Source organism: Oryx dammah, unplaced genomic scaffold, assembly GCF_014754425.2.
Source record: "Oryx dammah isolate SB20612 unplaced genomic scaffold, SCBI_Odam_1.1 HiC_scaffold_11, whole genome shotgun sequence".
NCBI classification, from domain to species: domain Eukaryota; kingdom Metazoa; phylum Chordata; class Mammalia; order Artiodactyla; family Bovidae; genus Oryx; species Oryx dammah.
The window spans coordinates 17,781,098-17,853,186 of record NW_024070195.1 but is presented as its reverse complement, the minus strand read 5'-3'; the positions used below and the strand labels follow the sequence as shown (position 1 = coordinate 17,853,186).

At 38.6% G+C, this 72,089-nt stretch overlaps 1 non-coding gene across 1 annotated transcript; it reads left to right on the top strand.

The window, feature by feature from the left end:
- Positions 1-41,297: 41,297 nt before the first annotated feature.
- On the top strand, positions 41,298-41,404 carry LOC120870648. Its single transcript, XR_005722848.1, has one exon. It is a non-coding gene; the product is annotated as a U6 spliceosomal RNA (small nuclear RNA).
- Positions 41,405-72,089: the final 30,685 nt, after the last annotated feature.

Below are 72,089 nucleotides of genomic sequence, written 5' to 3'. Positions count from 1 at the left end.
ACCAGCTGAGCCACATGGGAAGCCCAAGAATACTGGAGTGGGTAACCTATCCCTTCTCCAGGAGATCTTCCAGACCCAGGAATCAAACTGGCATCTCCTGCATTGCAGGTGGATTCAGCTAGCTTATTGAAGCTAGCTTATGACCTTAGTTTCCAAGCCTTAGTTTCTTCATTTTTATTTATTATTTATTTTTAAAAATTTTATTGGAGTATAGTTACTTTCAGTTCAGTTCAATTCAGTTGCTCAGTCGTGTCTGACTTTTTGCGACCGCATGAATTGCAGCATGCCAGGCCTCCCTGTCCATCACCAACTCCTGGAGTTCACTCAAACTCACGTCCATTGAGTCAGTGATGCCATCCAGCCATCTCATCCTCTGTCGTCCCCTTCTCCTCGTGCCCCTAATCCCTCCCGGCATCAGAGACTTTTCCAATGAGTCAACTCTTCGCATGAGGTGGCCAAAGTACTGGAGTTTCAGCTTTAGCATCATTCCCTCCAAAGAACTTCCAGAGCTGATCTCCTTTAGAATGTGTTAATTCCTACAGTAAAGTGAATCAGCTATATGTATACATATATCCCATCTTTTTTGGATATCCTTCCCAGTTAGGTCAGCACAGAACACTGAGTAGAGTTCCTTGTGCTACAGAGTAGGTTCTCATTGGTTATCTATTTTATACATAGTGGTATATATATATATACAACATATATATATATATATATATATATATATAGTCAGTCCCAGTTTCCCAATTCATCCCACCCCTGCTTTGCCCTCTATTTCTGCTTTGCAAATAAGTTAATCTGTACCATTTTTCAGATTCCACACATATGTGTTAATGCACAGTATTTGTTTTTCTCTTTCTGACTTACTTCATTGTGTATGGCAGACTCTAGGTCCATCCACATCTCTGCAAATGGCACACTTACATCCTTTTTATGGCTGAGTATTATTTTATTGTACTAGAATACAATATTTTGTGCCACATTTTAAGCTGGGATAATAAATAATTATACCTCTGTCATAGGGCTGTGATGATTTGCAAGACCATTTAGGTAATCTCAGTGCATGGTTCAAAACAGATGTTCAATAACTATTATCTTTATGGTCATTACTATTGTTATTTTTATGACTATCCTCAAAAATGTCACATACATCATCTAATTTCATTCTTACAGTGATTCTGAAAAGTGAGTGGGAAGGTAATTCTAATCTCCACTTTATAGTTAGAATTGGGAAGGGTAGCCTAAGTGACATGCTCCATTGTAAGTCCTCTTCTTCCCCCAGGACTTAGATTTCTCACCGTTTAAATGAAGAAACTGGGCTAAAGAGGGGGAATTTTACATTCATTCCAACTTTAACAATTGCAACTCCTTTGTTTAGGTAACTCTGTAGCTCAGTAAGCAGAGAGCTGGATAGGAAATTAATTGCATTTGAATCTCAATGATAATTTGTTATGAATCAAGAAAATGCCTGTTTGCTATGGACACATAGAGTTCTTCTGTCTTAGGAGTAGTAAAAGAAACCTTGGAACACAGGGGTCCTGTGAAACCCAAACAATGACAAAAGTCGGCGTAAAGGGTAAGTCCTTCAGAAAAGAAACCCTCCTTAATTTTATAAACAGATGGGCAGTTGACTATTTTAGTCAATCATAGCTCCCATCCATTAGATCCTTATTTGAAAGAGTGCTTCTGCTGAAATTAATCGACCTAAATTTTTCATACATGTTCTCTAGTTAAGTATGTTCTCTAGTTAAGTTCTCTAGTAAGTTCTCGTGTTAAGTATCAGTACACTATTGAAAAGAATGATCTTTCAGGTACAACAAGCAAACATTAGCAAAAGAAAAAAAAAAAGACTCAACTGATACCGCCTGCTAAGTGAAGTGTTTTGTTTTAGTAAAATGTCTGGAGTCTCATAACTGTCTCATATTAACAACTGCCACATCTAGGATTTTTTTTTCTTTTCTTTTTGTTTTGCATAGTACTTTTGCAAGATTACACCACACATGAGAAATCAAACTTCATGCATGACCTCAGCTATTGTGAAGATCACTTCGTATATTTCATTCCCTCACCCAAATGTCTTTTAATTGCCACATCTAAAATAAGGTTATAGTTGTATTTTACAGATTTAAATTAAACCTTGTGTTCTAATGGTAATATCTGCCTAAGTTCCAATAATTTAGATATGGGGGAAAAAAATCTGTCATTCTAAGATTGTAGAAATAGAACATAGTAAAATGGGTCTGTGAGAAAAACTTTCTCAATAACAAATCTATTCATGATAAACATCTGGGCTGCCTTTCTTTCTCATTTTGTGGTAGAGCCTTGACATTTAAGAGATGATGCCGCAAGATTTTTACAAATCCCCAAATTTAGAAGTTTGGGGTTGGTCAAAAAATTTCCTAACCATCATACAGAAAAACTTGAACAAACATTTTGGTCAACCCAATATATTAATGGCAGAATCCTGCAAGTATTACCATGAATCAATGATACTTATGTGTCAGACAATTCCTAGTTATCGAATATCTATGTGCTTCCTTCATATTTTTTAACCACCTTAAATTTAAGATAATATGAATATTGTATCTGGCCCATGGGCCATAATTGGGACTGATATGGTTCTCTATAGCTTCCCTGGTGGCTCAGAGGTTAAAGCGTCTGCCTGCAATGCAGGAGACCTGGGTTCGATCCCTGGGTCAGGAAGATCCCCTGGAGAAGGAAATGGCAACCCACTCTAGTATTCTTGCCTGGAGAATCCCATGGACGGAGGAGCCTGGAGAGCTACAGTCCATGGGATCGCAAAGAGTCGGACACGACTGAGCGACTTCACTTCTTCATGGTTCTCTAATGGGAAGGACAATTTAAGACTTTCGTTGAAATTCTCCTTTCTCTTTCACTGTCTGAGAGAAAAAGATCACGGAACTGGCAGGAGTAAAATTGCCTAATTCCCCTAAGTCACTGAAAATAGCTTCCTTATGGAACTGCTAACTAATCTCACAATAAACATTGTATATATGATTAACAAACTTTTGTGTTTGTTACTAAGTTCAAAGCTAGCCTATCCTGACCAAAAAACAGACAAAAAATCCTATCCTCAACAACATTTCACGGTAAACAGCACAAGTTCATAAGCTTCTTTCTGAGATCACACCTCTATACCTAATGATGTCATTTCAGCAAAACAGTAACTCTTGGGCTAACCAGGCCTCTTTTCAGATGATTTATGCATGGAGAAAACTTGAACAGTAAATCTCAACTCTATGCACATTTTTCAAACTATGTAACCTAAACCAACATTCTATTATACTTCTCTCAACTTCATTGAGAATCACCGAGAATCAGTTAACTGGAAGAATATTACTTTAAAATGAGAATAAAGAGTTAACCCTGAGAAGTGGGTCATTGGTGGTCAACAAAGTTTACTTACTCACTACTAAGTGGACTTTTCCCATCAGCCTTGTAATGCACACACATTCAAAAGACATAGTCTGAATATTTGTGAATATGATTATTCCTTAGATTCTACCTAATATTTGCTTTTGCTTGACTTGAAAATATCTCAGTCTGCTTATAATTTTAACTTAGATATAATCTGATGTTAGGTATCAGATATATAGGATTATCTGTTGTCTAATATCTTCTATCCTATCCATAGGGTCCAATCAAGAAATAAAAACCATGCTTGTTGTCAGTATAAGAATTGTTAACTGAGTGTAAAGTGGTTTAATAGAGAATTCAAAAGGTAAGAAAAGAATACTGGTTATAACAGAAATACTATTTCAGGTAGCAGCCTCCATCTCTTGGGCTAGGGAACAGGAGGAGGCTGAAACTATTACAACATAAAAGCTTTGAGAACACCAACGGAATGGAAACACAGACTTCCTCAGAGGAGGAGGTCTTCAGTTATAACTCAGCCTTCAGCAATTCATTAAAATCACCATGGAAGTGTTCCTACCAGTTTATGGCTTCAGCTGCATCTGCTCCAGGTAAACGCTCAGCCTTACCTCTGGATGCACTACTATCTCTTTCTAGATATTAAGATAGTGGTTCTCTAACGGGTTTAAGAAAAATTGTTGGTGTGCACTTTGTACTATGTTTAGGTTTTCTTGTGAAGATGAGAGTGATGATTTCTAGGATCTTAATATGTTGCAGTTGAAACCAAAAGTCATAGCCAATATCTCTGATTTCAAAAATCAACAAATATGGATTTAGTAACTACAAAAAAAAGTTATTCTAAGGGATAGAGTAATGAACTAAGGACCCTAATCTCTGCTGTCAATGTCTCACAAATAATATGAGACACCCAGCACCCTCAAATAGCTATGACTATCCTATATCCTCAGGTCTAAATTGTCCTTTCCTCCCCAATGCTCTGGTCTCATAACCTTGAAATATATAATATCCCAACTCACATTAAGGAAAATCTATGAGGGTAAGAGATCTATTTAGTTTGAGACTCTAGAAAAGATTCAAGTCTGGGCTCCTTTTTTTATCTGAAGTGTAGCTCCTTATAAGAATTTTTCTAGCACTCTGTGTTAATCCTTACTGTTGCATTTATTACATATACATTTCTGTCTTCCTACTAATCAGCACTAATCAGTAACTGCCTTAAGGAGAGGAACTCTTTTCACTTAGATTTGTATCTCCAGAATATGGAAAATTCTATCAAATAGAGGAAGATCCATAAGTATTTAGTAAATAAATCAATCCAAGTTACTATTATCAGGAAGTTTCTGTTTGTAAATTGCTAAATACGATTTGACCACGTCTCCTTGCCAGAGACCCATTTTATTTTTATTTTTAAAATTTTTATATCTTTATTTTGGCTGCACTGTGCAGCTTGTGGGATCTTAGTTCTCGGGACCAGGGAATGACCCTGAACCCTAGCAGTGAAAATATTGAGTCCTAAGCACTGGACTGTCAGGGAATTCCCAACATAGAGCCTTTTTTAATGAAAATATGGGAATAAGACAATTGCAGGCAAGAAGCTTTCATGATTTTCAACTTCGATATTAATTTAAAATTTGTGGGGTATGAGAAAATAGTAATCAGCACCTACATGTTCACCAGGCATTTCCATATCTCCTTACCGTCTACTTCAAGATCTTGCTTGTCAGCAATTTTTCATTGTCTTACTTTTCTTCATATTCATATTTTGATTGTGCAAATCTCATGTATTTCTCATTTACTTATTGTCTGTCATTGGTAATTGATTAAGCATAGATTAATAACAGTTCTCTTTTAGTTGCTGGTGATAAAACAAGAAAAAATATGGTCTTTTGTTTTTAACTAACCTTAATATTTGTAGCACAGGAAGGCTGGAAGAAAAGAGAACCACCTAAGATGGAAAAGGTATTGCAGGAAAAGTTTTATAAATGAGGTGATGTGAGTTGACATTTTGAAGAATGTGATAGTTATATAAATAAAACACATGTACAGAAAAGTGCACAAATAATATTTGCACAACTCAGTGAATATGCATCAGGAAATGGAAAATATCATAACAGATGTATACACATACAGAGTTAAAAAGCAAAATATAATTATAACTCTCCCCAAATCTGTCCTTTATAATCACTACCTTCCTAAAATTTACCATTATCCTGATTTCTATTACCATAAGTTTGTTTTTTCTATTTTGAAATTTATAGAAAAGAAATCATAATTTTTTTTAAGGTGATGCTTCCAAGGTGGCTCAAGCTGTAAAGAATCCACCTGCCAATGTGGGAAACACAGGCAGGAGATTCAGGCTTGATCCCTGAGTCGGGAAGATACCACGGGGAAGGAAATGGCAACCCACTCCAGTATTCTTGCCTGGAAATTCCTTGGACAGAGAATCCTGATGGGTTACAGTTCATAGTGTTGCAAAGAGTCAAACACAACTGAAATGACTTAGCAAGAGGTATCAGGCAGGTATTAAAAAAAAAAAAAAAAAAAGAGAGAGAGAAAAGAGTGGGAAATTCCAAGCATAGATACTAGCCTGAAAACAGGTATGAGAGTAAGAAGCCTGATTCATCCAATGGCTGCATCCCAGTTCTGTGCCTGCTCCGGATCTCTCCTTATATTTGGAGGGTTGAAGTACTTATTCTTTGTTAGTTATCTGCTTTGTCCACTTTCTTTTCTTCTTTGGGGACTTTTCCCTTGGAATGGAATTGAAGTAATAATTTTCCCTCTCTATCCTCTGTTTTCTATATATATTGTATTTATTTTATAATATCATCATTTCTCATCTTGGATTGTAAATTCTCATAGGTCAGGGCTGCAGTTGTTTAAATTGACATTTTTTTTTTTTTCTGTCACTCTGTGTGACTTGTGGAATCTTAGTTCCACCAAGGATTGAACGTGGGCCCTCAGCAGTGAAAGCCCTGAGTCCTAACCACTGGACAACCAAGGAATTCTCCTGATAGTTTTTTTAATTTAAACTGATTTTTAAAGAATTAAGTAATTGCAGGCCCAAGAGAGTGCTTTAATATTAATATTTTCAATTATGTGATAGCTTCATATAGAAAAGTGTCAAGGATCAACTAAGGTTATAGCAAAAATCTCAGTATGATGTGTGTGTGTCCATGCATGTATCTGATGAAAGTCATAGTTACAGAACATTTAAATATAAATTTATTTATTTTAATTGGAGGTTAATTACTTTACAATATTGTATTGGTTTTGCTGTATATCAACATGAATCCGTCACAGGTATACATGTGTTCCCCATTCTGAAACCCCCTCCCACCTCTCTCCCCATACCAACTCTCTGAGTCTTCTCAGCCCCAAGCACCAGTATCATGCATTGAACCTGGACTGCTGATTCATTTCATATATGATATTATACATGTTTCAATGTCATTCTCCCAAATCATCCCACCTTCGCCCTCTCCCACAGAATCCGAAAGACTGTTCTATACATCTGTGTCTCTTTTGCTGTCTTGCATACAGGGTTATCATAACCATTTTTCTAAATTCCATATGTATGCGTTAGTATACTGTGTTGGTGTTTTTCTTTCTGGCTTACTTCACTCTGTATAATCGGCTGCAGTTTCATCCACCTCATTAGAACTGATTCAAATGTATTCTTTTTAATGGCTGAGTAATACCCATTGTGTATTTGTATCACAGCTTTCTTATCCATTCATCTGCTGATGGACGTCTAGGTTGCTTCCATGTCCTGGCTATTATAAACAGTACTGCGATGAACATTGGGGTACACATGTCTCTTTCAATTCTGGTTTCCTCGGTGTGTATGCCCAGAGAACATTTAAAAGTTATTTTCATAAAACTGAACTACTATATTCCTGTATACACAAAAATTAACTCAAATGAATGCTGAATGTAAGACTGAAAACTCCTAGAAGAAAACATAGGCAATAAGCTCCTTCACATAGGTCTTGGTGATGATTTTTCAATAACACCAAAATCAAAGACAATAGAAGCAAACCCAAACAAGTGAAACCAGACCAAACTAAAAAGCTCCTCCAAAGCAGAAACAAAACAAGAAACAATTTGATTAAAAAATGAGCAGAAGTTCTGAATACACATTTTTCCAAAGAAAATATACAGATGGTCAACAGGTACATGAAAAGATGCTCAACATCAGGGAAATGCAAATCAAAATCGCAGTGAATATCACCTCACATCTCTTAGAATGATTATTATCAATAAGACAAGAAATGACAATTGTTGGTGATGACGTGGAGAAAAGGGAATCCATGTGCCCTATTGATGGGAAAGTAAATTGGTAAAGCCATTATGGAAAATAATGGGGTTTCCTCTAAAAATATAACTAGGGTATCAGTGCAGTTCTGTTCAGTCACTCACTCATGTTTGACTCTGTGACCGCACAGACTGCAGCACACCAGTCCTCCCTGTCCATCACCAACTCTCGGAGTTTACTCAAACTCTTGTCCATTGAGTCAGTGATGCCTCCAACCATCTCATCCTCTGTCATCCCTTTCTCTTCCCACCTTCACTCTTTCCCAGCATCAGGGTCTTTTCCAATGAGTCAGTTCTTCACATCACACAGCCAAAGTATTGGAGTTTCAGCTTCAGCATCAGTCCTTCCAACGAATATTCAGGACTGATTTCCTGTATGATGGACTGGTTGGATCTCCTTGCAGTCCAAAAGGACTCTCAAGACTCTTCTCCAACACCACAGTTCAAAAGCTTCAATTCTTCAGTGCTCAGCTTTCTTTATAGTCCAACTCTCACATCCATATATGACTACTGGAAAAACAGTAGCTTTGACTAGACAGACCTTTGTTGGCAAAGTAATGTCTATGCTTTTTAATATGCTCTCTAGGTTGGTCATAACTTTTTTTTCCAAGGAGCAAGTGTCTTTTAATTTCATGGCTGCAGTCACCATATGCAATGATTTTAGAGCCCAAGAAAATAAACTCTCTCACTGTTTCCATTGTTTCCCCATCTATTTGCCATGAAGTGATGGGACCAGATGCTATGATCTTAGTTTTCTGAATGTTGAGTTTAAGCCAACTTTTTCACTCTCCTCTTTCATTTCATCAAGAGGCTCTTTAGTTCTTCCCTTTTTGCCATAAGGATGGTGTCATCAGCATATCTGAGGTTATTGATATTTCTCCATGCAATCTTTGGTTCCAGCTTGTGCTTCATCCAACCCGGCATTTCACATTAGTTCCTCTGCATATAAGTTAAATAAACAGGGTGACAATATACAGCCTTAACATACTCCTTTTCCTATTTGGTACCAGCCTGTTGTTCCATGTCTGGTTCTAACTGTTGCTTCTTGATCTGCATACAGATTTCTCAGGAGGCAGGCCGGTGATCTGGTATTCCCATCTCTTTCAGAATTTTCCAGTTTGTTGTGATCCACACAGTCAAAGGCTTTGGAGTAGTCAATAAAACAAAAGTAGATGTTTTTCTGGAACTCTCTTGCTCTTTCAATGATTCAAAAGCTGTTGGCAATTTGACCTCTGGTTCCTCTGCCTTTTCTAAATCCAGCTTGAACATCTGGAAGTTCATGGTTCACATACTGTTGAAGCCTGACTTGGAGAATTTTGAGCGTTACTTTGCTAGCATTTGAGATGCATGCAATTGTGCAGTAGTTTGAACATTTTCTGTCATTGCCTTTCTTTGAGATTGGAATGAAAACTGACCTTTTCAAGTCCTGTGGTCACTACTGGGTTTTCCAAATTTCCTGGCATATTGAGTATAGCTCTTTAAGAGCATTATCTTTTAGGATCTGAAATAACTCAACTGGAATTCCAGACATCTTGGGATGTGAAGTCAAGTGGGCCTTAGGAAGCATCACTATGAACAAGGCTAGAGGAGGTGATGGAATTCCAGAATGTGTATATGAAGTAGCAATTCCACTTCTTGGTATGTATCCAATGGAAAGGTAATCAGTATTTTGAAAATTTATCTGCACCCTTATGTTCATTCCATGTGCAATAGCCAAGATATGGAAATAAGGAAGCAACCTAAGACTCCATCAGTTGGTGGAAGAATTGATAAAGAGAATGTTATTCATATACAACATTGCAAAATAGAATATTGCTCAGTTATTAAAAAAGAATGAAATCTTGCCATTTGTGAGAGCATAGATGGAGCTTAATGGCATTGAGCTAAGTGAAATGTCAGTCAGAGAGAAAGACAAATATAGTATGATTTCATTAATAGGTTGAATCTAAACAATAAAAACAAAGAAATAGATTAAAAAAAAAAAGCCAAGCTCACTGATACAAAGAAGAGATTGGTGGTTGCCAGAGGCTGGAGGCTGAGGGCTGGGAGAAATTGGTTCAAGGGTCAAAAGGTATCAATTTCCAATTATAAGATGAATAAGTCATGGGGATATAATGTACAACATAGTGGCCATAGTTAGTAACACTGTATTTCATATTTGAAAGTTGCTAGGAGGGCACATCTTAAAAGTTCTCAACATTAAAGGAAAAAAAAAACAACACTTAGCAACCATGTAAAAAAAAATTTACTAGAAGGTAAAATTCAGTCAACTGAGAAGTGAACCAAAATAAAGTTTTGAAAAGGAAAAAAATTCCTAGAAATGTATAATAAGCCTGTATTTTTCTAACACATAACGTTAATCCTATTTTCCTTGTTTCATTTATATTTGTGATGCTTACATTTTACTCAAGGCTTTTGTTTTCCTTTTCTATGATACACTTTCCCATAATATTTACTAGTGTTAGTGAATACTAGAAACAATAGACCATCATATACTTCAGACTTTGCGAGCCCCTTGAAATCCTTTCTCTCTCTTCCTTAAACAACTGAGTGGTTTCTCTGTGTATTCTGAACACTGATCTTGGCTATGGAAAAATGCATATTAAAGGTCCATATTGCTTTATGGGCTTTCCAGGTGGCTCAGTGGTAAAGAATCTGCCTGCCAATGAAAGAACCTCAGGAGATGCAGGTTCGATCCTTGGGTCAGGAAGATCCCTTGGAAGAAGGAATGGCAACCCACTCTAGTATTCCTGCAAGGATAATCCCATGGACAGAGTAGCCTGGCAGGCTATAGTCAATCAGGTTGCAAAGAATCGGACATGACTTAGCAACTGAGCACCTTGCTTTATAATATATTGTATTTAGCCAAAGAAATGGAGATCATGTTTATCGCATTTAAAAATGCCTAGCTCAATGAAAAGATTTGGTTCATATTTATCATTACTTCCTACATCAGTTTGTAATTCAGAATCCTGCACTCTGATGTGCTATTGTTGTGATAATTTCATTATCTGCATGCTAAAGAGTAATTTGAGGGGGACAATAAATGTTTTCATGAATAGTGATCAGAACAATAATTAATATTTATTGGGTATATGCACAGTCCTGACTCTAATTGCCTTATGAATTCATTTAACATTCACAGTAACTCTATCGAGTGGATATTACTATCATCCTCATTTTGTACATACAGAACCTGAAATACAACAATGTTGACATGTCAGGTTTGAAGTGGTGAAATTGGAACTCAAACCCAGGCAGTTCTGACTCTCAAACCTGTGTCCTCCACATCGAGGTCATTATTAATGTGTAGGATTGGAGACTGTCAGCTAGAAACCATATTCAGTGTCTGAAAAATCAAATTCATCTAGAAGTAAACGCTACCTGTAATTAAGTTCTCCTTGAGCTGCTATCATACTCCTACTATGCCAACAGAAGAGAGAAACTCCCTGGAATTTGAGAACAGAGCTACAAGGCCAATGCCCTGCTGCTCAACTTTGATGAAAAGAAAAAACAAAAACAAAAGCAACCACTATTGCTGTGATCATAAGCAGAGAATGCCATAGGAGTGCAAATCAATAAAGGGCAGCTGAATAGAAGAGGTAGCTGTTTGGTCAGGCTTTGAAATGTTAGAAGGATTGAAATAGGCAAAGAAGAAAGGGAGAGAGCATTTCAAAAAGATAAACACCAATGGACAACAGTGTTGTGAGCATATTACCCCTGGGTTGCAAGGATTCCCACAGCTTTGGCACTGAGCAGGAGGCAGAAATAAAGATGAATATACAAGAGAAAACCAGAAAAGATGCAAGGTGAAACCTCAAAGTGGCAATTCCTTATTGTAAAAATGCAGAATTTTCTTTTGTGTAGATAGGCAATTGTAACAAATGTAGAGCTTGAGAAGTAGGTATCTAGCTAGATTACCCATAGTCTTTCAAAAGTCAGGGGGCACAGCTAGGAACCCTAAAAGGTGTTCTCAAGGCAAGACTGTATATCCCTTTCTAAGAGGATATTTTTTTCCAAAATTTTTTTCTAAAGGTTGTGTTCCCTGACTTTTCTACATTGCCTATTAAACTTCATAAATCTACTTAGAATTCATTTATAATGAAGGTACCCTAAAGTCCTAAGTTATAAGGCTTGCAGATTGTGGAATAACTGGCTTTTTTTTTTTTTCCTTTATGCTTTCCCCTCGCCCATCATTTGTTGGCACTAGTGATGACAGGTTTTCTTCAGTTTTTATATTTGGTGGAGTTGAAGTAGAGAGATAGGGACTAGAGAGATGATGAAATGTGCAAAGCCTTCAAATGGATGAATAGATCATTGCTTGTAGGGCCTCCTTTAATGAAAGTATGCTGCTTTCATTAGCTATTCCAGTTTCACAAGACTGGCAGCTGTGGGAAGCCAGATTGCCTATGGAGGGGTACTGATGACCTGCTCAGCCCAGCAGACAGAAGGAGGGATGCCTGTGGGGTAGTTACACCTGCAACTTGGAGATAAAGCTAGACCTAGGACAGGTTTCAGACAGCGATCTAATTGGAAAAGACTAAACATGGCTGCTTATCTGTTATTTAAATCCTCACTCTGTCTAGGGAAAAAAAAATTCTCAGGAAAACAATCTGTAATATATTGTTTGCAGTAATAATATTCATATATGCTTACTGAATCTATAGCTTCATGATACAAAAAGAATCTCCCATATGAAATTCAAATCTCCCTTCTTCATAAAGAAAAAAAAAATTAGACATTGTTCAATTTGGATGAAAAGCTCCCTCCTCTTTTCCTCCTTTGTTTTCATCTAAAATTAATACTGTTTCAACCCAATGCCCCAAGTCCTCCTTATCATGGTCATTTAGCTCAGAAGATGAAATGTATGCAGTTGAGACTTTTAAGGCCGTCATTTGCCATCCTTAGAATTAAACTCTCCTCAACAAGGGGCATCTGGTAGACTGCTCAAAGATTGCTTTAAGAATGAGAGGTATGCATTTCTAACTGGTTCCTTGGGCCAGTTCTTTAGGCCATTGGTTCACCACAGTGGTCTAGTGAGCAGCAGCAGCAGCACCACCTTTGAGAGAACGTGTTAGAAGCTCTCAAAGCCATCTATCTAGACCTACTCAAGTAAACACTGTTGATGTTCTGGTCCCCAGGTGATTCTGAAGCACACTAAAGTTTGAGAACTTTTTCTGAAATCTCTTTGAATTTTCTTTCTTTTTTTTTTTTTTTACTTTTGTAAAAATTGAGATATAGTTGATGAACAAAATTGTATAAATCAGACGTATACAACATGGTGATTCATAATTTTTAAAGGCTATATATACTCCATGTATGTGCTAAGTCACTTCAGTCACGTCTGAGTCTTTGTGACACCATGGGCTGTAGCCTGCTAGCCTCTGTCTGTCCATGGGATTCGCCAGACAAGAATACTGGAGTGGGTTGGCGTGCCCTCCTCCAGGGGATTTTCTGGACCCAGGGATTGAACCCACATCTCTCATGTCTCCTGCACTGGCATGTGGGTTCTTTACCACTAGTGCCATCTGGGAAGCCCATCCTTCATGTATAGTTATTATAAAATATTGGCTGTATTTCCTGTGTTGTCCAATATATCCTTGTAGCTTATTCATTATTATTTATGACATTATCAATATTTATGTAGATTTTAAGCAAAATAAGGAGGATGCAATTTGATTACTCTCTAGGTCCACCTAGCTCTCAGCAACCTAAGATTTTAGCCTTTTCTAAATAGATTTGGCTGATTTAGCTGTACTTCGTGGTGAGGCAGGCAGAGGTCTTGAAAGGTCCGACCACTGAGTTGATAGATAGCACTCAGTAAATTTCATGTTAAATATTACGACTTCTCAAATCTTACTCGTAATTTCTTTATTTGCATTATAATAAAGAAACTCAGCACTCTAAAGAAATTACTCCCTCAAAAGGACTCAGGATTATGTATACTGTTTGTAATAACTCTTTTTGTTGTTGTTTTGTTAGAAAAAAACAAAGCAATTGAACTGCTAGTTTTTAATGGTCTGGAGACACACAGAGTTCAGGACTGTATTTGGCAACTTCTAGGTAAGAATCACCCACTCCAATATTCTTGTCTGGAGAATCCCAGGGACAGAGGAGCCTGGTGGGCTGCTATCTATGGGGTCGCACAGAGTTGGACATGACTGAAGCAACTTAGCAGCAGATAAGAATCATTAAATATTTAACAAACACTTAAGCTATACGAAAAAGGTGTAATTAAACAAGTCTAACTATAACCATCTGAAGACCACAAAAATTAGGAACAGAGAAATGACTGAAGAAAAACAAAACCTTTGCTCTGGTTGGAAACCACCACACTATTTGAAAGTGGGCATTGGAGCCATAAACACTTTTTCAGTAAAGACAAAAGGCAGCTGCAGAAATAATCACCCTCTTTAGAAGCCAGAATTCAGAGGAGATGTCAGTTTCTGTTGTCTTTGCCAGGCAAGAGCACATCCACCCTCTCATCAGGCCTTCCAGCCCACTTCAGAGTGGCTGGATGGAAGGGGGCACCAGTCAGCTGGTGGATAGATGGAAGAAAAGACACAGCATGTCAGACCACCTCATTCAGAAGTGTAATCCAGTTTTTACTGAAAAAGCTTCCTGTAGTCATTCCTCTGCTGCTGCTGCTGCTGCTAAGTCGTGTCAGTCGTGTCTGACTCTGTGCGACCCCCTAGACGGCACCCACCAGGCTCTGCCATCCCTGGGATTCTCCAGGCAAGAACACTGGAGTGGGTTGCCATTTCCTTCTCCAATGCATGAAAGTGAAAAGTGAAAGTGAGGTCGCTCAGTCGTGTCCGACTCTTAGCGACCCCATGGACTACAGCCTACGAGGCTCCTCCATCCATGGGATTTCCCAGGCAAGAGTAGTGGAGTGGGGTGCCGTTGCCTTCTCCCATTCCTCATCTATATTCCTGTAAAACTCAGACTTAACTCTTCAAGCTGCTCTTTAACTTATTACTTGTGGAAGTCAAAATTTATTTTAGGTCCTCTTGGCATGATGTTTGGGTAGCCGTGAAGTTGCCCTTGGGTTTTTCTTTTTCCATGAACTATTAATAAGTAGGGCTTTCCAGGTGACACTAGTGGAAAAGAACTCACCTGTCAATGCAGGAGTCATAAGAGACACTGGTTTGATTGCTGGGTTGGGAGACCCCCTGGAGGAGGGCATGGCAACCCACTCCAGTGTTCTTGCCTGAAGAATCTCATGGTCAGGGGAGCCTGGTGGGCTAGAGTCCACAGGGTCACAAAGAGTCAGACACAACTGAAGCAACTGAGCGTGTGCACATACACACACACATTAATAAGTAGAAGTAAACTTAGTTTCTTTATGTTGAAAGTGAAAGTCGCTTAGTCGTGTCCGACTCTTTGCGACCCAATGGACTGTAGCCTCCCAGGCTCCTCTGTCCATGGAATTCTACAGGCCCCATTGGAGCGGGTAACCTTTTCCTTCTCCAGGGGATTTTCCCAATCCAGGGATTGAACCCAGGTCTTCTGCGTTGCAGGTGGATTCTTTACCATCTGAGTGAGGAGGGAAACCCAAGAATACTGGAGTAGGTAGCCAATCCCTTCTCCAGGGAATCTTGCTGATACAGGAATTGAACCAGAGTCTCCTGCATTGCAGGCGGATTCTTTACCAGCTGAGCTACCAGAGACACCATGGAAAGCAACAGGCTTATCTGACTGGCAGGAAGCAAAAGCTGGAGATTCTAAAAGCTTTAAGAGTTTAAGGAAAGAGATCAGAAATGAAATAAAGAAGGAATCATCACACAGATATAGAGAAAATATGGTAGAGAGAAAATGTCCCTAAAGTTTTGAGTCCACTTACTCTTGACCTACATGGAGTAGAAGAAAGAGAGAAAAAGGGAGAATGGTGGGTCTGAAGAAATACTTTTTAAAATGGATAAACCCGCTCATCAAGAACAGTGGCCTAATCAATTGCCCTGTTTCCTGACTAATGAATCCGGCAGCTTCTTCCTTAAGCAAGATCTAGCAAGTAGTAATGTGAGAAGCCTAGAATTACTTTTCTCCTTTCATTCCTTTGCTTTCGGTCCCCAGCTTTCTGAATGTTTTTAAAGGATAAGTTTGTCTGCCATGATTGTGGTTGGTTGCTCAGGTGTGTAGCTGCCTGGAACAGATTTAATTGCCTTTGCATCTTCATATAGCTCTCACCTACTCTTGTTTTTGCTATTGTTTAGACACTAAGTTGTGTCCAACTCTTTGAGACCCCATGAACTGTCCATGGGGTGTCCTGGGCAAGAATACTGGAGTGTGTTGTCATTTCCTTCTCCAGGGGATCTTCCTGACCCAGGGATCAAACCTGCGTCTCCTGAATTAGCAGGTGGATTCTTTACCACAGAGCCACCAGGCAAGCCCCTCACATACTCTAGGTCCAGGTAAAACTGATTTGATAATGTCTATAAGTTTTGTATGACTACCCATGTTGCACACTAGCTTAAGTTGAATTTGTATTTGCTGACAGGAACTTGAATGACTCTGGAACCATACAGCAAGATTGCAAACCTCAACTCTACAGTTCGCTAGCTGTGCCATATTGGACAAATCCTCTGTGCCTCAATCTTCTTTGCAGTAAAAAAGGAATACTGATGGCAACAATCACATATAATTATAGTGGTGATTAAATAAATTGATAAATGTAAAGTTCTTGAATTGCCTCTGGCACATGGTAAGATATCAATAAACATTAGCTTTTATCTTAGCCCATATCTCTGTATAAAAAAAAAACTAAAATATTACATGCAATAAGAAATTCTTATTTCTCACGTGTCTGTGGTTTATTGGAAGGAACTCTGTTAATCTCAGCTGGGTTCACTAAGTCATCTGTGCAGTAGCCAATACCTGCCTGGTCTGGGTTGATGTGTCTGGGCAACTCTGCTTCAAACTGCAGGTCTCTAAATTGGCAAGGCCCTGATGTTCATTTGTTATTCATCTTCCTTGGTATGAATTCATCTTCCTTGGCAGTGGGCTACCTAGAATATGTTCTTCAGATAGTGATTGGAAGAGGTACAAGAGGGCAAGTACAACCAAACAAGAAATATTTGAATTCCCTATTTGTATTATGACTGCTTCAAGGAACAGAGAAATATATCTCTTCATGCAAGTGAAGGGGAGGAATGGTATGAGTAATTCTGAACAATATTTTAACTTGTGTGTGCCGTGTGTTCAGTCTCTCAGTTCTGTCCAACTCTTTATGAGCCTGTGGACTGCAACCCTCCAGGCTCCTCTGTCCATGGAATTTTCCAGGCAAGAATACTGAAATGGGTTGCCATTTTCCTCCTCTAGGGGATCTACCCAAAGCAGGGATTGAACATGCATCGCTGGTGTCTCTTGCTTTAGCTGGCAGATTCTTTACCACTAGCGCCACCTGGGAAGTCCACACAGCTTTAATGATCATATACATTTTTTAAAATTTAAATTTATTTATTTTAATTGGAGGTTAATTACTTTACAATATTGTATTGGTTTTGCCATACATCAACATGAATCCGCCACAGGTGTGCACGTATTCTCCATCCTGAACCCCCCTCCCAGCTCTCTCCCTATATCATCCCTCTGGGTCATCCCAGTGCACCAGGCCCAAGCATCCCGTATCCTGCATCGAACCTGGATTGGTGATTCGTTTCTTATATGATATTATACATGTTTCAATGCCATTCTCCCAAATCATCCCACCCTTGCCCTCTCCCACAGGGTCCAAAAGACTGTTCTATATATCTGTGTCTCTTTTGCTGTCTCACATACAGGGTTATCATTACCATCTTTCTAAATTCCATATACATGCGTTAGTATACTGTGTTGGTGTTTTTCTTTCTGGCTTACTTCACTCTGTTTAATAGGCTCCAGTTTCCACCTCATTAGAACTGATTCAAATGTATTCTTAGTCTACAAGCAATACATGCTGGAGAGAGTGTGGAAGAAAGGGAACCCTCTTACACTGTTGGTAGGAATGCAAACTAGTACAGCTACTATGGAGAACAGTGTGGAGGTTTCTTAAAAAACTGGAAATAGAACTGCCTTATGACCCAGCAATCCCACTGCTGGGCATACACACTGAGGAAACCAGAATTGAAAGAGACACGTGTACCCCAATGTTCATCGCAGCACTGTTTATAATAGCTGGGACATGGAAACAATCTAGATGTCCATCAGCAGATGAATGGATAAGAAAGCTGTGGTACATATACACAATGGAGTATTACTCAGCCATTAAAAAGATCATATACATCTTTAAATTTTTGTTGTTTCTCTCTCTCTCTTTTATCCTCATTGTGCTTTACAAAAAGAACTTTGGAACCATAGAGCATCTAACATTAACTATTATCCATAGTCTCATAAGATTTGGGATTTTGAAGTTAGAAGAGATAAATACAGTTTTATTAATCACATATGTTTGTTGTAGTTTGATTGATTGAGCTGTTTGTCACAGAAGAAGCAATATATTTTGGCATTATCACTAGATCAGCAGTCATGATTCATTCATTATCATTGTTGCTGCTGCTGCTGCTGCTAAGTCGCTTCAGTCATGTCCGACTCTGTGCGACCCCATAGATGGCAGCCCATGAGGCTCCCCCATCCCTGGGATTCTCCAGGCAAGAACACTGAAGTGGGTTGCCATTTCCTTCTCCAATGCATGAAAGTGAAAAGTGAAGTGAAGTCACTCAGTTGTGTCCGACTCTTAGCGACCCCATGGACTGCGGCCCACCAGGCTCTTCCGTCCATGGGATTTTCCAGGCAAGAGTGCTGGAGTGGGGTGCCATTGCCTTCTCTGATTATCATTGTTAGTTGCTACCAAATATTAAGCTAATTTGCATTTGGGGGCAAGAAGGATAGATTTGTAGGAAATACCAGTAATATTTCTTCCCTTAGATAAATCTGAGTTGCATTTCAGTTCCTTTTGAAATAAAAATAAGTTTCCCATACTGCGATGTGTTACCTTCCATGTCATAAAAGAAACTTGAGATGGTATTAGAGTTGCAAGAATCAGTCTTGAACTTTAAACTCCACTTTGCATACCTTAAGAATAATTAGAGCACAACAGGAGAAGGGAATTAAGCAGCCTTTAAAAGAGGTATGAATTAAATGATCACAACACCTATGAAACCAAAGGGAATATTTTCCTTCAGTTCAGCTCAGTTCAGTTGCTCAGTCGCGTCCGACTTTTTGTGACCGCATGAATTGCAGCACGCCAGGCCTCCTTGTCCATCACCAACTTCCGGAGTTCACTCAGACTCAGGTCCATTGAGTCAGTGATGCAAATCAGCCATCTCATCCTCTGTCATCCCCTTCTCCTCCTGCCCTCAATCCCTCCCAGCATCAGGGTCTTTTCCAATGAGTCAAGTCTTTGTATGAGGTGGCCGAATTATTGGAGTTTCAGTTTCAGCATCATTCCTTCCAAAGAAATCCCAGGACTGATCTCCTTTAGAATGGACTGGTTGGATCTCCTTGCAGTCCAAGGGACTCTCAAGAGTCTTCTCCAACACCACAGTTCAAAAGCATCAATTCTTTGGCGCTCAGCCTTCTTCACAGTCCAATTCTCACATCCATACATGACTACTGGAAAAACCATAGCCTTGACTAGACAGACCTTTGTTGGCAAAGTAATGTCTCTGCTTTTGAATATGCTATCTAGGTTGGTCATAACTTTCCTTCCAAGGAGTAAGCGTCTTCTAATTTCATGGCTGCAATCACCATCTGCAGTGATTTTGGAGCCCAGAAAAATAAAGTCTGACACTGTTTCCACTGTTTCCCCATCTATTTCCCATGAAGTCATGGGACCAAATGCCATGATCTTCGTTTTTTGAATGTTGAGCTTTAAGCCAACTTTTTCACTCTCCTCTTGCACTTTCATCAAGAGGCTTTTTATCTGCATATCTGAGGTTATTGATATTTCTCCCAGCAATCTTGATTCCAGCTTGTGCTTCTTCCAGCCCAGCGTTTCTCATGAAGTACTCTGCATATAAGTTAAATAAGCAGGGTGACAATATACAGCCTTGACATACTCCTTTTCCTATATGGAACCAGTCTGTTGTTCCATGTCCAGTTTTAACTGTTGCTTCCTAACCTGCATATAGGTTTCTCAAGAGGCAGGTCAGGTGGTCTGGTATTCTCATCTCTTTCAGAATTTTCCTCAGTTTATTGTGATCCACACAGTCAAAGGCTTTGGCATAGTCAATAAAGCAGAAGTAGATGTTTTTCTGGAACTCTCTTGCTTTTTCGATGATCCAGCAGATGTTGGCAATTTGACCTCTGGTTCCTCTGCCTTTTCTAAAACCAGCTTGAACATTTGGAAATTCACGGTTCACGTATTGCTGAAGCCTGGCTTGGAGAATTTTGAGCATTATTTTACTAGTGTGTGAGATGAGTGCAATTATTTGGTAGTTTGAGCATTCTTTGGCATTGCCTTTCTTTGGAATTGGAATGAAAACTGACCTTTTCCAGTCCTGTGGCCACTGCTGAGTTTTCCAAATTTGCTGGCATATTGAGTACAGCACTTCCACAGCATCATCTTTCAGGATCTGAAATAGCTCCACTGGAATTCCATCACCTCCACTAGCTTTGTTTGTAGTGATGCTTTCTAAGGCCCACTTGACTTCACTTTCCAGCATGTCTGACTCTAGGTGAGTGATCACACCGTCATGATTATCTGGGTTGTGAAGATCTTTTTTGTACAGTTCTTCTGTGTATTCTTGCCACCTCTTCTTAATATCTTCTGCATCTGTTAGGTCCATACTATTTCTGTCCTTTATCGAGCCCATCTTTGCATGAAATGTTCCCTTGGTATATCTAATTTTCTTGAAGAGATGTCTAGTCTTTCCCATTCTGTCATTTTCCTCTATTTCTATGCATTGATAGCTGAGGAAGGCTTTCTTATCTCTTCTGGCTATTCTCTGGAACTCTGCATTTATATGCTTATATCTTTCCTTTTCTCGTTTGCTTTTTGCTTCTCTTCTTTTCACAGCTATTTGTAAGGGCTCCCCAGACAACCATTTTGCTTTTTTGCATTTCTTTTCCATGGGGATGATCTTGATTCCTATCTTCTATACAATGTCATGAACCTCCGTCCATAGTTCATCAGGCACTCTGTCTATCAGATCTAGTCCCTTAAATCTATTTCTCACTTTCACTGTATAATTATAAGGGATTTGACTCATGATCTGAGCCGCAGTCAGCTCCTGGTCTTGTTTTTGCTGACTGTATAGAGCTTTTCCATCTTTGGCTCCAAGAATATAATCAATCTGATTTCGGTGTTGACCATCTGCTGATGTCCATGTGTATCCTTAATTGAGTCAAATTCTGGCTTCCAGAGAATTGAGGCTATCTGTACTCGTAATAGCTGATTCTAAAGCTATGTTTATGCCAAAAGAATTAGTTTATCTCCAATTTTCGATAGACTTTTCACAGTTGCAGTCATTATAATGAATTTAATAATGTGTCATGATATACTATTTTAGACAATCTACTAATAAGGAAATATTTGGCCAGTTTCAACCAACACATAACTAAAACCAGGATTTTATGTAGTAATCTCATCTGAGCTTGTATCAATACATGTTCATCAGATGCCTATGAAATGTCAAAGGATAATGCCAGGTAACCAATACAGAATTGTAAAGTAAAAAAAAAAAAAAAAAAAGAGTTATTTAAATAAAGATGATATATTCCTAAAGGAATTTTCTAGCCCATCATGCCTCCCTTTTTTGGTACAATGGATCCAAACTGTAGTTTCTAACATCTGTGATAATATAATTCAGTTTTCCAAGTAAGTCATAATTTAACATTATATGTAATTGCCTTTATATACTTTTATTTATGTTAAATTTATAAATAGTCAATTTCAAAAAATATACTAATATATAACAAGTTTGGGGGTTGCTTTGGTCTTTTGCTTTAGATACTTTGGGAAAATAATGATTATATTTTGACAATTAGATATCAAAACATACATTGAGACATCACCTTGAAACTATGGCAGCTTTCTAAAGGTTATAAACATACATATTTTTATAAAACCTATTGGATTTTAATGATACTTGTGTAGATTCAAACTGCAGAAACAGCCACCATACATAGAGATGAGAGGTTATAATTCATAAAATTAGAGTAATTCCTTAGTTGACATTTTCTACTGTCTTTTCGCTTTAATTTTTATAAAACTTTTTTTTTTTTTTGCAAATCATCTCTGACTTCTTTTTATTTCCTACACCTGAATCGTGTGATTATTGTTGAATCCAGTAGGGTTACAAAGATATAATGTGTATATATAGTGAAACTCCCTTCTGCCATTTAACTTAGGCACATTTTGGGGCTCTTTTCTAATTAAAAGTATTCCATTGATTTATTTTTTAAGGGTCTTCCTGACTTATACCAATATGAATAGTTTTTGTGTTGAAAACGTAATTACAGGGCAGTTTTTCTGTATACATACAACTTTAAAGTTTATTGCTCTTGAGGTGGGTCAAGTCCCCTGGGAATCTGAAGATTTCTATCTCGAAGCTCCTGAAGCTCAATTCTGCATCGTTTATCTAAAGAAGAAAACCCCAAGCAGATTCCTGTTCAGTGTGCTTTGTACATGTGGTAAAGGAACACTGAAGAAAATAACTTTTAGAGGATATGCTGGTGAGTCAAGCAAGAAGGCAGCTGACAAAGGGAAAGAAAGAGACAAAGTGGAGACACTAAAATAATTATATATCTGTCAATTCCTTTTTTTTTTTCCTGTTAAACACACACCTATTTTTTTTTCCCCTGTGAAAAGTTCATTTAAAGCTGTCTCCCTCCAGCTATATGAAAAAACTCACAATGCATTCAATAGTATAATACAAATCCAGAATGTTTTCAAATTTCCTTCTTTTGTGGCTTTTGAGATTGACAGCTCTATAATTAGGGATAACAAAGAAGAAGGGAATTAATAAGATTCAAATACAGGGTCCCAGTCAGAAATCTGGAGTGGAGAATAAGGGAGAAAGGAAATCAAGGGGTGTAAATCATATAATCTTATTGTAGGCTGGAAAGCTAGACCTTCAGATTTTATACAACTACTTATTTGTTTAGATTTTATACAACTAGTTAGATGTTCTGACTTTATATAAAAACTAGTAGGTCATAGGAACACTAAAATTGATCCTCAGACCCAAATGTATATATGTGGACCTGAAATAAAATTTTGAAAAAAATTCTCCACCAAATACTTGGTATGTTAAAATGTCTCCTGGACCCCAGCTAAATTAAAATAAACCTCTTATCAGAACAAAAGCCTTGGGGACTATAAGACAAGCATCCTGCTATATTTTGGGAGGGAGGTGTTTACAATATTTTTAAGCAAAAATTACTGGCTTTTATCTGGGAAGCTCTTCTTGTTCTTCAGGACATTCTCTTCATTTTTTGCTTGCTGTTTGTTTTATTTAGTTAACCCATTTGATGTTCTACAGGATATAAAAAGTCATGTAGAATATGGTTATGTGTTTTAAAATTTTACCATATGTGCCATAATTGTACTGTATTTTACTGTGTTGTATAGCGTCATATTTACTTCTTCTTGTTTTATTTACTTATATTCACCTTCTTCTCTTAGATGTCTCTGATTTAGAATAATAGATTTCCACGTCTGATCTTCTATTCAGCAAGTAAACAGGCCGTGATGATAGCACTAAGAATTATTTAGATGTTTATTTAGTCATTCATTCCATGTTAATGCAAATCACTTGTCAAAATGTAAATTGTGTGGGCATCTCTTTAGCAAATAACTTTAAGGAAGCATATGCAAAACTAAAATGAGTAGTTATGAGGAAACTTGGGTTTTAGTTATCAACTCTGACAGTTTTTACACATTCTTAGCAATTCATTTCAAATATTTCTTGACAATTATAATCTCAATTATTAAGATACTAAAAATTTAGTGGGGAAAATTAGCAACCAAGAACTTTGTAATATGATGTAAGTTCCAAGAAATCTAAGAGACTGTGCACATAGCCACACAGAGGCAGATAAGGAAACTATTACTAACTATCAAGAATGATTAGAAAAAGTTTAAGAGAGAAAAGACCTTTAGCCCAGAATTCTGCAACCCAGAAATTCCTTTGCTGATTAACCCTTTTAATGTCTTTATGCCAAGGAATCAGTCTGGCCAAGGGTAAAATAGACATGCAAGTACAAGGTCAGAGGCCAGGGGGCTGATACCTGCCGTCTAGATATGGATGTGGTTACAGAAGATTCCAAAAGATATTCCAAAAGATATTCCAAAAGGTATTCCAAAAGATACAGTGCTGTCAGTGAAGATGCCACTGGGAAAGCCTTGCCTAATGGGGAAGTCTTTAGCATGGATGCCAGTAGGTTTTCAAACATTAGTGTTATAAATTTACAGAGATAAATTTTGTGCTTAAAGCTACAGATAGTTTCAGGATTGAGGAAACCTATTTATCTTTACTGTGTTTTATTATTTTTTTAAATCCTTGTTTGTTTGTTTTGTATTTATAGCTTTCATAGTAAGCTATCCCCTCAAATTCTGAGTAAGAAGTAAACACTAAAAATATTGACGCATCATCAGTGCACAGTTTCCTTCAAAGAAGCTTCAGTAACACCTTTGCTATTTTCTCTGGCCTCACAAAATTATGAGGGAAAAGTATTTACATGTTTCCTTACTGATAGCTATACAGGAACTCTGGCTAATGAGTAAATCAATTAAGTTGCATTGACAATGGCTAAATTAAAATAAGAGTTAGGATCGGGTTATTGACTTGCAATGGGTCTGTGACCTAGTCTTCATTAAAGAATAATAAATTAAGCATCTAAGTGTTCACTTCACATAGATCATTCAGATGAAACAAGCTTCCTGTTCAACTCAGTATATAAAACTGTAAGAGGTAAAAATTTCACCACTAGTCTCATAGTTATTATAAGTCAAGCTGCTGCTGCTGCTGCTGCTAAGTCACTTCAGTCGTGTCCGACTCTGCGACCCCTTAGACGGCAGCCCACCAGGCTCCCCCAAGCTACATGTGTTTATTATTAATAGCATGTCTTTCTAAAGTAGAATTTTTTCCCCTGCCTCAATTACCTCTATTTTTTGTTTTTATTGAATTCCTTTCTTTGTATCAATTTCTCATTTTCAGGCTGCACCATTCTAAACCTTATCTTATTTAATTCACTTTTCAAACTACCTCTTATATTTTTTTCTTTTTTCCTTTTAACTCAGGGTATTTCTTTCTGTTGCATTTTTCTTCTTTTTGTATAGATTTTTATTTGTTTTTTTGTTTTAATATGTGGTCTGCTGAGAGTTTTTAACTTTTTTTTCAGTCTATGATTGAATGACTCTATTCATTGTAGCACATTAAAAATATATCTCTTTTATTTCTTGATGTTTTATATCATCGAAAACATTCAAACTGGCCTTTATTCATTCAAGTATTTTAAAATATTTTTGTATGTATTGCTTATCATTCTTTAATCCCTCATTTTCTGTGTAATTTAACACCACATTGATTTAAATGATTTATTTTATGATCTTGACTAACTATGAATATTTAGAAACTATATGGGCTGTTTTACAGGTAGCTCTGTTACCATACCTTCAGGTCAAGGACTTCTAAGAATTAGCTGTGTGATCACTGCTTTTCTCCCTCAAAGAAAGGTCATCAGTTTATATAAAAGCTACTTTGAGGAGACAGAATCAATACTAATCCCAATAAATGTGAAATACCAGAATTTAATAGAAACCAATTGTGATTTTGAATGTCTCAGGGATATTTGTTTGGTACTTGATAAGGTTAAATAATGTGAAATAATGTAGCTAAGACATTTTATTAATTCCTTTAGCTGAGTATACAAAGTTACCTTGAATCTGTCCATTTCAGAAATTTATTTTACATAAATACAGATGGAAGACCAACACTGCATATGAACTATAAATTTGTACACAGAAATGAAGATCTTCTAAGGTTCTATCATCAATCAATTAAATTGAAGGTGAATGTTCTAGAAATTTTTGAAATTAAAGAGAATTCATTAAAAGAGAGAGAGTTTGACACATGGTTAAAATCTTTGTCAAGGGGCCTAAAAGTTGAAGTCTATAAGCAGATTATTGCTACCTATAGAAATAAAGTAATTTATAGAATAAAATCCTACTGCCTCCCAGTGAATAACATATTTTACCTAAAATATACATATTTCTCTGATATTCCAACTCTTAAAATCATTAATATTTTTATTTAAAAGATTGGATTAATCTTTACCATGTCCTAAGAAGTGGGTACAGAAAGTATCATCATTCCCATTTTAAAGTTTGAGAAAAGTACAGCTAATGATTATTCAAATTATTTTGAGAAAATATAGATTTTCCTTACATTAAATCAACAGTGTCAGCAAGCCCATTTTCATTATTGGATTTCAGAAATTTCATTTTCTTACAGATATAAACCTGCTTGAGCAAAATACTTTGCAAATCATAAAACTCTACTTGATTTTTCTCTTTGCAGAGCTCCTGAAAGTGATAATCTATTTCAATAAATTTAAAAGATAAGGTCAGGAAATACAACTAAATAAAAATACACTTGTAAAAGTGATATACCTGGTAATCACAAGAGTAATTCTCATGTTGCTGAAAGACCATTTCTAGCTCTTAATTCAGTTATATTTATTACTATGAGAGTCATAAAACTCCCTCAAATTTTTATAGGTCTTTTAACACAACAATCCTTTGAATAGTAACAGGAGTGGTTAATTTTTTTTATGGAGTATTTGCTTGTTTGTTTGTTTTTTGAGGTCAGATTTTATAATATGCTATAATGCACCCAGATTTAGGTTCTAACATCAGACATGTAATATTTGTCATTGTCTTCCATTTGCTTAATGATCTCTCTCCCTTGGGATGTTTTGCTTATGAATATAGAAGCAAGATTTTCACATAAATCATGAAGTGTTTGTTCAATTCTTTCTATTACTTTTCCCTTGCTTAAGTTGTTGCTGCTATATAATCAGTGTTAATTCTTTGTATGATATAATGTTTAACTATCTTAAGTTTTCCAAAGAGCTGAAAAACTTTCAAATTAGAACACTACTAAAAAACAAGCTAACAACAACAACAAATTAGGGAAAAAAACTCAAAATGAACCGAAAAAATCCACAAAATAACAAACCAAAAACCAAAAAACAAGCTACCTATCTGCTGTTTCATCAAAAGTTGTCTGTGTTTTAGTCAAGTACAAAATGTAAGTCAATACTTTTCTAGTAAACATATAGAGACCAAACAACAAAATTAGTTAAGTGAAACAAACAACAAGAAAAGAAATAGAGTCAAATCAACAATAAAAGCTTTTCATTATTTGAGGAACCCGTTTCATCATTTTAAGACAAGCTAAGTATTGACATGACTGTACATTTCTCAGCTTCTGTTTTATCTACTGCTTGTTTATGTAAGTGATTCTGAAAATATAAGTTCAGGTATACAGATCTACAAAACAGCTTCAGTAGTTACATGGACTCAAATTACTCCCACATATGCTGGGAAATATTGAGGGCAAAAGAAGAAGGAGGAGGCAGAGGATGAAATAGATCGGTAGTAGCACTGACTCAAAGGACATGAATTTGAGCAAACTCCAGGAGATAGTGGAGGACAGGGAAGCCTGCTGTGCCTCAGTTGGTGGGGTCGCAGAGAGTCACACAGGACTTAGCAACTGAACAACAACAACAAAATACCTGTTTCAGTTTCTTTTTTCTCAAAAGAAATTGCAGTCTTCTGAGTTTGTAGCCCATTCCTGCCGGTGGTTATAATTTCTGCATCAGGATTTTTCATTACTTTCTTCCCTTTCCTTCTGAATCAATGATTCACTATGAAAGCAAAATCAGACTATTAAAATATAGGTTGAAAGTGAAAGTGTTAGTCACTCAGTCATGTCTGACTCTTTGCGACCCCATAGACTGTAGCCCACCAGGCTCCTCTGTCCATGGATTTCTCTAGGCAAGAATACTGGAATGGGTTGCCATTTCCTTTTCCAGCTGATCTTTCTGACCCAGGGATCAAATCTGGGTCTCTGGCATTGCAGGCAGATTCTTTACCAGTTAAGTAATTTAATATATCTTTTAAATTAACTATAGATACAGCCTTCACATTGCCTGCTGATATTCAAGTTTATCCACAAGTTGATAAACTGTGAAGTTTTCATTGTGTGCTGTGTGAAGGGTGGAAGAATGTACCACACCCAAATATGCCATTTTGACATAAGGATTATTTTGAGCCAAAGGCCCTTGAAAAATAGCAAAAACAAGAAGAGTGTCCTGACCTCTTCTTTGTCTTTCTGAAAGCAGAAGATAAAACTCACATGGGAAAGATACCTTCCCTGTATCAAGAGGAAAGACACATTCTTAGTAATGGAGATGGGAGCTGAAGTGGAGAGAAATCTATACAAACAGATCTTATCAAAATAATTTTTATCTTCCATTGGTTTTTCCATATTTTTACTTTTCTACCATTTTATTTCCTTGTTCATCCTAGTATCAAAGCATGTAGATCTGGCATCTCTCAGCTCTGTGATTTCTGTCTGGTACTTCAAAAATTTTCTATCTCTTTGTTGAAATGTTCACTTTATTCTCCTGACCTTTTGCTATTATTCAGTTACTAAGTCATGTCCAACTCTTTGTGACCCCATGGACTGCAGCACACCAGGCTTCCCTGTCCTCCACTGTCTCCCAGAGTTTGCTCAAGTTCATGTCCATTGAGTTGGTGATGCCATCCCACCATCTCATCTGTTGCCTCCTTTTCCTCTTGTCCTCAATCTTTCCCAGCATCAAGGTCTATTCCAATGAGTTGGCTCTAGCATCAGAATGCAAAGGATTGGAGCTTCAGCCTTAGCACCAGTCCTTCCAATGAATATTCAGGGTTAATTTCCTTTAGGATTGACTGGTTTGATCTCCTTGCTGTCTAAGAGACTTTCAAGGACTTTCTCTAGCATCACACTTCAAAAGCATCAGTTCTTTGGTTCTCACTCTTCTTTATGGTCCAACTCTCACATCTATACATGACTACTGGAAAAGCCATAGCTTTGACCATATGGACCTTTGTTGGCAAAATGATGTCTCTGCTTTTTAATATGCTGTCTGTTTGTCATAGGTTTCCTTCCAAGGAAAATACATCTTTTTGATTTTTAGTTCTAATTTTTAAAGAAATTCTAAAATTTTTAATTTTAATTTTGTGGTTGCAGTTGCCATCCACATTGATTTTGGAGCCCAAGAAAATGAAATCTACCACTGTTTCCACTTTTTCCCCATCTCTTTGCCATGAACTGATAGGACCAGATGCCATGATCTTCATTTTTTGAAAGTTGAGTTTTAAGTCAGCTTTTTCACTCCCGCTTTCACCCTCATCAAAAAGCTCTTTAGTTCCTCTTCATTTTCTGCCATTAGAGTGATATCATCTGCATACTTGAGGTTGTTGATATTTCTCCTGGCTATCTTGATTCCAACTTGTGATTCACCTCTTAACCTTGGGTGAGAAAATGTAACAGGTTAATCACTTATCTCCTTTCCATTTACAGCAAGGAGTTTTACCTTGCTCTCTTTTTTTGGAGCATTTGCTTCTGTTTCTCCATTTTCCTTTATTCTCTGTGTTGATTTCTGCAGAGGTATGGATAAAAGAGCCATATCTCCCAGTCTTGACAGAGTGGTCTCATAGAGAAGAGAAACCTTATTACTGAGCCCATCACAACCTCTTAGTCACCTCTCAAACCTTTGTGATTATCTAAGCTTCCTTCTTTGTTCTTAGTATCTCTGAGTATATGAAGGCGTGTCATGGCCTTTCAGCAACCCAATGGGGAGGATCTCAGTTAACACTTATGTGTAGACTGATTAGAAGCTGGACATTTAGGCAGCATTTTTAAGGTTTGCAAGTCAACCCCTTTCAGGGAAAAATTTGGAGATGGCTATTTCTGTTCTGCTTTCTGCACTGAACCACATTTTGGGGGGATTTTTCCTCATTCATCTCTTCCGGAATCATTCAACTAGTTCCTGAATTTCTTTCAGAGGAAATTTATCCATGTGCAGCTACCTATTCAGTTTGCCTGCGGGAAGATATGAGTTCAGGAGCCTCCTATATATCTCAGTAAAACTAGGCAAAACAAGAATAAATTAACTGAACAATGCCATAAAAAAAAGCCTTTTTGTAAAGGCTTTTTGTAAAGATGTGTACCTTGATTTCCACACAAAGCAGACGACCGATACTTTTTTTGCCTTTTGTGTGAAATGCAAGCAATATTGTTGTTCAGTGTCTGACTCTTTTCAACCCCATGGACTACAGCACACCAGGCTTCCCTGTCCTTCATTATCTCTTGGATTTTGCTTGAACAACATTAATGTGGGGGGAAAAACCCAACCAAATAAAAAACAATGATTTGCAAATGGTTCTCATAAAAATGCAATCTTTTAAGTGCATGTAAACTTCAATTTTGATATTGATACCAAACTAAAACATAATATAGGGAATATTAGCTGATATTGTGTGTTATAAACATAAGAATTTTGTGGCTTTGATGGGTCATTTATCTTAGTTTTCTCCCTAGATAACTAAGGTTAATGGTAAAAATCTAACCTTGTCTCTTTCAGTGTTGTTGTCATCAAGTAAGGTAATTCATAAAGATTATGTCACTCTGTATAACTATATTCTTGTTGTTGCTAATATCACCATCATCATCCAAGTATGAAGTTAAGTACTAATTATTCCTAGTATCTGGAAAGGAAATATATTTTTGAATAGATATCAAGATACAAATGGCAATAATCAATCCTGCTCACCATATTGGGCAGTTCTTAAAGTGAAATTGTCCCAGAGACAATGCAGAATTTAAAATATTGGTGCTCAGCAGTTCACTTTGGATTTAAGATGCTTAACTGTTTTACTTTATTAAACTGTTATACTCTTCCTTATTTCTCTCTTTACCATCTGGCTCCTAAGCTCATGTATTATCATTTTGTTGGTGTTGTTGTTTTTGTTTTTGACAACTCTAGATGGGGGTCAAGTACGAAGGGCATAATTTTTATTTCAACTCCCACCTTTGCATGTGACACTTTCAACATTTCCAAATTTCCAATCAGAGGTGAATTAGAGATTCTTCAGGTAGCACAGATCTGTCAACTTCTTAAAAGTGTCAACTATAAATTGGCACTTGCCATGGATGCTTGCCATCTACCTCTACAAGGATTAAATCATGTGCTGTTGCAGCTGCTGAACTTCAACACTCCTTGAAGGAGTTCAGGGTGAAGAGCAGAAATGAGGCACTTTATGCTCAGGAAAAACTGGCAGGACAGGTCTTCAGATAGTTAGATATTCTCAGGAGCTGATTTACAAGCCCAATTCTTATATCGTCTCCTATCTAGAAAAGCACTAAAATCCTTCATGGTGAGGATTGTTTCTCCTGACTAGCAGAAGCTTCATGATTCCAGCAAAAACCTTCTACAAAAAAATCTGTGCTTGATGCATTTACTCCCTCTTCTCCAAAATCACATGTACACTGACCATCCCCCTACCTCTTTGGAGCAGTTTCTCAGAGCTACCTAAGGTGCTATCTCCTTGGTTTCAGTCCCCATTTTGCCCCAAATAAAACTTAACTTGCAATTCTCACATTGTGCATATTTTTAGTTGACAAAAGTAGGTGCAATAACTCAAACACCATTTAGATGAAGTTATGGGGAATCTTGGTGATTTTAAGCTATTTGATAGATTTAAGTTAAACTAATTCTATGATTCACAGGGCACCTTTTAAAGGGAGTGAATTTCAGAAATACCATATTTATTCTTTTCAGCAAAATTCTAAATTAACCATCTAGGAAAAGGAGACCTTATTAAGCCACGTAGTGGAAGTGAAAGTGTTAGTCACTCAGTTGTGTCCAACTCTTTGCAATCCCATGGACTGTAGCCTGCCAGGCTCCTCTCTCCAGGGAATTCTCCAGGCAAGAATACTGGAGTGGGTAGCTATTCCCTTTTCCAGGAGATTTTCCTGACCCAGGGATTGAACCCAGATCTCCTGTATCCAAGGCAGATTCTTTACTATCTGAGCCACCCAGGAAGCTCTATTCATCCATAGTTATAGATTATTATTACCTTAGTTGGTATTGTAGTTCAATTTTCAAAAGGAAATAATACATGACTACATTTAATGTTAACCTTGGCACATGATAAAAGTGTGACCCAAAGCTTCTGGATTAATGTTGCTTTTTAAAAGACAGGCATAATTAAAAAAAAAAATTCATTAACCTAATGAAGGGATTGATTCTCCCAAACAACTTCCAAACTGAATACCTAGCTTGGATTTAATATCCCCTTCCCCCTAAAATAATGTATTCAGTTACAGTTTTCCTCCATAATGAAAATTTTTATGAATAGTTGAGCATTGATCTTCATGATCTAAGACCTAACAGATCAATCTTGCCCAATGCCTGTGAACATATGCAAGACTGTTTTTGTTTCATAAATAATTATACCACTATATACTTTCAATTGTATTTTAATTCATTTGTGGCATATAGATTTCATAATCATGTTAGTCATTCAGTCGTGTTTGCTTCTGCAACTGTATGGACTGTATCCTGCCAGACTCCCCTGTCTGAAGAATTCTTCAGGCAAGAATACTGGAATGAGTAGCTATTCCCTTCTCCAGAAGATCTTCCTGATCCAAGGATCGAACCCAGGTGACCCAAATTGCGGGCAAATTCTTTACCATCTGAGCCACTGGGGAAACTCAGTTATCAATTCCCCCTTCGAGCCTTAATTGAACCAGTGACTGCAGGATCACTTAATCATGAGAGATTTTTAATCATGAGTGATATAATATCATATTCCTGGATGAGAAAATTTCCTGTCTCTTGCTAATGCCTTGACAGATTCCCACATTTCCCCAAATGCTAAAATACTTACCTGATACTGGTTTTGAGTGATATGATAGTAATAGAGCATTATTCCTGACTGTAATTCATTTTGCTTGCATATCAATCTTGCTGTATTTGAATGCATACAGGGAATACTAATCACTGCACTGTATGTCTTTAATCTCTGTCATAAAGAAGTAACTTTATTTGCATAGGTAAGATTTTCAATAATATTTGCATAAAGGGGAAGTCAGACACTTTGATTACTAGTAAACTTTTTATAGTTTATAAGGTTCTATACTTAAGTTTCCCCCCTTAATTACTTTTTTTTTTTTTTGCCAAGTTGAGTTTTTCTCTCATTTTTATGCCTCCCAAACTGGAGGGTACACTGGTAATAGCTACTATTCAAGAAGACAAATGGTGAGAGAACCTCAATCAAAATTTGACAATCAATGGATTAACAAACTTTTAATTTAGGAATATATTCCAAAAATTCTCAATCCACACAGGTAAAAACTGAGTTATTTCCCTCTTTAACTCTAGTATTTTTCTTCTGTCCATTCTTAGATGATAAATAATAAATGATCAAAGGTCTACTGTTTATCATACAGTATACAAAAATTTTCAAATCTTTTTTAATGAAGAGTTGAAACAAAGTTTTAAAAAAGAAGCTACAAAACAAGTTACATCTTTAGAAAAATCTTGGGTGAGCAATGCTATTTGTGTTCTGTCCCTGCTTTCTTCAATTCTCCCACAATTAATCTGAAAAGTGTGAAAATCTGCAATCACTGCCTGTCTATGAAAAATGTCACGAAATTTCTGTGTTCTAAGGCATGAAACAGGCTAAACCAGATAAATGTGGCTGAGTTTTATTATGGTTTTCAACTATAGTTATCAATCTCTCCCACAGTGACATTTTTTTGAATATCATACTGCTGGCAATCCACCTGCTACTTTCTTTATTTTTCTCCTGATCACACTAAATCTCTGCAGATCAATATCCTGTCTTTTCATCTATCAATCTAGCCAATAAAGTTCTATAGTCATTAACTTTCATCTTTCTGCATTTTGGTGACTATTTTTATCAGTTTTTCTTCATAGTTAACAATTTTGTTTAAATGTTACAAACTAATTTTCAGTCTAATAGGCTGTAAGCACCCTTATGGCAGAAAGTGAAGAGGAACTCAAAAGCCTCTTGATGAAAGTGAAAGTGGAGAGTGAAAAAGTTGGCTTAAAGCTCAACATTCAGAAAACGAAGATCATGGCATCCGGTTCCATCACTTCATGGGAAATAGATGGGGAAACAGTAGAAACAGTGTCAGAATTTATTTTGGGGGGCTCCAAAATCACTGCAGATGGTGACTGCAGTCATGAAATTAAAAGACTCTTACTCCTTGGAAGAAAAGTTATGACCAACCTAGATAGCATATTCAAAAGCAGAGACATTACTTTGCCGACTAAGGTCTGTCTAGTCAAGGCTATGGTTTTTCCAGTAGTCATGTATGGATGTGAGTTGGACTGTGAAGAAAGCTGAGCACCGAAGAATTGATGCTTTTGAACTGTGGTGTTGGAGAAGACTTTTGAGGGTCCCTTGGACTGCAAGGAGATCCAACCCGTCCATTCTGAAGGAGATCAGCCCTGGGATTTCTTTGGAAGGACTGATGCTAAAGCTGAAACTCCAGTACTTTGGACACCTCATGCAAAGAGTTGCCTCATTGGAAAAGACTCTGATGCTGGGAGGGATTGGGGGCAGGAGGAGAAGGGGACGACAGAGGATGAGATGGCTGGATGGCATCACTGACTCGATGGACACAAGTCTGAGTGAACTCCGGGAGTTGGTGATGGACAGGGAGGCCTGGCGTGCTGCGATTCATGGGGTCGCAAAGAGTCGGACACGACTGAGCGACTGAACTGAACTGAACTGAACTGAAGCTACAAAAGGGCTTCCTTGGTGGCTCAGATGGTAAAGAATCTGCCAGGATACCTGGATTTGATCCCTGGGTCAGGATGATCCCCAGGAAAAGGACTTGTCTACCCACTCCAGTATTCTTACCTGGAGAATCCCATGGACAGGGGAGCCTGGAGGGCTACAGTCCACGGGGTGGCAAACAATCAGTCACGACAGAAGCAACTTAGCATGCATGCAGGCTACAGTAAGATATAGGAGAATCGAAGGAACTAAATGGGTCACCCAGCCTGCAAAATACATTTAACCTATAAAATTTGCTACTTTTTATTTTCCAAAATAACTTGGATTGACCTCCCTCTACCATTTGTCATCTGCCATATGTCTGTAGACACATATCAGACTTGTGCAAGTTTTGGGGATTCTACCACGCTATTTTATGTCACAGGAAACCATCATCACCACAGCGCTGCTCTGAAGGACCAAAGTTACTATTTATTTGTGAAATGTTTTGAGTTCTCTTATAAACCTGAGAACTCAGAAGTGATTATCCCCATTTTGCATGAGAACTAATGAAGAATTAAGAAGGTTAAATAGCTTCCTAAGGTAAGATACTTGCTAAGCCAGAACCTGTAGCAAACCAACCATATTCCAAATTTCAAGCCCTGTACAGTTTTCTCTTTTCTCAGTTAAGGTGCCTTTCAGGCCTGCCTTAAATGGAATAGGATGATAATAATAACATGTACGTATCTTCTTATTTGAACCTGTTAACCCTGTTAAGTTAGTCTCTTTTTACATCTCATAGTACTTGTGTTTGGAAAGTTTGAATGAATGGACCAAGGCCACAAAGTTGGTTTATGGTATAGACCAGAATTCAGGTTTTCTGAGCAGAAATCCAGCGTGTGTTCTATAGTTATTGTGTGACTTATCACTATTTCAATGTCCCATATTTGACTTGGTGCACGTTTTCAAAGCGTGAGTCTCACAAAGAGTTTATCACAGTCAGATATGAGGGGAAAGAATTGAGTTTGCTATTCTGAATTTCAGGACAATTATTCTTTCAAAATATATTTGAAAGAGGAAAATCAATACTAGGGAATGTATGTTATTATTCAGTTAGATACATTTCAAATTCGTAGTTTTCCAAGATTTCAGTTCAGTTCAGTTCAGTTCAGCCACTCAGTCGTGTCCGACTCTTTGCGACTCCATGAACTGCAGCACGCCAGGCCTCCCAAGACCAAGGACTGAGCTCCTTTAGGATGGACTGGTTGGATCTCCTTGCAGTCCAAGGGACTCTAAAGAGTCTTCTCCAACACCACAGTTCAATAGCACCAATTCTTTGGCACTCAGCTTTCTTTATAGTCCAACTCTCACATCCATACATGACTACTGGAAAAACCATAGCCTTGACTAGATGGACCTTTGTTGGCAAAGTAATGTCTCTGCTTTTGAATATGCTATCTAGGTTGGTCATAACTTTCCTTCCAAGGAGTAAGTGTCTTAATTTCATGGCTGAAATCACCATCTGCAGTGATTTTGGAGCCCCCAAAAATAAAGCCTGACACTATTTCCACTGTTTCTCCATCTATTTCCCATGAAGTGACGGGATCAGATGCCATGATCTTCGTTTTCTGAATGTTGAGCTTTAAGCCAACTTTTTCATTCTCCTCTTGCACTTTCATCAAGAGGCTTTTGAGTTCCTCTTCACTTTCTGCCATAAGGGTGGTGTCATCTGCATATCTGAGGTTATTGATATTTCTCCCGGCAATCTTGATTCCAGCTTGTGCTTCCTCCAGCCCAGCATTTCTCATGATGTACTCTGCATATAAGTTAAACAAGCAGGGTGACAATATACAGCCTTGACATACTCCTTTTCCTATTTGGAACCAGTCTGTTGTTCCATGTCCAGTTCTAACTGTTGCTTCCTGATCTGCATATAGGTTTCTCAAGAGGCAGGTCAGGTGGTCGGGTATGCCCATCTATTTCAGAATTTTCCACAGTTTATTGTGATCCACACAGTCAAAGGCTTTGGCATAGTCAATAAAGCAGGAATAGATGTTTTTCTAGAACTCTGTTGTTTTTTCAATGATCCAGAGGGTGTTGGAAATTTGATCTCTGGTTCCTCTGCCTTTTCTAAAACCAGCTTGAGCATACCAGGTTCACGTACTGCTGAAGCCTGGCTTGGAGAATTTTAAGCATTACTTCACTAGTGTGTGAGATGAGTGCAATTGTGTGGTATTAGGAGCGTTCTTTAGCATTGCCTTTTTTTGGGATTGGAATGAAGACTGATCTTTTCCAGTCCTGTGGCAACTGCTGAGTTTTCCAAATTTGCTGGCATATTGAGTACAGCACTTCCACAGCATCATCTTTCAGGATTTGAAATAGCTCAATTGGAATTTCATCACCTCCACTAGCTTTGTTCCTAGTGATGCTTCCTAAGGCCCACTTGACTTCACATTCCAGGATGTCTGGCTCTAGGTGAGTGATCACCCCAGTGTGATTATCTGGGTCATGATCTTTTTTGTACAGTTCTTCTGTATATTCTTGCCACCTCTTCTTGATATCTTCTGCTTTAGTTCTTCAAAATCACAAACAGAAGAGGCTCATGGGACTTCCCTGGTGGCCTAGTGGTTAAGACTTTGACTTCTAATGCAGAAAGTGTGGGTTTAATCCTTGGTTGGGGAGCTCAGATCCCACATGCCTTGCAACCAAAAATCCAAAACATAAAACAGAAGCAATATTGTCACAAACTCAATAAAAACTTTAAAAATGATCCCCATCAAAAAAGTCTTATACAAATTTTTAAATGCTCATAAAATTTATTGTCCAAACCAGAACATTTTTGAAAGTAGAATGAAGCATTATTAATAATGCTACCAGAACAAACTGGGATACATTCACCCCATCTGTAAGGGGTTTTGACAACAGTCTTCTTTCTTTGTATGCTTCCTAGAAATAATTATCTACCTTTAGGTCCTTATGTGCCTATCTGTTTGTAAAAAACCATCATGTTCTTTGGGATTGGTTCTGTTATATTTTCTGCTTTCCATTTTGTTTTCCTCTGAGATGAAATTATGTAAATCCAACTTTCCTGAATAGAATTGGGTGGGGTAACTTGGGAGGAATGAGAAGCAACTTGTCCTGAATTTTGAACAAGTATATTTAAAAATATTTTATATTTACATCAGAGAGTTTGGCTTGAAGTGAATGTTGTACTTTAAAGGAATGAAAAATATCTGATTCTCTTACACAGTGATTTCTTGAAAGATCATATAGAAATAGCCTATAATTACCCATGCATCCTGCTTTCATTTAGCATAGAAAAACACATAGGGAACAAAACACACTCCTTGGAAGATCAAGTCCATTGGTTTCTGTCTCTCTCATAAACACTAGAAAGTGTGCGAGTAAAACTCTGATTTAAAAACAAATTAATTTTACTAAACACAACATAGCACATATGCTGAAGTGTGACATAATGTCAGATGTTCTTAATGGGAAGGATTAATTTAATTTCTTGTATTCTATTACTAAGGAAGAAAAATACACAGCTAAGCAAAAATGCATACCACTCTGTTCACCCATGCCCCAGGCATCTGTCATGATTGCCTATCAATGCGGTGAATTCATGCTTTCAACAAATATATTTTGAGCACCTGCTGTGTGCCTGTAGTACAAGCTTACGTTGCAAAGCTGACGCTACAGACATACAGTCTACAGACATATAAGTCTACTACAGACATATAAAATGAGAATCAACCAAAAAGTAAACACCAAATTGTGGAAACTGCTATCTCAGGGAGATAATGGAGAATAAACAGGTGGCATTGACTTAAACCATGTGATTGGGAAAAGGTGACAGAATATAAAAATTCAGATATCAGTATGAATAGAGATTTTAATCCAGACTGAGCTTAGAGATCTCTAAGACAATCACTTTTTGCATCACAAGTGTAATGTCTCAATATAAATATGTCAAAACTTTTGTTTTCATCTATAATTTCTTTTTAACAATATCCTAAGCAAGTGTCAGTTATGCAACACGAACAAATTCTAGGAACTTTCTGGGTAACAAAGTGCCTATAGTTAACAATTCAGCACTGTAAACTTAAAAATTTGTTAAAGTGGTAGATATCACATTAAGTATTCCTAACACATGCATACACAAACACACACATACACAAAGGGTCTGGGGAAAACTTTTACATGTAATAGGTACATTTATCACCTTGGTTATTGTGATAGCTTCACAGATGAATGCATATCTCTAAATTTATTAAAGGGTATGCATTAAGATTTTTTTGTGTGTATCAATTATACCTAAATAAAGCTGTTAAAAAAAATCCCTGGCCATCGGAGAAGAGATCTAAAATATCTAATGTCCAAAAACACTTATAGCACTCTGCCAACTCTTGCTCCTAAACAAGAGTAATACTTTTCTACTCTTTTTGGGCATATGATGCTGCGCTGCACCTGTGGAGATTCAACGCTGGGCAGAGGATTTTAACTTGTAATTCTCAGGAAAGGAAAAGGCCTGGGGAAGGGTATAACATATTAGTAGCAGGGTATACCTCTCTTTTATTTGGACTGTCTAAATGAGTTTGAAGAATATTTTTTTGTAGAGATTTTAGATGTTTGTATGGAATGCAAAATACTGTTAGAATTCACAGTCTTCCCTACTAATCCCCTTAGGAAATTCACTGTGTAGAGTTCATAAATGAAAACATCAAATTGGTGGTGGGGTATATATATATGCGTGTGTCTGTGCTAAGTCACTTCAGTCGTGTCAGACTTTTTGCAACACTATGGACTGTAGCTGGCCAGCCTCCTCTGTCCATGAGATTTCTCAGCAAGAATACTGGAGTAGGTTGTCATTTAATCCTCCTCCTCCTGACCCAGGGATCTAACCCACATTGCTTAGGTATCCTGCATTGGCAGGCAGATTTTTTGCCACTAGCGCCCCTGGGAAGTATATATAAAATATATAAAAAATATATATATTATATATTCATTCATTAATGCCATCTGATAGTTACTTTTACTTTAAGCTAAATGATTTGAGACTCTAGTTTTATTTTTTAATTAGTCATTATTTTATTAAAAAAATGTGTCTTCAGTCTCTGGGAGCAGGTTTAAAGTGCCTGCAGATTCTAATTCTGTTGCTTCAAGTACCAGGGGTGGGTTCCTCAAGTTCTATGATAATGAGGGTAAATGGGATGAAGGGTAAGTGTGCTCAAGATGTCTCAATGGGCTGAATTATGTCCCCCTAAATTCATATACTGAACTCCTAAGGCCCAAGGTGATGGAATTCAGAGTCAGGGCCTCTGGGAGGTAATTAGGATAAGAAGAGGTTATGGAGGTAGAATCCTGGTCCAGTGGGATTAGTGCTTCTATGAGAAGAGAAGCCAGAGAGTTTGCTTGCTCAAGAAGAGCAAGAAGTGTTCAAGAAGTGCATTTGAACCCAGGGACAGTCAAGAGTCCATAGTGAAGAGGTATTCCTCTGCCAGCTAGGAAAAGAATTGTCACCCAAAACAGACCATGCTGACTCGTTGATCTTGAACTTCTAGCCTCCAGAACTGTGGGAAATACATTTCTATTGTTTGAACAAACTGTCTACGGTATTTTGTCAAGCAACCCTAGCGGATACCGTGGCTCTCAAGGTTCATGGCCCTAAGGTGCCTGAGCAGGTGGCAGAACGCGCATCTTCGGGCAAAGACTTTGGAAAGCTTATTTAAAAATTACCTGGGATACTTGGGAAAATGCAGATGTCTGGGCCTGACTCGCTTTATTCAGTCAGAATCCCTGGAGATGGGAGTTTCAGAATTTACCGCTGTATTATCCACTGCTGCTCATGAGGAGGTTGATTGTAAGAACAGGAGAGCAGGGACAAACTCTGGTTGGTTCAGTGCTGTGCACTCAGCGCCTAGCAAGAGACAGGCTATGTGGAAGGTGCTTACAAAATATTTATTAAATCTGGACCACAAGTAAATTCTATGACAAGAAGGTGAAATGAGATTATGATGGTGAAAGACTCCAGGGACCCATTCTAACCACCGAAGAGCATATGGAGTGGGATGATAAGCCAGCCCATTTTCAAAGGCCTTCTAATATGTATCATTAAAGCTTTAAGTACGTTATGTTTAACTTTCACAAAACCCCTGCTAACAATCAGTATTCAGGCCCAAGAAATATCTAATAACCTGCCCATTGTTACCTAGGTAAAGACTAAAGGCAAAAATGTTTAATCAGAGTTATTTTTACTGTCCCATTTTGCCTCAAAAATCCTTCTGGACTACCATAAGCATTGAGTAGATACTCAGGAAAGATCTTAAAGACTAAACTCCATACAGAATGCCTCCCCCAAACTTATTGTGAATTGTATATAATGAATACATTAATAACAAATAAAGTTTTCCCCTAACACTGATTATTTAACCTGGAAACTTTCAGAAGATTTCAAATGTCACTCTGAGTTGAAACAGATGAAGAACCTCCCACCTACCATGTAGGGCTCTCTAGGTTTTTGAAGACAAGTATTTATATTAATCATGTTTAGATCACAATACATTTTAAATTTTTTGCTTGCTTTTTCTTTCATTTTGCATATATATGTATAATGGGGCTACATAAGTGGCAGAAGAAGGGAATAGCTACCTAGAGATAATTAGGCAAATACTCGGTCAACACAAATAAATTCCAGCATGCTTGCATGTTGCTTCAGCCATGTCTGACTCTTTGCGGCCCCATGGACTGCAGCCCATCAGGCTCCTCTGTCCATGGGATTCTCCAGGCAAGAATACCAGAGTGGGTGCTTGCTTCATCAGCACATGTACTAAAATTGGAACGATACAGAGATTACTAGCATGGCCCCTGCCCAAGGATGACACATACATCTATGAAGGGTTCCATATTTTTACGGAATCTAGAAGGATGGTACCAATGATCCTATGTGCAAGGCAGCAAAGGAGACACAGACGTAAAGAACAGACTTTTGGACTCAGTGGGAGAAGGAGAGTGTGGGGATGATTTGAGAGAATAGCATTGAAACATATGCACGAAGCAGGGCACCCGAAGCCAGTGCTCTGTGACAACCTAGAGAGATAGGATGTGGAGGGAGGTGGGAGGGTTTCAGGATGGGGGGACACATGTACCTATGGCTGATTCATGTTGATGTATGGCAAGAACCATTACAATATTGTAAAATAGTTATCCTTCAATTAAAAAAAAAGTACTGGAGTGGGTAGCCATTCCCTTCTCCAGGGGATCTTCCCAACACAGGGATCGAACTTGGGTCTCCTGCATTGCAGACAGATTCTTTACCATCTGAGCCACCAGGAAAGCCAAATTCTACCACACCCCACTCTAATTCTCTCTGGTACAATTAACCATGTTCACCTGCCTGTGAATGCAGGACTTCCCTGGTAGCTCAGACGGTAAAACGTCTGCCTACCATGTGGGAGACCTGGCTTCACTCCCTGGGTCAGGAAGATCTTCTGGAGAAGAAAATGGCACCCCACTCCAGTACTCTTGCCTGGAAAATCCCATGGACGGAGGAGCCTGGTAGGCTACAGTCCATGGGGTTGCAAAGAGTCGGACATGACTGAGTGAGTTCACTCACTTCACTCACCTGCATGTGAAATATATTGATTCAAACATTGAAAGAAATGTATTTTATTCATTTTATGAGGAGGGGATGTTTTTATTTTTCAATCTTGTGGTGGAAGGAAAGAGATGTTGATGGAATACACCATCTAGTCTGGAGACACTGACACCTGTTTGTGGGACACAGAAATTATCTTATTTATTTTATTCATAGTAGTTTGTACTTAAACCATTCCACCACTTGCCTCTGGGAAAACCAATAAATATTCCATAAACCAGCTCTATCATTTTGTCACCATGCCTTTTCCTCTTCTGTTTATCCTTTGAGTCCAGAGTTTTGAACAAAATAATGGAAAATTTTTTCTGAGAGCAAAGAGATATACTGAATCACAGAACAAGCATGGGCTGCTGCTGTAAGGTGGAGTGTGGAGACCAGGGCTTTTTCATGCAATTGTCTCTTCTATGAATATTTCCTGCCTGCTGAAGAGGTAAGAAACAGAGAGAATACAGGGGCCACTGATGTTCTCAGAGTGCCTCCAAGCAGATTGTGGGGAAATGTCATTTCCAGATGATGTGCAGTAAGGAGCAGTAGTAAGATTAATTTTGTTTGGAGAAAATTGAACAGAATAAAAACTTATTTGTTTAGAGATAGGTTGCCACTTGATTATATTTAGTGCAAACATGGACTATTAGCCACTTATAGAATTGATCTATTACTACAGCCGTTGGAGAGCTTTAAATGAGCCAACTGAAAGCAATTACTAAATGAAATACTTTGCATATTAGCAGGAAAACTGGAGCCCCTCTATTCCTGAGGAAAGGTGCTTACACACAGACTACATTACACATGGTGATGGATTACCACAGGGAAACAAGGAACACTTGTAAGCAAAGAGCTTTCAAAGCCAGGCTGGCCAGCATCTCCAGTAGCCTACCTGGCCAGCCCCTTGGCACTGCCCATATTAGGGCAAGAGTCCAGTTCATCCTTTCTCCACTGGCTCCCTTGATATCTCAGTCTTTCCATCCCCAGACCTTTAGCCTACAGTCATGCACACAATCACACACACACACACACACGCCCCCTACCTGAATTCCAAATAGAAATCTCCCAATAAAACGCATGCACCTTTCTTATTAATATTTATTGGATTTATTTGTTTAGCTGCTCTGGGTATTAGTGGTGGCACATGGAATCTTTAGTTGTGGCATGTGATTTTAGCTGTGGCATGTGAGATCTAGTTCTCTTGACCAGGGAACAAACTCAGATCCCCTGCTTTGGGAGTGTGGAGTCTTAGCCCCTGAAACACCAGCATCCCTAAAATTCATGGATCTTTAAATCAGGGAGTTTTGGGGAGCTTCCCTGGTGGTTCAGTGGTGAAGAGCCCACCTGCCTGTGCAAGAGACACAGGTCCCGCCTCTGGTCTGAGAGGAGCCCACATGCCATGGAACAACTGAGCTGGTATGCACATCTATTGAGCTTGTGCTGTAGGGCCCAGGAGTCACAACTACTGAGACCAACGGCTCTGGAGCTGGTGATCCGCAGCAAGAGAAGCCAGCGCAGTGAGAAGTCTGTGCACCACAACGAGAGAGTAGCCCTGATGGCTGCAACTGGAGAAAAGTCCACACAAGAGACTCAGCATGGCCAAAAATAAATAAATAAATTACATAATTAATAGTTTTAAGAAATAGGAAGCTCTTGAGGCCATTCTAAGTCACTGATCTCTGGAGAAGCTGTTCAAGTTTTGCATCTGCTGTAGAGAAAGTGTCTTTCTTTGCATTATTGTGCTGCCAATTAAGACCTTAAAATATTTCTTCTACAGTTTTAGAGCTGTATTATTTTGAATCAGCATTATTGAGATATGACTCATATATAATAAAATGCAAGAATTTTAAGAGTATAATAAAATGTCTGGACAAATGCATATAACCAAGTAACCAACATCAGAATAATGAATGATATGGAACATTTCCATCTTCCCAAAAGGTATCCTGTGCCCCTTTGGAGTCAACCGGCTACTCCCATCCTCAGCCACTTGCAAATATATATACTTTCTGTCACTGTAGTTTTACATTTTCCAGAAATTCATTCAGTAGAATTGTTGACTCTGTAATTGCTTATCTCTGGCTTATTTCTCTTAGCATAATGCCTTCAACATGCATCCTCTCGGTTGCATAACCTCAGTGGCTTGTGTCTTTCTACTCTATTGAGTAGTATCTCATTTTTTGTACATGCTGTGCTCAGTCACTTCAGCCATGTCTGACTCTTTGTGACCCTATGTACTGTAGCCCATCAGGCTTCTATGTCCATGGGATTCTCCAGGCAAGAATACTGGAGTGGGTTGTCATGCCCTTCTCCAGAGGATATTCCCAACACAGAGATTGAACCCGTGTCTCTTATGTCTCCTGCACTGGCAGGTTCTTTACCACTGGCAACACCTGGGAAGCTCTATTTGTACATACCATGGGTTATTTGTCCATTCACCATTTGAAGGCTAGGTTGTTTCCACTTTTTGGCCATTATGAATAAGGTTACTTTGAAAATTAGATAGCAAATCTTTATGTAAGTATATATTTCATTTCTCTTGGGTAAATGTCTAAGAGTAGGATTGTTAGGCCCTATGGTAAGTGTGTAGGATCCAACAATTCCACTCTTAGATGTTTACCCAAGAGAAATGAAATATACGTTTACTTGGATCCTATGGTAAGTGGTGGCTCAGTGCTAAAGAACCCACCTGTCAATGTAGGAGACACAGGAGATGCAGGTTCAAGGCCTGGTTTTGGAATGATCCCCTAGAAATGGAAATGGCAGCTCACTCCAGTATTCTTGCCTGGAAAATATCACAGACAGAGAAGCTTGGTGGATTACAGTCCATGGGGTTGCAAAGAGTCAGACATGACTGAATGACTGAACATTCGTGCACAATAAGTGTGTATGTTACTTTATAAGAAACCCCCAAAGTGTCTTCCAAAGTAATTTGTACATTTTGTATTTCTAACAGCAATATGCAATTCTAATTGCTCTATATAATTTTTTTTCTATTTTATTTTTTTGCGCTCTTTATTTTTATTATTATTATTTTTTACTTTACAATATTGTACTGGTTTTGCCATATATTGACCGGATGTGTGTAAAAATGTTGGTTGCTTAGTCGTGTCCAACTGTTTGTGACCCATGGACTTGGAGCCCATCAGTCTTCTCTGCCCATGGGATTCTCCAGGCAAGAATACTGGAGTGGGTTGCTACTTTCTTTTCCAGGGGATCTTCCTGACCTGGGGGTCGAACCCAGTTTTCCTGCATTGCAGGCAGACTCTTTACCATCAGAAGCATTCTGAGAGGTTTGTATTGGTATCTCATTGTGGTTTTAATTTGCATTTTCCTAATGCCTCACCTAGAGCCAGACATCCTGGAATGTGAAGTGAAGTGGCCCTTAGAAAGCATCACTACAAACAAAGCTAGTGGAGGTGATGGAATTCCAGTGGAGCTATTTCAAATCCTGAAAGATGATGCTGTGGAAGTGCTGTACTCAATATGCCAACAAATTTGGGAAACTCAGCAGTGGCTACAGGACTGGAAAAGGTCAGTCTTCATTCCAATCCCAAAGAAAGGCAATGCCAAAGAATGTTCAAACTACTGCACAATTGCACTCATCTCATACGCTAGTGAAGTAATGCTCAAAATTCTCCAAGCCCGGCTTCAGCAGTACATGAACTGTGAACTTCCAGATGTTCAAGCTGGTTTTAAAAAAGGCAGAGGAACCAGAGATCAAATTTTCAACATCCCCTGGATCATTGAAAAAGCAAGAGAGTTCCAGAAAAACATCTATTTCTGCTTTATGGACTATGCCAAAGCTTTTGACTGCATGGATCACAACAAACTGGAAAATTCTGAAAGAGATGGGCATACTAGACTACGTGACCTGCTTCTTGAGAAACCTATATGCAGGTCAGGAAGCAACACCTAGAACTGGACATGGAACAACAGACTGCTTCCACATAGGAAAAGGAGTACATCAAGCCTGTATATTGTCACCCTGCTTATTTAACTTCTATGCAGAGTACATCATGAGAAACGCTGGGCTGGAAGAAGCACAACCTGGAATCAAGATTGCTGGGAGAAATATCAGTAAGCTCAGATATGCAGATGACACCACCCTTATGGCAGAAAGTGAAGAGGAACTCAAAAGCCTCTTGATGAATGTGCAAGAAAAGAGAGAAAAAGTTGGCTTAAAGCTCAACATTCAGAAAACGAAGATCATGGTATCTGGTCCCATCACTTCATGGGATATAGATGGGGAAACAGTGGAAACAGTGTCAGACTTTATTTTGGGGGGCTCCAAAATCACTGCAGATGGTGACTTCAGCCATGGAATTAAAAGACTCTTACTCCTTGTAAGGAAAGTTTTGACCAACCTAGATAGCATATTCAAAAGCAGAGACATTACTTTGCCAATAAAAGTCCGTCTAGTCAAGGCTATGGCTTTTCCAGTAGTTATATATGGATGTGAGAGTTGGACTGTGAAGAAAGCTGAGTGCCGAAGAATTGCTGCTTTTGAACTGTGGTGTTGGAGAAGACTCTTGAGAGTCCCTTGAACTGCAAGGAGATCCAACCAGTCCATCCTAAAGGAGATTAGTCCTGAGTGTTCATTGGAAGGACTGATGCTAAAGCTGAAACTCCAGTACTTTGGCCACCTGATGCGAAGAGTTGACTCTTTGGAAAAGACCCTAATGCTCGGAGGGATTGGGGGCAGGAGGAGAAGGGGATGACTGAGGATGAGATGGCTGGATGGCATCACCGACTCAATGGACATGAGTTTGAGTGAACTCTGGGAGTTGGATGGACAGGGAGGCCTGGCGCGTTGTGGTTCATGGGGTCGCAAAGAGTCGGACACGACTGAGCGACTGAACTGAACTGAACTGAGCTGAGCTGAATGCCTAAGGATGCTACATATCTTTTCATGTCCTCATTGCCCATGCTGTATCTTTTGTGGGGCAATATCTCTTCAAATCTTTGTCCCGTTTTATAAATTGTGCATTTTTTTCTTTTTTCTTATTGATTTCTAAGTGGTCTTTCTATATTTTGGAAATGAGTCCTTGATCAGATGTATGTTTTGCCAATACTTTCTTCCAGTCTGTGTCTTGTCTTTTTATAGTAAAAGTTTTAAATTCAATAAAGTCTCATTTATCACTCACTTTCTTTTTTGGTTAATGTTCTCTCTGTTCTATTTATTAAAATTACTCTGTAAAGATTTTTGTTCCAACTTAATGTTTATAAGTTTTATAGTTTTGGCTCTTACATTTAGGTCTATGATCCAATTAGAAGCAATGTGTATATAAATATATATATATATATATATAAGTTTTGAGTTTTTGTTTGTTTTGTTTATTTCTTTTCTTTTTTTGCATTTGAATGTCTAGTTATTCTAGCACCATGTATTAAAAAGACTATACCCTCTTGATTAAACTTTCCTGGCATTTTGATGAATACCAGTTACTACATATGTGTGAGTCTCTTTCTCTATTTTGTTCTATTAATCTATATGTCTATACTCAAACCAACACTGTACTCTCATGGTGATTATATCATTATAATCACTCTTGTAATAATGCAAGTCTTCTAGTTATATTCTTATTTGAAAGTCCTTTATTTTTTCCAAAATTTTAGAATCAGCTTATCAATTTCTACCAAAAAAAGGCAGCCAGCATTTAATAAGAATTGCATAGAATCTATAGATTAATTTAGAGTATTTCTATTGCATCAGTATTTAGCATTGTGATTCATAAATATAGCATATCTCTACATTTGTTGATTTTTATTAGCAACATTAGGCTCTAGTTATGGATCTTGCACTTATTTAAAAAAACATACCCTCAAATATTTTACATTATTAAATCATTTGGATATTTGTCTCAATTTCCAGTGGTTCATTTGTAATATACACAATACAATCAATTTTTGCATATTTATCTTGTATCCTGAGACCTCATTAAACTCAGTATTATTTCTCAGATCTTTTTTTTGGTAGATTTCTTAGGAATTTTTACAAGGACCATCATATTACTTGTGAATATTTTGTTCTTCTTCCACTGAATTCTCTATACCTTTTTTCTTTCCTTATTGTATTTTCTAGAACCTTAAGTATAATATTAAATAGAAGTGGTAAGAGTTGATATATATGCATTGTTCCTGTTATTGAGGGAAAAGCACGTGTTTTTTCACCATTTAGTATTATGTGAACTTTAAGGTTGAAGAAGTTCTGTTTTATTCTTAGTTTAGTGAGAGTTTTTATTATGAATAAGAGTTAATTTTGTCCTGGTGCACTGGGACAACCCAGAAGGATGGTACAGGGAGGGAGGTGGGAGGGGGGTTCAAGATGGGGAACTTGTGTATACCTGTGGTGGATTCATGTTGATGTATGGCAAAACCAATACAGTATTGTAAAGTAATTAACCTCCAATTAAAATAAATAAATTTATATTAAAAAAAATTTTGTCAAGTGTTTTTATCTTTTCATGTTTGTCAATACAATGAATTGTACTGATTTTAAAAAATTTAATTATATGTCTCTTGGATAAATTACAATTACACATGATAAACTGTCAGAGGAGGCAATGGCACCCCACTCCAGTACTCTTGCCTGGAAAATCCCATGGATGGAGGAGCCTGGTGGGCTGCAGTCCATAGGGTCTCTAAGAGTCGGGCAAGACTGAGCGACTTCACTTTCACTTTTCACTTGCATGCATTGGAGAAGGAAATGGAACCCACTCCAGTGTTCTTGCCTGGAGAATCCCAGGGACGGGGGAGCCTGGTGGGCTGCCGTCTCTGGGGTCGCACAGAGTTGGACACGACTGAAGCAACTTAGCAGCAGCAGCAGCATGAGGGGTATTTATATCTATTTTCATCAGTGATACGGGCTTGTAATTTTCTTGTTATATCTTTCTGGTCTTTGACTCATCAATCTGCAGGTTTTATTAAATTGTGGAAAGGTACAGGATTTTTTCATTTATTTTTCTAGAAAATTTCATGTAGAATTTGTATTGGTTCCTTTTTAAATTTGAAAGAAATTATCACTGATGTCATCTAAGCCTGGATATTCTATTGGGGGATTCTTTGTAACTATGTATTTAATTTCTCTAATAAATATTGGTGTTGGGCTGTATAAGATTATCCATTTCACCCTGAATGAATTTTAATAGTATGTGTCTTTCGAGGAATCTGCCTCAGTACAAAAAATATAGATTAACAAGCAAAGTGATATGCATTTTTGTTGTTGTTGTTTTTTGGAAGAGGATTTGAGAGAGCTAGTGAGGAGAAAGGAAAGTAGCTGGAGAGGGAAGTCAGAGAGGGAAGAGAAAGTCTCTGATGAGGAAAGAAAGTGGGGAGAACTGAGAGCTTAGTGAAGTGGTAAGTGGTACTTTGCAGTGTTTTCTAGATGGGAGCCTGCAGGTGAGGCAACAACTACTGCTTTATCTCACATTTTCATAATCATTTTGAATCTACTTAGAATTTGAGACATATTCAATGATCAGCATCCTTAGTTGTGAATGTTTAGTCAGTGGAAAATCAAAAGATATACATATCAGCACTTCCTTGGTGGTCCAGTGGTGAAGAATGCACCTGCCAGTGCAGGGGACACAGGCTCTATTCCTGGTCAGGGACGATTCCACATGCCATGCAGCAAATAAGCCCATGTGCCACAACTACTAAGCCCACACATGGGTACTACTTAAGCCCACGCTCTCTGACAAGAGAAGCCCCCACAATGAGAAGCCTGCGTACCACAACTAGGGAAAAGCTGACGTGCAGAAATCAAAACCAAGTGCAGCCAAAAATAAACAAGTGATTTTAATTTTTTTTAAAAAAAGATATCTGTGTCAGATGGACAGCAACTCAAAAGCTCTGAAGCCAAGAGAAGCTTGCAGGCTAAGTTTCAGCATCCCCAGTTGCTGCATGGACTATTTGTGGGCACAGGGCTACATGCAGAGCTCAGCATTTTTGGTCTTTCACTTCACAGAGAGTGAGAATTACATAAGTATTCAGGTGTTTCATGCACCAGGGGTTTTATATGTACAACAGAGGAAGATTATTTTTGCAAGATAGCAGCCTATATTAAGGCACACATGGGTTTATATTGTTTTTGGCATCCCAGGCCCCTTTTTACTAGATTTTGTCAACCATGTTTCCTTTCTGAACAGAGGCCGCATACAACAATTGGATGAACAATTTTGCAAAATCTCTCTAGGGGCCTCTTTTGAGGCTGAGCCCATATGAGATCATGATATGAGAGAGTGGCTTGGCAGGACTTTTATTTCAGTAAGTGATCTCATTCACTTAAAGCACTAATCATTTTAACAGGAGAAAAGTTCAGCCTTCCAAAATTGCAGCAGGAAAAAAATTAAGAGAAGAAGCATGTCAGAGCACTCTTATGGAGTTTCCCATGTGATTTTGTGCTGAAAATTTTCCATGTATACATCATCAGAATGGATATACAGTCTGATATTACTGGTGAAAGATATATGAGAGAAGTCAACTTAATGCAAACAAATAGGATTCCAGGCTGCAAAGCCGACTTACCTGGTTTGGGTTTATTATATTTGACATGAAGAAAACCACTTTCCCCTTTTGGAAGTCTTTCCATCATATGACATGTAACATCTGCATGAATAAAATTTGCAGATGAGAGAGACTGTAATATGCTTTTAGCATTCTGGATACTAGTCACTAGGTCTACCTGAAGTACAATATCTGCATGAAAACTGGACATTCTAACATGGCTATTCCTACCTTGCATCCTTGTTTTATTTGATTTCTATATTCACATTAGCTAAGTAGAGCTCTTTCATTGATATTCTCCATTTTGCCAACTTTATATCTGTCCCTTTGTTTATTTCTGATTGTCGTTGTTCAGTCACCCAGTCATGTTCGACTCTGTGACTCCATAGACTGCAGGGCACCAGGCCTCCCTCTCCCTCACCGTCTCCCAAAGTTTGCCCAGGTTCATGATCATTGCATTAATGATGCCATCCAGCCATCTCATCCTCTGGTGCTATCTTTTCCTTCTGATTAGCCATGGTGAAAAATTTTGTTCTCTAGGTGCAGCAAAGCACTTTAAGACATCTCACGCTATAAGGAGTAGGATTACTTTCAACTAAACTTAACAGGTCTGGAAAGCACATCAAACCCAGAAAAAGGTTGGCCCAATTCTGTTTTCATCAGTAAATGCACCAGGAACAGATTCAAGTAACTTTTAGAATGGTTGTATTTTAAACAAAAATATGTATCTACTAGGGGGAAAAAAATAAAGATCAGAATTTCCATAATTGCATGTGAGGCAATCACATCTCCTGAATTTCTGCGTAGGACACTGGGTGTTGCAGCTCAATGTGTGACATGTCAATTAATACAAAATTGGGGACCATTACTGGAGGTGCTGATGGCCAGTGGCTCCTGTGGTTTTATACAGCTTAGACTAATGATGTGCTTCTCAGTTTCTTTGACTACATCTCTGACCATTAGATCTCCATCTTCACTCCTTAGCACACATACTGCCATGGAGGGAGTTTCTGTGTAGGATCCTCACACCCAGAGCCTGTCATTAGAGTCAGTGCAATCAACTCAAATCAGAATTTCCTCATCGATTATCCTTTCTTTCAGAATTATATTTACCCCAAGCCATGGCTGATCTCTCCCAAATGAATAGAAAACTGTTATAGCAAATCTGTGAGTTCTTGACTAGTTTATTCTGCTTCTACTCAAATTTGTTATCTTGCTCATTGCCCAAGATCTGAGCCTTTCTACTCATCTATAATCTAGATTCTTAAACATATTACTGCTCCAGGCCCCTTTTTCCTTGATTTGACCTCATTGCTGAGCATTTACCCATCATATGTCTTTGGGAGACCCTGATTCACAGTTACAAATTTCTTTCATTTGTGAGTTCTTCACTGAAATTCCACACTCATCATGACTCTGCCAAGAAAGCCATTTTCCCCTGCAGCTCTTCCATTAAGGTTCTGCTCTTTCACCAACATCTCATGGACCTCACATCTGGGAACTGAAGCTGGCATCCTTCTGACTTCCATTCTGGAGATTACACTGTTTTTCCTTCTCCATGGAGTAAAAAATCCTGCTCTTTGAAGGCTTATGCCAGCCTTTATTCATTCACCACATAAATTATCCACAGACTTTCTGATCAATCTTGCTCACTTACTAAGAAATACTAGATACAATTAATGCCCAGTAATAATCCTTTTTTCTTGGCTAAGTTGGGTCTTTATTATAGGTGACTTTAAACTTCACTTTGACAACCCATCTAACATTATTAATAGCCTTTCAGTTTCTTTAGTTTTCTTGTCCTGTTCTTTTTACCTCTACTGTATATTCCTATATCCCTGGTCACATCCCAGAACTCAACATCTCCTGAAAATGTTCTACCACTGGGCTAATTTTTCAGAAGACTGGTTGAGATGGACATAAGAGAAAATGCAAAGAAATGTTTAGGAATTGTTTTATTTCTTATTTCACAAAGAATACCTTTAAGTACAATTCAAAAAGGGTTTAATGAAGAATGTTGTCATTGCTCAGACACTAAGTCACCTCCTACTCTTTACAACCCCATGGACTGCAACGTGCCAGGCTTCCCTATCCTTCACTATCTCTTGGAGTTTGCTCAAGAGTTTGTCCACTGAGTCAGTGATACCATCCAACCATCTCATTCTCTGTCACCCCCTTATCCTTCTGTCCTCAGTCTTTCTCAGCATCAGGGTCTTTTCCAATGAGTCAGCTCTTCTCATCAGGTGGCCAAGTATCGGAACTTCAGTTTCAGCATCAGTCCTTCCAATGAATAGTCAGGACTGATTTCCTTTTGGATTGACTGTTTGATCTCTGTGCTATCCAAGGGACTCTCAAGAGTTTTCTCCAACACCACAAATTGAAGGCATGAATTCTTTGGCATCTCACATCTGTACATGATTACTGGAAAAATCAAGGTGCATAAAAGTTATGTTTCATCCATTAGTGATAGAGAAAGATATTTAAGAAGGATGAAGAAAAAAAAAGAACAGATGGAAAGGTTAAACTTAGTTAGAGGAAGCACAACTTGTCCTTTAAAAGAGATGAAGTAAGTTAAGATGAAATAATATATAAACAAATGTTTATATTAGTGGCAAGTATAGGGAATCATACTGAGTGGTTTCTAATTTCTCTGTAAGGAACACATAGAAATTTCCTGCTGAGAGTAAAAGAATGGGAGTGAGAATAAGGCAAAAGAACTAAAGAAAATTATGAAAATTTTGAAGAGGATTACCAAATGTTGCATTATTGAGGTGAAAATCCAGACCATAAATATGTCAGAACAGATAATATAGGAATAGTGACTTGATAGACATTCATAGCAGAAGGCAAAGAAGCTGAAATTGTCAATGAGTGTGTAATTTATGGAAAGTGGGTCAACATTTGGTTGAGAAGGCAGTGAAACTACTCAAGACACCTGAAATTAAGAGTAAATTGGAGGAATCAAAAGGCAAAAAGTCTCAGAAAGTTCAAAGAGAAAGTATAAGGAAAATGGAAAAGAAAAACTGACATAATAAGAGATATGAAAACAAAAACTCTGCAATATTTGCCTGTATACATTTCTCACATTAAAAAAAAATCACAGAAATGACATTCATTAGCTAGTGAAGGAATATCATTGCTACATAAAAATTTATTAGAGAGTCATAGAACCATTTTAACAACACAATCCTTTTACATTTTGGAGTCTGACTGCTTGTTCAGCCTCGTCACAGCCTAAGTGAAGTGGGATCTCTAATCCAATAGTTTATTTTAAAGAGGGGGGAAAAAAGAGCTATAAAGGCTCCTTCAGTGGAAAAAATAAAGAAAGCAATTCCATACCTAATTTATTTAACCACAAATTGTTTTAATCCCTTATCCTCACAGCAGACAAACAGATGGCACTCATTCCTTTTAAGCAATACATAAAGGTTGCAGATTGAATCATCATTCTTTAAAAGAAAAATAACAGAATATATCACAAAACAGCCACAAGTTTCTACTTCCTGCAATATCTACTTAAAATCAAAAAGATACTTTGACACAGACAAAACAAAGCCAACTCCAGGATAAGGTAAGAATCAGGCAAAAATTAAAGGCATTCATGAGAATAAATTGAACGAAACTATTATGGATTTTCTTTTCTTTTAAGAAGAATGAGAAGGCAGGTCATAATATTTTTAAACATTAAGAAAATATGTATTTATTTTGTGGAATTTAGGCACTCAGGGTAAATGCAATGGATATTCTAAGAGGGTTTTTTTTTTTTTTTTGATTAAGCCTAGAAGATCAGCATTTGGAAATATTATCTATCTGATGAAGGATTTTTTGCAATCATATTTTATCTCAGGAAATTGGTAAATAGCAGGTGTTTGCATTGCATTTTCCAGTAGGTTGTGGATTCCAGGCAAACAACTTTTACCCAGAGGGATAGTTGATTATATTACTGCTCTACAGTCGACTCTTCTTGTTCACTGGGGACTGTAACTCAAGATTGACTTGTGTTCCAAGGAGAAATACACTGGCTGGTGTCAGTGAAGTCTTTAGTAGACTATAATTGGCACAAAATTCAGTTGCAGTGACAAAAAATATTGGCCAAACCTATCAAAGGAAATGAAATGCAGCAGAAGTCAGTACCTCTGGGTTAACCTGCAGGCCAGTTGTTTTGGGAGTGGATTTAATGACAGAAGTTGAGTGCAGCAGTGATATGTATCCTGTCCAGGTTTACTGAAAGATGATCAGAGATTAGGAAGTCAGCAAATGTATTCTCTGCCCTTCAACTAGTTAGGTAGAAGATGGAGTGATAAGGAAAGCTTTCTCATACTGGATGCCAAGTATGCAACCTTAGCACTGTCTTACAAAGTCATAACTTCGATGTAAACAAACAAATTATGTCATCTTCCTGATCTCTTCTGCAGTAGCAGCTATTTTGAAAGTGAAAGTGACTCAGGTGTGCCCAACTCTTTGTGACTACAGTCTGTGGAATTCTCCAGGCCAGAATACTGGAGTGGCTAGCCTTTTCTTTCTACAGGAGATCTTCCCAACCCGGGGATCAAACCCAGGTCTCCTGCATTGCAGGTGGATTCTTAACCAGCCAAGCCACAAGGGAAGCCCAGCAGTTATTGTTATCAGTCTTAATTAGATATGGGTTAAGTAACCCGTTCCTCTGGGAGGATAAGGAAGAAAGCAAACAACCAAAACTTGTTTGCACAAGCAAACAACTTGTGCATATTTGCTGATTCATCCAACAAATAATTACTGGTACCTACCATGGTGGAGACCTGGTTTCAATCCTGGGTCAATTCTCTTGGGAAGATCCCCTGGAGAAGGAAATGGCTACCCACTCCAGTATTCTTGCCTGCAGAATCTCATGGACAGAGGAACCTTGAAGGCTACAGTTCATGGGGTCACAAATGGTCAGTCACGACTGAGCAACTAATACTTTCACTTTAATTTTACCATGAGCCAAGTATCATTTTAGGTGCTTGGAACACATCAGTGTACAAAATAGACAGAGCTCTTAGTGGAGCTTACATTTTACTTGAGGGAGATAAGCAATAAATATAAACTTTATAAATAAATGAGAGAGTATGTTAGAAAACAATTGTTTTAAGAAGAATCCTGAGGACTAAGTTGGCAGAGGAAGAAGATATTTTTAATTAAATAAGGTGGTTGGGAAAAAAAAAAAATGCCAAGTCTTGAAGGAAGTGAGAGTCTGGTAGATAACCTGGGTAGACTGACATAAATACATGAGTGAGGATGAGTATTGAAACAGAGGGACTTCAGCCTTCTGTTTTCTCTGGAAAGTAGGAAATAAGCTCATCCACTGAAAAGCAGGCTTGGAGTAAGAAACTAATGAGAATAATTTGAGTTTAGAAGAAACTGTGAAACATGTTGAGAGGGAGGTAACTAGGGAGAATACAAAAAAAAAAAAAATCTCAGCAGTGTTGGAGGCTGAGTTCTGTTGGTGGAGACTAAACTTTTGTAATGGATACAACTGGAATGGTTTTCTGAAAACAGTGCAAGACATGATTAAATTGGTTCCAAATTGGGAATATTGAATTGGTGAAATAGCAGGACAGAGAGATAAGGGAGAAAAGTTTGTAATGAAAAAGCACTAGAGAGATGGGTGAGTGGATTCAAGTTCAGTAGAAAAGAAAGTGAAGGCATATGTGCACATAGATGGAAAGGAAATAAGGGATTTCAAGGGACTGGGAGGTCATAAAAGTGTGTAATCAGATGAGGAAGACATGCTGCTAAGTCGCTTCAGTCGTGTCTAACTCTGTGCGACCCTCATAGATGGCAGCCCACCAGGCTCCCTTGTCCCTGGGATTCTTCAGGCAAGAATACTGGAGTGGGTTGCCATTTCCTTCTCTAGGAAGGAAGTAAACATGGAAGGAAGACATGAGAAGTAAACAAATAAAAATGCTCTGGTTTTGGTGGAACGTTAGATTCAAATTCTGAAGAGTAAATGATTTCAGGCAATGGAAGTGAATAACCTTGGTTGTGAATTACTTAGAAGCCATTGGAGAAGATGGTTGAATTAGGAAGTCGTCTAAGCTTCTGTTCCCTCAGTGCTCCTGAGGTTAGTAAGTAGAATGTTTCATCTACCACAGCTCCAGGAGAGAAAACACGAACTTGGTGTTAAGTTTAAAGAACACAAGACTTTTCACTTACTAGCTCAGTAATGTTGAGCAGGTTCACTATGCACAAGAAACTCAATTTTCTCTTTTGCAAAACTGATAAAATTGAGTGCAACACAGGACTATTGAGAAGAATAAATGAGTTCATGCATGTAATATGTGTGACTAGCACAGTGCTTCACCCAGTAAAATATAATAATTTACAGATATTACTTTGTGTCTATTCAAAGTTTTTTTTCACACTTAAAATATTTGTGTTGGGGAATTCTCTAGCGGTCCAGTGGTTAGGACTCTGCACTTCGACTGCAGAGGGCATGGGTTCTATCCCTGGTCTAAGATCCTTCATGCTGTGTGGAGTGGCCAAAATATCTATGTTAAAAAATGTGCCTGATAAAGTAACCCCTGTCCCCAAACTAATATTAAACCAATAATGTTCTTCATCATTCTACAGCTGATCATGTTTTAGAACTGAAGCATATAGCCATGCCCTTCTCTTTGCTTTGCCACTGGTTCCACAGTGAATGTGGAAAACTTATTTTAAGCTAGGAAAATGATAAATGCAAGCAGAGGCAGAAAAACTGTGGAGTGGAAATCAGAATGGAAACAATGGCTTTTCTGGAAGGTAGGAAATTGAATGATCCAAAAAGTCATGATCATGCTGTTGACACTACCACTTGAGCTGAGATATGACTTGGTTTCCCCACATTTAAATTTTACCTCTCACCTCAAATTCTCAGGAAGGTGTTTTTAAACGTCTCAAGGATATAAAGTTAAGGGATCCAAAAATGATAGAAAATCATTACAGGAAAAGATTGAAAAGTAGTAAAGGAGCATCCTTTCCTACGGTCTAGAAAGAGACTGACAAACAACAGAAACATTCTTATTTATCTGCTAAATATCTTTCCCATCCAGTTAAGACAGGGAAGAGAATGCTAGGTTATAGCTTGAATGCATGCATGCTCAGTCATAGCCCACTCTTTGCAACCACATGGACTATAGTCCCCCAGGCTCCTCTGTCCATGGGATTTTCCAGGCAAGAATACTGGAGTGGGATGCCACTTCCTCCTCCAGGGGACCTTGCTGACCCAGGGATCCGATCTGAATCTCCTGCATTGACAGGCAGATTCTTTACCACTGAACCACCTTGAAAACGCTGCATAAAGGCAGCAAAATGATTGTGAATTATGCATTAACTTGAAGATTTAAATGGGCTTTGGATCATTTTGTGAGAGTAGAAACATGCGGCTTTTACCAAAAGATAAAGTAAGAATATTAAAAAGAGTTTTCACCATATCACTATTCCTCTATGAAATGTGGGGCTCAGGTTTGAATTTAGAAGTTCTCCCCAGAAATTGGCTCTGATTTGAGAGTTCTCTCATGACCTGGCTCCTCTGAAAATGTCCTGCACACCTGTCTTCAAGGGTGTCCGGTGACGTATAAGGTCTCAAATCCTGGCTGGATCTTCCAGGTTGTTTCCCAAGTAACTCATAGCAGCTGAGGCAAGGAAGAAATCCACCTCATGGTCAGGGGCAAAACAAAAGGAGAGCATAAGCAGTGATGCTGAGACAAAATCCAGAAAAAAAGAAACTATAATTGGAAAAGGAGTTACGAGATCAGAACTCACAAACAACAGGAATAGTACAGAAAGTTGGAGAGTTGGGTCAGTGTAAGAATCCAATGTGGAACTAAGAACAAAGGGAGTCAACGGCCTCTTTTATATGACGTTGGCATGGAGGTCAGTCTGCTGACTGAGACAAGACTAAGCAACTGTGACATTTCTACAGGTCCTGGAAGTGGTGGATATAAACTATGAGACTCTCAACCTTATTTTAACCTGGTCATATTAACTCTATTCATATTTGTGCAGGTTGCTTAGCCACCATTTTATACTATTTTCAGTCATCATTCATAAAAATCTCCTTTAATCTTCTGTGTCTTGTTTCTGATCAGCAATTCTGTTGTTCTCATTTCCTGGTTTTCCTAGCTCATTTGCCCCTGGTCAGTTAATATTCTTCATTTTGATATCCTCTGTGACCATTCTATTCCAGTCCTGATAAGATTATCCTACTTTCAGATCTCCAAACAATTTACTCATCTCATTATCCCTGTCATTGTCTTAGTGCACATTTCTGGGACTTCACTTAGTGGACACAAACCAGTCAATCCCTGTTAGATCACCTGGCATTCCATCCTCTGGAACGCAAATCCATTGTTTGTTATAGGCATTAGTAACAATAAACCTGGCGCAGACTGATAGTGATACCTCCCTTTAGCATATAATACTCATATTTAAATGTGCACCTGTTTTGAAAATGGATTTTCTTTACAGAGATTAATTTCCCTCATTAATGTCCTATGAAATTTATAAGCAATAACTTCTTTGTTTTCAATAGGAATATCTATGGAAGTATTTTTTCAGTTTTAACTTTCCCGATTTGTCACTTGAAAATGAAAACATTTTAGGTCAAAGCAAACGGACAAACAATAATATTCCTGGGACAATAATTTTGTAATCCTTCTTCCTGATATTCGGGATTCAGTGACTACAGTATATTCTTAGTGACTATAAGGTCAAATCTGTAAGCTAAAGAAATGGATATTGTCTCTAAGTGTCATTGAAATGGTGAATGTCTTATACCGTCACTAGTTATTATTCAAATTTTGAAGAGTTTGTGGAGAGTGGAAGAGATCGGATTTTATTTTAAAATTTTAAAGTTATTTAATACCAACAGGCCTGAAAGCAATTAAAATATTTGGAAATAGAGTTGCTGACCTCATTAATTTTGTAACAAATCATTACAAACTTGATGGCTTCAGACAATAGATCTTTATTCCCACACAGGTCTGGAGATTAGAAGCCTGAAATCAACATGTCAAAAGGGCTATGCTCACTCTGAAGATATTCGAGAAGGCAACTTCTTGCCTCTACCCAGGTTTCTGGTGTCTCCAGCAATGCTTGGTGTTCCTTGGCTTATAGCTGCATCTTTCTAAGCTGTGCCTCCATCAACACGTGGACTTTCTTCCCTGATATCTATGTTTGCCCTCTCGTTTCCTTATAAGGATATCATCATTAGATTTAAGGCTCACCCTAATCCAGCATGACCTCATTTTAACTTGATTGTATCTGAAAAAAAACACATTTCCAAAAAAGATCTCATTCTTAGACTCTGAGTGGTTCAAGTGGACCATGAATTGGGAGGGGGTGGTACTATCCAATCCACTACAAGCTGGGCTGTTTGTGCCCAAATGATTCTTTTAATCCACCACTCCTATAATATGGGCTTCCCTTCTGGCTCAGCTAGTAAAAAATTCACCCACAGTGCAGCAGACCTGGGTTCAATCCCTGGGTTGAGAAGATCCCCTGGAGAAGGGAAAGGCTACCCACTCCAGTATTCTGTCCTGGAGAATCCCATGGACTGTATCTCATGGGGTCGCAAAGAGTCAGACACTATTGAGCGACTTTCACTTTCCCCTACAACATGTAATTTATTTCTCTCATGAAGGAGAATAAGAAGAGGTGGAGAGATAGAGCAGGTGTGTTACTGTAGAGGAAGCTCTCCCATATTGAAAAAGTAGATCAGAAAACTAAAAATTCTCCCAATTGCATTACAATTGTTTGCTTAACTGATCATATTTAACTCTTTGGTCTATCCCACTGACTGTGGACAGTCCTCCCAGGAGAGGCAAGCAACACTCGATGAAGACCATTTCATTGATCTTTTCTGAGTCCATACCTCAAATACCCATTGCTGCTATTTGAGTTTCCTTCTGCTTCCAGGAGAAGTTTAGCTTTTGTCCCCACAGGAGTCTAAAATGGTTCAGTATTAAGATCCCCCTGAGAAGGAAATGTCAATCCACTCCAGTATTCTTGCTGGGAAATCCTATGGACAGAGGAACCTGGTGGGCTACGGTCCATGGGGTCACAAGAGTTGGATAAGACTTCGCAACTAAACTGTCAGCACCATATGTTAAATGCACACACTGCTGTACCCTAGAGCAGAAAAGTAATCTTTATTCTCATTTTTACCTATTCTCAAAGTATGCCCAGCCACATTGTATGATGACTTCACCTTAAGTCATTCTGTTAAATCAAGTGACACCATTAAACCATTCTAATACCAAGATGTCAGCAATATAGAGATATCCCAAATTTAAATATAAACACTCCTCATTATCATATGCATGGGAGAACCTAAGATGCCAAGAATAAGATCCTACCAATCTAAGTCCATAGAAATCAAAGATCAAAATCCTCAGGTTAATATGTAAATAAAACCAATTCCAAAACAAAATGATCTTGCCTTTAAATATTAAGTTCAAAGAAAGTCAAAAATCTTCATTTGAGTCCAGAAATCATCATTGCCAATTTTTTTTTTTAAACCCTGCTAATTCTCAGCCAGAGAGCAGAATTCTAAATCAGACGCCAGAGTGAAGTTGAAGAATTTCAACAGCTTCAACCTGTCTGTCTCTCCCTGGAAAGGATGTAGCTGTGCAGTGCCTCTGAGATTGAATTACTCCTGCCAAGTCTCTTATGCGCCCCCATTTGTAAAAAGTCTGAAGCATGCATTAGGAACAAAGGAATGTCTTAGCATGAAGCCACACACACAAAATGAAGACAATAAGCCAATCCCCAGGTCTGATAGCAGTTACCCCAAGCAAAAGAAAGCTTCCAAAAACATAATTAATCTAGACCCATGTTACTGTTGCCTTAGACTTAATATCTGAGCAATGGAGGAGAGAGAAAATCAAGAAAATTCTTTATTTCAGGTTCACCACTTTGCCAATTATTCTATCTCAGGGGTCCAGCCTTCAAGACTCGTGGATTAAAATTCAATGAGAAGAAATATCTCACCATGGAATTAATTATGGTACTATTTATATTCTCCCGCTTGAAGAAAAATTCTCCTCAGTGTATAGCATTAGAATAATCCTGCTATCTCAGGGAGTTCAAATTTGCAGGGTGGTGAGTCCATTCTTCAGGGTTTATTTTCATCTTGTACATTCAAAATATCTTAATTTGTAGTTTTCCTTTGAACATGGATTAGCCAGTGACCTGGTGCTGTACTGGGTATGGAATCTATGTGGTGACAACCTCCCCACCACCTCCCCCAATGCTTCCTTGATTAGAATGCATTTTTACTCTAGTTTCATCATAATTTTGCAACCACTGACTCTTGCAATATAATTGCTTTGAGCCTCCAAGGCAGAGTTCCTCCAGTCCCACAGCCAGAGCTGCATCCTCAGCAAATTACTTATAGAAAGCTGTTTTTGATGGTTATGAAACCCATGCCCCAGGAGCCCTGATAACTACCAATAACTCAGCTATCTGCTCTTCAAGGCACAATCTTTGCTTAGTTTTCTTTCATGTCTTGAGTTTTGAGAAGGGTTTCTTATTGGGTACATATTTTTATACAATAGTGAATGATGTCTCCAATGGTCTAATTCCCCCGTAATGTCCTTACTCCTATGAGTAAAACTCAGCTGGATTTTAGATATTTAAACTGACTTTTTGACCTCATGTAGGACTGGCATTATTACTATTATTATTTACTAGATCTCCTTGTTTTTTTCTTTCTCCTCGTCTTCTGTATCTGAAATTCTTTTGCTAACACACTCTTATGACTTTGTATTGTGTGATCATTCATAGTGAGAGATTTGGAATGGATGAGCCCTAATTTTGCTAACTTCAGTCTTTGTTCACACAATTTTTACTATAACATAAATTATGGGCTTACCTGGTGGCTCAGCAGGAAAGAATCCACCTGCAGTGCAGGAGACACAAGAGACTCTCGGGTCCTATCCCTGGGTCGGGAAGATTCCCTGAAGGAGGGCATGGCAACCCACTCCAGTTTTCTTGCCTGGGAAATCCCATGGACAGAGGAGCCTACAGTCCATAGGGTTGCAGAGTTGGACATTCCTGAAGTGACTGAGCACAGCAATATTCCTTATTCCCATGATATGTATTAAATAGAACCTCAATTTTGCTAACCTACTTACTTCTCAGACACTTTCATGCAAGATTGACTGAAAGATCCAGTTCTGGCAAAAAAGATGTATGTGGATATTATAAGGTAATGGGTTCAAAGAGGTTTTAAAAGAAAACCACCATAACAAGCTTCTATTTTTACTTTTACCACCACTCTTTCACCATTTGTCTTCCTGAAATGTAGACTCAGTTCTACATATGCAGTATTAATCTTGTTCAGCCTTATACATCTACCACCACACAGGAACCAACATGTAGAACTAACATTCTGTAAATCCAGTAGCCATTAATGTGCTTGTTAAGTTGCTTCAGTCATGTCTGACTCTTTGTGACCCCATGGACTGTGGCCCACCAGGTTCTTCTGACCATGGGATTCTCCAGGTCAGAAGACTGGAGTACGTTGCCATGCCCTCCTCCAAAGGATCTTCCCGACCTAGGGATTGAACCTGTGTCTCTTGCGACTCCGGCATTGCAGGCAGATTCTTTACCACTGAGCCATCCCGGAAGCCCAGCCATTAGACTAACACCCCAAAAGGGATAGGCTCAATCTAGCATTGACCATACTTGTCAGCTTAAAAAAATATGTCTAATCTTCTCTATGCCTTTGTAACCCCGATTCCATATATTTCTACGGTGTATTCATCAAGGGCAATAGCTACTTCCCCATATAAATATTTGAAGCTTGAACATTAATGCTTTAATAATCCCAGGCTGGTTTTGTCTTCACCTCTCAAACCATCCCAGAAATTATGTAACCACTTGGAGTAGATCCCATCTTAAAGGGGTGGTTTCCTTCCTGAGAACTTTTATTTTGCATTGCTTTGAGAGAATGGCTCTCAGTTGTTTCCTGTATTTGAGGAGTAATTTCAGGTCATTAATGGAGATTTCTTGTTTTTCTCTTGATCAGTTTCCTGATTTAATATCCATTAAATCAGCTCACCCCTTTCTGATACTCTCTTCAAGAAGAATTAGACCTGCCTGTATGCATCTCGGCTCTGCTTTTATTTCTCCCCAGTTTTGTATTTAAGGTCTCTTTTTTCTCTACATATCTGTTTTTCAAATCTTCCCAAATCTCAAACTTTTTTCTATAGACATAACTCTTCCTCTGCCTTCATCAATCTGTCTAGTTTTCATTTCCCACCCAGCTCCTGATGGTAAGACAATTAGATGCAGAATGTCTGATTCCACTTTGTATAATGAGGTACCTAGAATAGTCAAATTAATAGTCAGAAAGTACATTGGTAGATGCCAGGGGCCAGGGGTAGGGGTGGGGAGGGAGGATGGGGAGTTAGAGTTTAATAGGGACAGAGTTTCAGTTTAGGAAGGTGAAAAATTCTGGAGATGAATGATGGTGAGAGTTGCACAACCATGTGGATATACTTAGTGCCACTGAAATGTACAGTTAAACATGGTTAAAATAGTATGTTTTATGTTATGTGACTTTTGCCACAATAAAAAAAATTTTAAGAAAAATATCATTCCTCAAAAAAGGCATAATTTTCAAATGACACACACAGTTTCTCCTTGATTTCCTGATTGTTAGAGGTAGGGATTTCCAAGCTAGGCATTTTTAAATGCTTTCTTAGCCCCTGAATTTCCAGTGATTTCTATGAATCATTCAAATTATTCAGAGAGGGCATTGCTTGGCCTTTTATTTTGTTAAATTTTATCTATATCTTCAGTCACTGGTCTACTCATAAATTGGCCACTCTTGGAGCTGATGGCTTCCCTTTAATCAGATGTGAAAAGGAAGCACAAATAGTTTAAATAAAGTTGTTGCTTTACTGTAAAAAAAAAAAAAGGTAGGAATCACAATTTTCTAAGCAGAGTTTGGGAGCTGGAAGACACTAACAGGTGTTCTAGTTTAAAGAAGTAAAAATTTAAATGGGGTTTTGGTCCAGATGGACACTGAACCGACCTCTGTAACCAGGTGTTTATGGGTGTATAGAAAGCTTCCTTGGTGGCTCAGACAGTAAAGAATCTGCCTGCAATGTGGGAGACCCAGGTTCAATCCTGGGGTTGGGAAGATCCCCCTGGAGAAGGGTATGGCTACCCACTCCAATATTCTTGCCTGGAGAATTCCATGGACAGAGCAGCCTGGCAGGCTACAATTCATGGGGTCACAAAGAGTCGGACATGACTTAGCAACTTTCACTTTCACTTCAGAAAGCAAGTACCTCTACTCAAGAGAGAAATTGCTTTCTGCCATGATGTGTCAGTTAAAGCTAGGAGATACGACATATATTTTGAGTAGATTAATAATGCAGTGGTACTCATTTAGGAGGAAATAGGAGTTCTAGCAGAAAGTCATTAAGGATAAAGAAGGAGATGAAAAGTAAAGTCAAGGGAGACTTGGCTTAGGTCACCATGGTAATAAGAGAAGGGAACATGGGTGACCTAATACTGAGCTTACCTTTTAGATGGTGATCAAGAGTGTCAGGGGTATGAGGCTCATAAAACACATCTGGGAACGAGATCATAGATAACTTCATAAGTATTATTAATAAGTTCAATTTGTAGAACTTATGACAAATCCTTGAAAGAATTTAATATGGAAACTTGAGTACCTTTTAAAATAAAATTTGTTGCCAGAAACTGCACCAAAGTTACTATATAGATATTGACCAGCATATACATGTAAACAAAACTGATTTTAGATGAAAGGAGACCATGGTCCTATTGTCAATTCTTTATAATAATGTAGGTACTTGAGAATAAACACCAGGGAGTAAATAACCCTAAGCAACAAAATATTTATAACCTGTGCGTAAGATTATGTTGGGCTTCTCAGGTGGCACTAATGATAAAGAACCTGCTTGCCAATGCAGGAGACATAAAAGATGCAAGTTTGATCCCTGAGTTGGGAAGATGCTCTGGAGGAGGGCATGGCAACCCACTCCAGTATTCTTGCCTGGAGCATCCCATGGACAGAGGAGCAAGGCAGGCCACAGTCCATGGGGCTGCAGAGTTGGACACGGCTGAAAAGACTTGGCATGCACACACACACACATGTTGGCTAATGACCCAGAATAGACAAGCTACATACAAGGGAACTCCCTGGCAGTTCAGGGGTTCAGTTCAGTTCAGTTCAGTCGCTCAGTCGTGTCCGACTCTTTGTGACCCCATGAATTGCAGCATGCCAGGTCTCCCTGTCTATCACCAACTCCCGCACTTCACTCAGACCCACGTCCATCGAGTCCGTGATGCCATCCAGCCATCTCATCCTCGGTTGTCCCCTTCTCCTCCTGCCCCCAATCTCTCCCAACATCAGAGTCTTTTCCAATGAGTCAACTCTTCGCATGAGGTGGCCAAAGTACTGGAGCTTCAGCTTTAGCATCATTCCTTCCAAAGAAATCCCAGGGCTGATCTCCTTCAGAATGGACTGGTTGGATCTCCTTGCAGTCCAAGGGACCCTCAAAAGTCTTCTCCAACACCACAGTTCAAACGCATCAGTTCTTCGGCACTCAGCCTTGTTCACAGTCCAACTCTCATATCCATACATGACCACAAGAAAAACCATAGCCTTGACTAGATAGACCTTAGTTGCCAAAGTAATGTCTCTGCTTTTGAATATACTATCTAGGTTGGTCATAACTTTTCTTCCAAGGAGTAAGTGTCTTTTAATTTCATGGCTGCAGTCACCATCTGCAGTGATTTTGGAGCCCCAAAAAATAAAGTCTGACACTGTTTCTACTGTTTCCCCATCTATTTCCCATGAAGTGATGGAACCGGATGCCATGATCTTCGTTTTCTGAATGTTGAGCTTTAAGCCAACTTTTTCACTCTCCTCTTTCACTTTCATCAAGAGGCTTTTTAGCTCCTCTTCACTTTCTGCCATAAGGGTGGTGTCATTTGCATATCTGAGGTTAGTGATATTTCTCCTGGCAATCTTGATTCCAGCTTGTGTTTCTTCCAGTCCAAGGTTTCTCATGATGTACTCTGCATAGAAGTTAAATAAGCAGGGTGACAATATATAGCCTTGACACACTCCTTTTCCTATTTGGAACCAGTCTGTTGTTCCATGTCGAGTTCTAACTGTTGCTTCCTGACCTGCATACAGATTTCTCAAGAGGCAGGTTAGGTGGTCTGGTATTCCCATCTCTTTCCGAATTTTCCAGTTTATTGTGATCTACACAGTCAAAGGCTTTGGCATAGTCAATAAAGCAGAAATAGATGTTTTTCTGGAACTCTCTTGCTTTTTCCATGATCCAGCGGATGTTGGCAATTTGATCTCTGGTTCCTGTGCCTTTTCTAAAACCAGCTTGAACATCAGCGAGTTCACGGTTCACGTTTTGCTGAAGTCTGGCTTGGAGAATTTTGAGCATTACTTACTAGCATGTGAGATGAGTGCAATTGTGCGGTAGTCTGAGCATTCTTTGGCATTGCCTTTCTTTGGAATTGGAATGAAAACTGACATTATCCAATCCTGTGGCCACTGCTGAGTTTTCCAAATTTGCTGGCATATTGAGTGCAGCACTTCCACAGCATCATCTTTCAGGATTTGAAAGAGCTCAACTGGAATTCCATCACCTCCACTAGCTTTGTTCGTAGTAATGCTTTCTAAGGCCCACTTGACTTCACATTCCAAGATGTCTGGCTCTAGATTAGTGATCACATCATCATGATTATCTGGGTCATGAAGATCTTTTTTGTACAGTTCTTCCATGTATTCTTGCCATCTCTTCTTAATATCTTCAGGGGTTAGGACTCCACATTTCCACTGCAGTGGCAAGGGTTGGATTCCTGGTCAGGGAACTAAGATCCTGAGTGCCACGATGTGGCCAAAAAACAAGTTAGGCACAACTAGCACTTTGAATCAGCTGTAGAGAAACGGCCTCTGGTTACACAAAATTTATGAAAGTGTATTTTCAGTGTTAGTAATGTGAAATGTGAAATCTTCCCAAGTGGCTCAGTGGTAAAGAATCTGCCCACTAATGCAGAAGACATAAGTTCGATCTCTGGGTCAGGAAGATCCCCTTGAGTAAGAAATGGCAACCCAGTCCAGTATTCTTGCCAGGATAATCCCATGAAGAGAGGAGCCTGGCAGGCGATAGTCCACAGGGTCACAAAGAGTTGGACGTGACTGAGAGAGCACGATGAGAACAAATGTGAAAGCATGAAAACCAGCATGATAGTTCCATTTCTTCACAGCTCAAGAAGTCCTCTTGCCAGGATATATCTCTTAATAGATAAGATATTAGTATCTGAAAGATACTAGAAGACCAATGAACTTACAAAGCAAATACGACTGGAAAGCCATGTTCCCTGCTGTAATCATTTTTTCATTTAAACCATTCTGCTTAATAATGGAGCATACTGGGAGCATAATGGGGTGAAAAGCTATCAAAGTGATGGTTGCTGTGAGCACTGAGATTGATTAATTGTTCACTTTTCCACAAAGTATTGCCATAACCATAGGCAAAGGCTGAGTCGGGACCAACAATTTACATTTGAAACAGCCTGCTAGGAAGCAACAGCCAAACCAACCTACAGTCATCTCTGCCCAGAATGGAGAATTTTAGATCATGCATGCTGTGAAAAGTCAGGAGGTGGCCCCTGTGTTTGTTTGTTTGTTTTTTAAATAAGGTCTTACCAAAAAATTAATATGTGATAGAAATAAAGGGAGATATTTCATGGCTGATATCAGGTAAAATAAGAAATGTGGGTTCAATCCCTGGGTTGGGAAGATCCCCTTTGGGAGGGCACGGCAACTCACTCCAGAATTGTGAATGCTGATCTGGCATTCCCAGCTAGAATTTACTGGTCTACAGCTGAACATACACAACTTCACAATACATCGATATCAGACAAGGCTACTCTTGGACTCGAGTATCAACACAAAATCAAGACCACTTGATAATCTTGTCTCAACATAGAAAAATATTAACATCGCCCAAACCACAAAAAATGATTAAGCAGCCCATATAATGGCTAATATGCGTGACTGTTGTGTCTTTGCCTATTATGACTTTATTCTTGCTCTAGTTTCTGCTCCCTCTGGATTAGATTTGTAAAGATACCCAATCTTACCCCCATTTCCTGATAGCATTTAGTGCAGAGAAAAGCCCAACGTCCTCCTTCAAATTACCTAACCCAAACTCAAATCCTCTAAGTTCAAGCATTCTGGTACTGAAACACATTGTGGCAAAGATCAATAAACAAAAGCTACGTTCCGGCTGGTATATGGCTGAGATCAAGGTCACATTCTCATCTTGTAAACCTTCACCACATCAACACCACCCATGGCATAATATCCTGACTGGATATTTATCATGATTTTGAAGTCTTGTCCCAGTTGCATTCCAAACTTTAGATCAAACTACATTGAAATAACTAATTCTCAAGTAGGACTTATGAAGGCCTGCTCAGTTCTAAATTATATGTACATATGAATGATTTAATTTAGTCCTACCAACAATTTTGAAAGATAGTGCAAAAATATATATATTTTTAATTTTTCAATTAGCAAACTGGGAAACAGAGAGTTAATTCTCTCTTGTAGGTTCATGCAGAGAATATGTGAAAGAAGTAAGATTTCTACAAAGTTCTGTGACCTTATGCAATGGCAGACTACTTTTTATTCCTATGTGAAACAATAGACTGGTTCCAAATAGGGAACATGCCAAGGCTGTATGTTATCACCCTGCTTATTTAAGTTATATACAGAGTAGATCATGGGAAATGCTGGGCTGGATGAAGCACAAGCTGGAATCAAGATTGCAGCGAGAAATATCAATAACCTCAAATATGTGGATGACACCACCTTCATGGCAGAAAGTGAAGAAGAACTAAAGAGCCTCTTGATGAAAGTGAAAGAGGAGAGTGAAAAAGTTGGCTTAAAACTCAACATTCAGAAAACTAAGATCATGGCATCTGGTCCCATTACTTCACGGCAGATAGATGGGGAAACAGTGGAAACAGTGACAAAATTTATTTCTTTGGGCTCCAAAATCACTGCAGATGGTGATTGCAGCCATGAAATTAAAAGATGCTTACTCCTTGGAAGGAAAGTTATGACCAACCTAGATAGCATATTAAAAAGCAGAGACATTACTTTGCCAACAAAGGTCTGTCTAGTCAAGGATATGGTTTTTCCAGTGGTCATGTATGGATGTGAGAGCTGGACTATAAAGAAAGCTGAGAAGTGAAGAATCGATGCTTTTTAACTGTGGTGTTGGAAAAGACGCTTGAGAGTCCTTGGACTGCAAGGAGATCCAACCAGTCCATCCTAAAGGAAATCCGTCCTGAATATTCATTGGAAGGACTGATACTGATGCGGAAACTCCAATACTTTGGCCACCTGATGCCAAGAACTGACTCATTTGAAAAGACCCTGATGCTGGGAAAGATTGAAGGCAGGAGGAGAAGGGGACGACAGAGGATGAGATGGTTGGATGGCATCACTGACTCAATGAACATGAGTTTGAGTAAATTCTGGGAGCTGATGATGGACAGGGAGCCCTGGCATGCTGCAGTCCATGGGGTTGCAAAGAGTCAGACATGACTGAGCCGCTGAACTGAACTGAACTGAAGTGTCCCATACTTTCTAGTTCCAGTGATCCTGCTGCTGCTGTGGCCACATTTCATTCATTCCTATTATTGTCCTTCAGAGTCTAGCTCAAAGTACTGACCTTTCCATTATATCTTCTTTGAAACATTTATTCACTTGTTAATTTATCTAATCAAATTTTACTCAACTAGACCTATATTTTGGACTTACCAGGTGGCTCAGTGGTAAAGAATCTGCCTGCCAAGGCAGGAGATACAGGTTTGATCCTTGGTCTAGAAAGACTCCCGGAGAAGGAAATGGCAACCCACTCCAATATTCTTCCCTGGAGAATCTCATGGACAGAGAGCCTGGTGGGCTACAGGCCACCAGGTGAATGTTGGCATTTGCAGCTGAAGGTTTGAGAAGCCTGTTCTCTCCCATGCTTGACCAGTTACTAACAGTGCTCCTGATTGAGTTAGCCTTGCTCGGTTCCTGCTGGCTCTACCATAGACCCTCTGTTTCATCCCTCATTGAGCCCGTTGGCTCATGCTCAACAGCCTCGGCTAGAGAATCATTTTCCACTGTCACACTTTCCTAGGGGTGAGCCAGTTGTTCCCAAGTAGGTGTCATCCCAAGAGGAACCCTGCAGTGGCTCAGGATGACTAATTAAACCTCCAGACTTCCCTCTGCTTCCTGCTACTTTGTGTCCTTGCTCAGTGAGATGGTTAGATAGCATCACTGACTCAAGGGACATGAATTTGAGCAACTCAAGGAGACAGTGAAGGATAGGGAAGCCTGAAGAGCTGCAGTCCATGTGGTTGCAGAGTCAGACACAAGTGAGCAACTGAACAGCAACAAAACCAGGCAGATATGGTACAACTTGGGACATGGCTACTATCCAGGGTTCTAAATGGGAAATGAGGAGAAAGAGCACCCCTTACCCCCAGGGTGAAACCCAATTCCATAATTCGGGTTAAGGGCAGACTCCCTCCCAGGATCCCTACCTCCATATACATATTGGGCAAGGCTATCATTACCTTCTGTGTGGATCACAATAAACTGTGGAAAATTCTGAAAGAGGTAGGAATACCAGACCAGCTAACCTGCCTCTTGAGAAATCTGTATGCAGGTCAGGAAGCAACAGTTAGAACTCGACATGGAACAACAGACTGGTTCCAAATAGGAAAAGGAGTACGTCAAGGCTGTATATTGTCACCCTGTTATTTAACTTATATGCAGAGTACATCATGAGAAATGCTGGACTGGAAGAAAAACACAAGCTGGAATCAAGAGTGCCGGGAGAAATATCACTAACCTCAGATATGCAGATGACACCACCCTTATGGCAGAAAGTGAAGAGGAGCTCAAAAGCCTCTTGATGAAAGTCAAAGAGGAGAGTGAAAAAGTTGACTTAGAGCTCAACATTCAGAAAACGAAGATCATGGCATCTGGTCCCATCACTTCTTGGGAAATAGATGGGGAAACAGTAGAAACAGTGTCAGACTTTATTTTGGGGGGCTCCAAAGTCACTGCAGATGGTGACTACAGCTATGAAATTAAAAGATGCTTACTTCTTGGAAGAAAAGTTATGACCAACCTAGATAGTATATTCAAAAGCAGAGACATTACTTTGCCGACTAAGGTCTGTCTAGTCAAGAGTATGGTTTTTCTAGTGGTCATGTATGGATGTGAGAGTTGGACTGTGAAGAAGGCTGAGCGCCAAAGGATTGATGCTTTTGAACTGTGGTGTTGGAGAAGACTCTTGAGAGTCCCTTGGACTGCAAGGAGATCCAACCAGTCCATTCTGAAGGAGATCAGCCCTGGGATTTCTT